At 41.0% G+C, this 72089-nt stretch overlaps 2 protein-coding genes across 3 annotated transcripts in view; both read right to left on the bottom strand.

The window, feature by feature from the left end:
- Positions 1-10801, bottom strand: part of LOC134573694 (ficolin-1-like) — a 15951-nt gene extending 5150 nt beyond the window's left edge. The window contains exons 1-6 of the mRNA XM_063433476.1: positions 10636-10801; positions 9139-9252; positions 7312-7347; positions 6385-6423; positions 1688-1815; positions 889-1006 (exon numbers count right to left, since the gene is read on the bottom strand). Of these exons, the coding sequence (XP_063289546.1) occupies positions 889-1006; positions 1688-1815; positions 6385-6423; positions 7312-7347; positions 9139-9252; positions 10636-10705 (505 nt within the window). The 5' untranslated portion in view covers positions 10706-10801. The remainder of the gene's footprint in view (positions 1-888; positions 1007-1687; positions 1816-6384; positions 6424-7311; positions 7348-9138; positions 9253-10635) is intronic.
- Positions 10802-16326: 5525 nt separating this feature from the next.
- Positions 16327-52059, bottom strand: LOC134573165 (ficolin-2-like). Of its 2 annotated transcripts, none has more exons than XM_063432702.1 (8): positions 51940-52059; positions 50632-50745; positions 46985-47029; positions 44163-44198; positions 36267-36394; positions 34068-34197; positions 28876-29013; positions 16327-18759 (listed from the first exon to the last, which is right to left on the bottom strand). In XM_063432702.1, the coding sequence occupies exons 1-8, from the start codon at positions 52049-52051 to the stop codon at positions 18518-18520; spliced, it is 945 nt and encodes a 314-aa protein (XP_063288772.1). In that variant the 5' UTR covers positions 52052-52059; the 3' UTR covers positions 16327-18517. The 2 variants fall into 2 exon arrangements, with proteins under 2 accessions (XP_063288772.1, XP_063288774.1); XM_063432704.1 differs by having other exon boundaries at positions 28876-29010.
- Positions 52060-72089: the final 20030 nt, after the last annotated feature.

The following is a 72089-nucleotide window of genomic DNA, read 5'->3' as shown; positions in this document are numbered from 1 at the left end:
TGGAACTGTGGGAAGAGTGATAGATTCTTTAAGGAAATAGTTGAAAATAAAAGATCAAGATAAATACATGGAGCAAAGGGAAACATAAGGAAAGTTTGAGAAAGATGAGCTAATCAGTCAATGGGAAAGGAAGGGCGAGCATGAATGAACATGGGGAAACGGGAAACAGGAACAGCATGGAACAAAGAACAAGAGAAACATGCACATGCAGGGAACTTGCGAGAGAGCAAAAGAGGGAAAATATAATGGAAAAGATGATAATAGTATGGAAAGAATGAGAGGGGTAAGGAGAGCAATAGATAATTAGGGGAGAAAGAATGGAAAATATATAGAAAACAATGGAAAGAAGAAGAGAGACGAGAAAAAAATGTGAAAAAGAGTGTGGGGGGAAGTGGGGCGGGGGGCAATTGTCACTAAAGAACAACTTAGATTCACATAATATCATATCATGTCAGGCTTCCCAACTGTCCCTATTTTGGCAATAGTCCATATTTTAGGGCTCCTGTCCCTCTGTCCTGATGGTTCCTTGGTGTTCCAAAAAGTAGAACATGAAGAAAGCATATTGTGAGTGCACAATTAGAGACACTCGCTCTTTGCTCAAGACACTAGGACCTTGCAAAGAGCGTCGAAATAGTGCTTTCTGCCTTCAGTGGGCAAGCCTGGTTAATCAGTAGGCAGCCTGGTGTGCATTCAATACCAGGCTTACATACCAATTCTTCAGGATGGAGTCGTCCCCTTTCCAGGTAGTTCTGCCCCCTTTTGGCAGCACTATTGACATCATTTTTATCACTACCCCACCGCGTTTTGCACACTCCCCAACATTCCGCTTCATTAGTTCATAAACTACTGTTATTGTGACCATTTCCTCTGCCATTACCTGCTGAGGTTAAATGTGAATATTATCGTTCCCCAACCAGAACTCATTCAGGCGGCTTCCAAACCCATTCTTGTAGGATTTCCAGTCACGGAAAAAATCCACTGATCCATCCCATCTTCTCTGGAAAACCTGCATTAACCAGAAGAGTGATTAGAACAATACATCTGTTTTTTTTATGCTGCACATGATATTAACATGTCATTGGCATGACAGACTCTAACAGAGTTATTTACTAAAGTGAGTATTCTCAGTTTAGTAAATAACCCGTTACTTTACAAAAATATTTAACTATAAAAATGTCATGAGCAGGAAATAAAAAATACAAAAAAAGGAATAAAGGTTAGGCTCCCCAAATAAATGAATGGGACATGCTATGGCTTAAGATGTGAAAATCGTCAGGGATTTTTTTCAGATAATCCCGAAAACCAGAGACGGCCCAGCGATTGACAAATCCCTAAAAGAATAGTCAAATATGGGGTCTTCATTGACCCCATTAATAAGGGGGCTGGATGAATAGTCCTCTCTTCTCCTCTCCCCATGTGCCAATTATCCCTACCCCTTCCTCCACACTCTCTGGCCTCTGTGATAGAAGGTAATACATAAAAAGTGGTTATAGAACCAGAAAGGCCAAGTCTCCTGGTCCCAATAATGAGGATCAGAGTGGTCTGGCCTTAATTAGTCTAACTCCACCCCCAATCTAATTGGAGACCAGAGGATGCATCAAAGGTTTGGGGTTTTGATTCATTCGATGTAGATATATTATTGGAGACTAAGAATATTTCTGCAGACCAGGTATTGCTTATAACTTACTATCCAACCACCTCCGTCAGTGTGCATGTCACACAACACTTTGAAGGGAGTTTCGCCATCTGGGTAGATCGTGTACCAGTCACTGAGAAAGAACCCCTGATCCAACAGCTCCTTGCAGTTCCTGGCAGCTGAGAGAGAGAGAATAACATGAAATAGAAATTTAAAACAAAATTGTGGGAGAACATATCTTAAAGAAATGTCTATTTACTTGTTGACTTTCTTCCTGCCTTGGTTACGTGCACATAATAAGGTAATGTTCAATCACATTGGGAGATTCTATTTGATTGTCCATGTTGTCTCAACAGCCAAGAAGTATTGCAATGAACCAATGTGTCATGTTCGAATGTTTGAAGTGTTAAAGTGAAAGATTTAGATCAGCTTCATTTTAATTCACTGATATATTATTGTCACTGCAAAAGCACCCATATTCCTAGATAATAAGGGGCACTACTTACAATGCACCCTCATATGTCTGACATTATCTATTGTGCTGTATCCACAAGAGGAATCCTTGCTGACATAGTCAACCACCAAAACAAAAAAAGAAATAAATAAAGGAAAAACTTACCTGGGATCACACCTTGAGGCCAAGTTCTACCTGCAGCCTGATCCTCCTTTGGTGATGTCACTCCCCGTCGCTGCAATTGGAGGGACATCCCAAAGGTTGGGTTGAGATGAGAACTTGGGCAGCACTAAAGAGGGGGGTCATGTCGCCTTTGATCATTTGTTACCAGTACGCTATGTGTGCTGATGACAGATGCTAAATACGCATTGTTATCTCATGGCTCTCATACCCAGGCATAACGCTAAGACACACGTACATGCGCAGTGCTTGTCATAGAGAATCATTGAACATGCGTCATTGGTCCCAATCATCCACTATGTCAGTAATGCTCATTGGGGTCCTAATCTGTCAGTTATTTCAGGACTTAATTTTTATTTTATTTATCTAGTAAACTAGCATTGTATCAGCAACTTTCAGTAGCACAATATCTTTAAAAAAGGAAAAATGTTTTGCAAATAAGTTTATTGAAATTTTACAAGTAAAGTACAGTAGAGAGTACAAGACCATATGAAAGCAAAAAAAAAAAAAAGGAAAGATACCAATCTTTGGTCTTTGGTATGAGAGAATGACTAATTAACAGGCCGGCAGGGGAGATGCTGGCTGGGGAGGGTGGGAGAGGAGGACTCGGTGCAGCTCTTCCCTGCAGCTCCACCGGGTTCCTCTCGCGAGGTCGGAGCGTTGCCGTGGTTACCACGGCAACGCTCAGATCTCGCAAGAGTGAACTCTACCCCAGGAACTGAAGGGTAGAGTTCACTACCAGGACCACCAAGGACTGCAGCACTGCCCCCCTCCATGGCAGCACGGCTTTCCCCTCTCCCCCTTCCCAGGCTTAAGGTAAGAAGGGAGGGGGGGGCGGTTTTATTAAAAATAAGAAAAAAACATTTAATATATTTACATATTTCCCGCCCCCCCTACACACACACACACACAATCCCTCCAGATACACAGCACACTCACAGCACCCTCACACACACACTAACAGCACACTAACACTAACAGCACACATGCATCACACTCACACACACCCTCAGACACACTCACAGCACCCTCAGACACACACAGCAGCCTCACACACACACACAGCACACCTACACACACAGCACACTAAAACACACAGCACTCTCACACACACAGCGCACCCTCACACACACAGCACCCTCACACACACAGCACTTTCACACACACAGCACCATCACACACAGCACCATCACACACAGCACCCTCACACACACAGCGCACCCTCAGACACACAGCGCACCCTCACACACACAGCACTCTCACACACACAGCACCCTCAAACACAGCACCCTCAAACACACACAGCAACCTCACACTAACATCACACTTACCCAGACAGCACTCTCGAACACACCGCACCCTCCCACACACACACACAGCACCCTCAGACAGACAGACACAGCACACACACACACACACGTATAATATATAAAATAACCTTCAGTAAGTTAACAGACAAAGAAAATTAGAAACATAGAATGTGATGGCAGATGAGAACACCCTCACACACACAGCACCCCTCTTACACACACACATGCTGCACCCTTCACACAATACACACAGCAGTCCCAACACACTGCGCCCCTCACACATACAATACGTCCAAACATATATATACATATATACTACAGCACCCCTCACACTGCAGCACTACACACATTACGCTCCAGATACACGCTAGATCCCTTAACCAACTCTGAAATATCTAATCTAAACACATACACACACTAGATCCCTATATACACTCTGAATCCTCTACACACACACACACACACACACAATCTCCTATACACACTCTGAGTCCTTTACACACTAGATCCCCTACACACACACACACACACACTGCACCACTTACACACACTACATTCCTGACATACAAACTCTGGGTCCCCTATGCACACAACTACATTCCTTGTAAGCAAACACATATTACATTCTCTAAACACACACTTTCTACAACCACTACACCCACACTACAGCCCGTATGCACACACTTGCTACATCCCCAATAAATACTATGCCCCCTATACACACACACACTCTCTACAGCCCCTAGCCACACATATTACACCACACACACAAATGAAACCGACCTATTTACACAATACCACACCACAATCAGCTCACTCTACACACACACAATCCCAGAAGCAGGCTCCAAAGACATGCACCATACTCTTTCCTGGCCCTTTTGTCCTCTGGTATCCCACTTATGGAGACAAGTTAAAAGTAAACACAGCACACGCATGATATTAAATTTGCTTGCGCTGCGCAGAACAAATTCAGGGCCTTTTTCTCATGCTAGAGCTCTTCAGCGGGGCACTGCGCATTGAACCAACATGCTCACTTTGAGAGGGGGTGTGCTTGTCATTATTGATGGCAAAACACACCTTATCTGGGTCCGCCCCCTTCTCAGGGGGCCGCTGTGATTGAAAAATGCCTTGGCCAAATTGTTTTCACAGTCCGGCCCTGCTAATAAACCATAACACATTGTGAGGGTACGAGCTAAGGCTGGGTGAAAGAAGTCAAAAAAGTCTAAAAGAAAAACAGACAGAAAAAAGCCAAGAGGAAAGAGAAAAATGAAAAGCAGTGAGAGGAAAAGAAAAACAGAAACAAAACAAAATGAAACATAGAAAGCAGAAGAGCATGCCCTCCTCATGTGTCCTTTCATTGTGAGCCTCTCATAACCTTTGGGTAATACCAGTTAAAGGAGTATTATTGAAGGATCAGAGGAAACCCTCTTGGGATGAAAGAAACTACTCTGGCAGGATCCCAAGTGCGAGTATTTTGTGAAGTGTTCTGCCACATGCTCAGCGCAGGTACCCCCAGCCCCTTAAGGAATCTTGGGACATCCGCAACAGATGTGAGCTTGTGGATAGTTCCTTGGTGGATCTCAAACAAGGTTCTCGGTGTCCCCTACTTATAGGCCAGTCCAGAATCAGGCAGGTTGCTGGTCACCGACCGCAAGGATCTTCTCCATTGGAGCGTTGACCTGGTAAAGTCATGGAAAAATGTGAGGTGAGAGTCTCAAACTTGAGTGGCGTCTTATTGTGAACAGCGGTTATAATATATCCCTTGTCCTGGAGGAAGTAGCAGCAGATTATAACTTCCTGTGTGACGTTTGGCGGAGCTGTCCGAGGCTTTGGCAGCCGGTATGTCCCATCTAGAGTCAGCTTTCTGGCCTGGTGTGGGGGTAATATGGTGGCCATGAGGCACCTCAGGAACTGTGGCAATTCCTAAAGAGGGATCTCTTCTGGGACACCACTGACCTTTATATTATGTTGCCTGTATCGGTCCTCAATTGCAGATAGATGCGCCTGCATGTCTTGGTGGGAGGATTTGACTCTCTTAATGGAGTACTGCATCCTGGTTAGGCTTCCTTGTATGTCTATGATGTCTTCTTCTGCTACCCTGTCAGTAACTGCTTTGACCTCCTCCTTGACCACCGCCATGTCAGCCTCTAGCGTGCTCTTATATCTAGAATCTCTGGATATCCTGCTTGGTAGCAAGTTCCAGACCCTCTTGGAGTGTTAGGGTGGTTGGTAACTCAGTTGAGGGAGGGTGCTACAGAAATGGTGCAGTATGCTCCAAGGGGCCTGGGATGGTAGAGCGCCCTGTGCCTTTATCGGCCACCATCTTGGCCTGTGGAGGACGTTGGAGAAGGGTTGTAATATCCCTTGTCTCTGTGCTTGTCAGCTATTTTTGGTATTGGTGTCCCAATGTCATACTTACTTCCGAATGTGCAGGGCATGCAGTCTCAACTTTTTGGAAGTCTGTCTCCAATAGTTTGTTGGTTTGGCAAGAAACCAACCCAGCGAGGACGGGTGAGAAGTAGACCGCAGACCTGCATTTCTATTTTTTCACCTTCGGGGCGTGAAAGAATGGCATCTGGCCGTGTAGGTAGATATTACGACATGAGACCAGGGTCCTGTACCCCAGATGGGTAATCGAACCGAGGATATATAGCTTGATAGCCACTCATAGTGTACCTTTAAAATTGAGTTGATGTGCTTCGGAATCTTCACATCAAAATATGTAACATGGTACGAGATGGTGCTATCTTCAGTCATTCTAACGGTAATAATAAAAAATTACACCAGGCTTTGTAACTCACCATACATTGTCTGCATTGTCCCAAAATCTCCCTTCTCTCCTATTGGTTACAAAAACAAAAACAAGACATGGAAATATTATTAAGTGTTATACAACTGGCATTATCAGATTTATGATGTACTAATAATACAATCCCAAAACACTAAGCACTTGCTATTTTTTTTAAGCTTTCCACCCGTGCAATATGTGTAATAATGGTGTCCTTATGTGAAGTCAGAATGCATCATTGAATTGAATTATCACTTTCCTTTGCTTCTGTTTTGACTCACAGTTGTTTTCCCTTTATTTTAAAATAGTGCAATTTCTCTACATGCCAATGTATCAACGCGTACATTACTGAACGCTGGTTAATGCTGTCATGGCATCGCAAGCATGTCTGTAATTAGTTGCCCTGCAAAAATAAAGAATGTAAAAAAAATGTTTATTTATATAAAAGCAAAAAGGGATTTTTTTCCCTCAAATTTGCTACTTTTTTCGCTGTTCGAATAATGCCAAATATGATAGTGGAGAAGAGTATGTCAATAAAGTGATTTAAAAAATGTAATGTAGTTAATTGTATCTATTTTTATATAAAAATCTGTCACAAGGTAAAAAAAAAAAACTAGACAACTTTTAGATTTTTGGCACATTGAGATGTATTACTGGTTGGGATACAGTACACGCTAACACGCCTCTAGGGAGTCATACTTAATTTTTTTTTCTCAATAGTGTTAAATGTCTTTAGTTTCATCAGGGTTATTACTGAAACAAGAATTGTCAAAGTAATTTTTTATTTTTTTTTTACAATTTTTTTAATGTTTCAAATTTAAGACCAGAGTAGCTGTATGTTTCCAGTTCAGCTACTTTGTGCTTTAAATTTGACATTTACTTGTACATGCTGACAGTTATCAGTTTAGTATAAACCTGATGATATCTTTACAGAACTCACCTTTCATCCCTTGTGTGCCTTTAATCCCCGGTTCACCTGTCAAAAGAGAAAATTGTTGAAGATGTACATTGTTGAAGTGACCCAAGAGAAACCCCATCAGATAAAAATACCAATATAATGATATAACAGATCGGCGGTCCCCAACTCAATCCTCGTGTCCCACCCGGATCCAATCCTCATGTCCCCCCAACAACCCAGTATTTATTTCCCTGTTTTATTTTAATGGAGATACTGACAAAACCTGGACTGTTGGTGGGCCATGAGGACTGGATTGGAGAACACTGTAATAGATCACGTATATGTTGCAGGTTTTAGGAATGTAAGAAGAATCATATCTTATTGTGTTCTATTCTTTTGGCTCAATCTATCTGTATTCCCCAATATTCATCTTTTGTCTCATTACACATTTGTTTTTGTTCTTTAGACAGTACAATAACTAAAGTAATTAATTCTGGAAATCTGTAAATACAGAGAATTTACAAGACAATCACAAGTCTTACCATAAATGATTGGAAAACCTAATCTCTAACGTCAGTGTATCTGTTCACAATTTCCTTGTGCATTTTCTACACTTCCCAGTTTAATGAATAAACCTTTTTGTAAAATATGGCTCAAGTGGCTCTGTTACTGATTTGCCGGGTTAGGGCTGCCTGGGCTGTCAGGCAGTCCTTCCGAAGAGGATCATGGCGAAGATAAGTACCGCAGACCTCCTGGGGGCTTAAGCCGTTACAGCGGTCTATGCCGCTGTATGCCGGCAGTCGTTGTACATCCTGGCTCTGTCTGGGCTGGTTGGGCAGTGTGGTATGGTAATCCAGGAGAGGTATGCAGCACCCTGTATGGGAGACCGGCTCCCCGTCTCTTCTGGAGGGAGGGTTTTCACCTGCTGAGTGTCATTCGCCATTGCTGTGGTGCGGGCCCTGTGTCTCCCTTTCGTCTGCCTGCTTCTGGCTTGGTAGGGCGCTGTAATGGGTGTTTATTGCTGGTTGCTGTCGGGTCAGCTTGTACCTGGAAGCTTTACCATTTGCAGTGAGCGCGAGGGGAGAACATCCTTTCCCGCTGCCTTCAGCGCACATGGCGTCCACCATTTTAGATGATGTGCCCGGGCTGCAGATCAGGGTGGTATTTTCACTGGGCCTTATTTGCGTTGCTGCGGTCTGGGCCTCAGGGTGAGGACCGGGATGACCCCCACAAGTCCGGGGGTGGAGGCGGGACAGGGCTAGTTTCACGCTGTTTTGGGCCTCTGGCTGGGCACTGTTGGGCAGGATAGTGGAGCAGCGGCCGTCCGCCCCACTCACCGCCAGAGAAGGCCCCGACTGGGACATCGAAGATTTCTCCTCCAGGGGACTGCAACTGGAGGAGTCAGCCTCTCCCTGGATCCAGTGCTCCCTTTGCACAAAGGACCAGTGCTGCCGGGTTGCTTTTAAGTTGAAAATTGTAGGTTAAATGCTTAAAGTTTAGTAATTTTCAGGAGCTGAGCTTTCTTGCAACCGTCCAGCTCGGCGGTCCGGCCCCGCCCCCCTTCCAGTTAGTTTTTATTATATCAGTGAATACATATTCACTTTAAGGCTCTTTTACAATCTCATCAGCAAATGGCTGTATCACTGATTGCATTTTTGTGTCATTAAACAGACAGAGCTTGCTAACAGTAGTGACAGGCACAAAAACTTGTAACCGCTGGTCGCTAAATAGTAGCATCAGGGTTGTAAATAAGCCATTAGTTCATTGAAAGTTACATGCTATTGTTTGCATTGCATTTATCTGTTCTATGTTGATCATTCTTTTAATGATTCTATGTGGTTTCTCTGGTACAAAGTGAACATCACTAACCTGTCTCTCCTGGTGGTCCAACATCTCCTTTCAGACCATGAGATCCTGGGATACCTGGACAACCTCTGAGTATAGTCAGCTTGTCTGAGTCTCCGATTCCAACAACTTTAATTTCTGAGAAAGAGAGAAAGAAAGAGAGAAATAATGAATTGAAATACAGTCTCGTAAAATCTGTATGTTCTCAAGAGATTATTTGAACTTATCTCAAGGTGCATCGATTTAGATACAACATTTAAGGGACACTCTAGTCCCCTAAAGCACTTCAGTTCGCTGAAGCACTTTATGTATAAGCAGTGTGTGCTCATTTTTTATTTAAAAAAAAAAAAAAGTGCAGATTTCAATAGAAGGTTTTTAAAAATAACCTTGTTACACCCTCCTGGCTGTCAATCAGACAACTGGTCCTGCCACTTCCTGATTGTTTAGTTTAGTGGTAAACGTAAGAGGCAGGAATTGCCCAAAGCACGTGCCTTGCAAATACTTCTCATGAAGCTGTCCACAGAAAGTATGGGCTGGGGGAGAAGGGGAGGGCTTGCATAGAATTAAGACAAAAGATCTGCAGCTTTTGCAAGTTGTGTTTAGACATACCCAAAATTAAAAAACGCATAATTAAATGCATGCATGTTTTCATTAAGGATATATTTTTATTTTTTTTTGGGGGGGGGGGGGGGGGGGCAGTGGACAGTTTCCATTAAATTAGGAAACTGTATGTCCAAGTTAAATTAATGCTGGAATAAAACAGACAAACAAACATACATAGGTTACATACAGGAAAGTGACCCATGTTTCTGAAATAGGTTTGTAAATACATTTCTGAGAGAACTTTAACTTTGGTTCCAACATTCCTTTAATAGCTAGGCATTCTACAGCTAGATCATAGAACATATCTGAAACATGTTCCCATATCTTGGTTAACACATTGATAGTACAATATATATTCAGTCAAAGTGAAGACATTTTATTGACTTCAGATATAGAGAAACTGGATCTTAGTTGACTCAAAATAATATCAACAGTCAATGATGAATATTTTTTTTTTGTTAGACTAGCACAGTGTTTCCACTTTGGGACTGGGATCCAAATTCAAATTAATCAATTCAAAAGTGCGATCTAGAACACTGTAGTTGGCTGGACATCTATAATTCCTGTTGAAATACTCTTTATAATTATCTTCTAAACATTGACAAATAAAGAAAATGATCAACAAAAATAATTCCATTTGAAAAGCCCAACCAATAAAAATATAAATAAAATGAAAAGTAGAAGTTGGGTCATTGAAACAGAAAATATAATGGGTTTATTCACTGAATCCCAAATTGTAGTGAATTTTAAACATTATTCAAACATTTAGACTAAATTCCATATCAGCCATTTCGACCTATATTTTGGGATTTGTTTTTCAATTCACTACAGTTTGACACTTAGTGAGTAAATCCCTAATTATCTAATTAAGTAGTTACCAAATCCTCATTGATCTGTGATTGACTGTTAGAAACCTACCTGGACATGAATCTTCAGCATAGCTTAGCTTGATCAGGAGCCAAAACACGATGAATGTAGATGGCGACATAGAGGCTGTGAGATACCGTCTCCGTTTATACCTTTTATTCCCTCAACTCTCTCTTTCTTGAGTTTGTTTTGTACAGAGAATAAAGGAGCTTTATTGGAAATGTTAGTAACTCCCACCTTATCCAAACACCTCCCATTTCTTTTACTCCAATTGATTGTCAGCTTCGTGACACAAAAGGATCTTTGAATATACTACGTGGGGGGGTTAATAAATCCAGCCCTACTCTCTAGAGAAAATACATATGTTTAGCTCATCCCTGTACAATCCATTGTGATTGTATAAAAGATGCTCATATTTGATACAGCTGTATAACCTAGAAAAGAAAGAAGATGCTCTGCAATATTTTTGTACATGGTCTATTTATAGTACTACAGAAGTCCAGAGTATTTTGGACTTTTGATTTTGAAATAGATTTTGTCAATTTATTCTACTACAGAAGTTCATAGTATTTTTTATATTTTTTAGACTTGTTATAGCAAGAAAACAATGTATAATGTTATGTCTCATTGTGTATATTTGTATAACGTTACGTCTCATTGTGTATATTTGTATAATGTTATGTCTCATTGTGTATATTTGTATAACGTTACGTCTCATTGTGTATATTTGTATAATGTTATGTCTCATTGTGTATATTTGTATAACGTTACGTCTCATTGTGTATTTTTATAGAATGTTACATCTCATTAAGCAAAAAGATGGATGCTTAGCACATATGACTTTTTTTTTTACTAGACTGAGCATTCTGTCCCTGGTTTAGTATAATATTTCATAAGTCACAATATGTCTTGTGCACTCTCTAAGCCCCTGACATAAACACAAAGGGAACTATCAATACACATGTTTTTACATATTATTTGTTATTTAGCCCTACTGTAAAAAAAAAAAAAAAAAAAAATATGTATTTGTGAGGTGTAAAAATAAAGTTAAATGTGGAAATCTGCACTTTTTTTATCTTTGAAATTGATGCCTCCATTTTGGCTCCCTGTCAATCATTATACGGTCTGCCCTTTGCACCTGGCAGTCAGCATAGAGAGAGCAACCAGAGAAGGGGAGAAATGGAACAAAAGCAAGGTTTCTATATCTCTTTTTATATAGCAGTGTTTGCCTTGGCTTTATCTTCTCTTAACTAGATATTGGCATTATTTGTTAAAGCTCTGAAATAAATTTAAAAGAAAACAAATTTATTGTTCAAAAGAGAGTGTGCAAACGTTTGTTCCGCCCACTGCCAACAAGAGTACAAAAGAACGGAATGCCCACTATAAATCCTAAGTACAATGATCATATAAAAATGAAGGAGACATTTTGGCCCCACAAGGCCTTTATCAAACCTAATGTATCTGTGAGTAATGTCAGAATAAATAGACTCTTAATTGAACTACTGGGGAGTATTGTTTTGCATGCGAAAAAAAGAAAAGGGTATTTGTTTTGGATGAGATAATTTAATTCTTTTGAAACATGTGGCATTAATAAAGATTTTACTTTCTGTAGCATATTTTTGTTCAGTTTTACCTAGTTATATTATGCAACCGCTTTGATTTTGCACAGTTATCGATGTCAGTTTATGGTCTCTAAAATATACCACACGCATAGCCAAAATCTGAATTATCTTAATACTATGGGATTATTTACATGTTGGTATTTTTCTTACACAATTCACATAAATTGACATATATACACTTACTTGATACACGTGTAAACATACGCACGTTGATGCACGCACATACACACACAAACAAACACACTGACGTACAGAGGCTAACAATGGCACATACACACAAATACATATATTGACAGATACAGTCGTGCAGTCACAGCATGTTTTCAGCTTTGTGTATTGGTACATACACACTTTCCTCTGAAAAGGCAATGTTTACATGAAAATGCCTGCAGGTAATGATTATACTCACCAGAACAACTACGTTAAGCTACATTAATTGTTTCCCATATTGGGACTATTAGTAATCAATCCCATGAAATACAAAATAGAGTATCTTCACTAAGGCCACATCTCCAACAACTATCTAATTAGCATGTGGAAGAGCAGTCGAGGGAAATTTTTTTTTAAAATGTGTCTCTGTGTTTTAAAACCCTGAGATTTGTTGATTCAACCAGATGAAGAATGTAGGGGTTTCAATGGTTAAAGCAATGAGATTTTGGTAATTTTTGTTCAAATTTAGTCAACATGTCAACATTTTAGGAGCTTGGCTCGATACTAAAGAGAAAAAATAATAATTTGAAGATTTAGAAGAACAGACAAAAATTTATATTTTAAAAATATGATGGCAACATAATAGGGATAAAAAATCTGCAATAGCAGGCAAGAATCCAGATTATTAACACAATATAATGTTGCCATCATGCAGTGGCTGGCAAGGGGGCAGGAGGGCAATTGTCCCCCAGGACACTAACATGGGAGGACTAGCAAGTGAGGACTGGCATGGGAGGATTAGCATGGGAGGACTAGCATGGGAGGACTAGCATGGGAGGACTAGCATGGGAGGACTGGCATGGGAGGACTGGCATGGGAGAACTAGCATGGGAGGACTAGCATGGGAGGACTAGCATGGGAGGACCAGCATGGGAGGACTAGCATGGGAGGACTGGCATGGGAGGACTGGCATGGGAGAACTAGCATGGGAGGACTAGCATGGGAGGACTAGCATGGGAGGACCAGCATGGGAGGACTAGCATGGCAGGACCAGCATGGGAGGACTAGCATGGGAGGACTAGCATGGGAGGACCAGCATGGGAGGACCAGCATGGGAGGACTAGCATGGGAGGACTGGCATGGGAGAACTAGCATAGGAGGACTAGCATAGGAGGACTAGCATGGGAGGACTAGCATGGGAGGACCAGCATGGGAGGACCAGCATGGGAGGACTAGCATGGCAGGACCAGCATGGGAGGACTAGCATGGGAGGACTAGCATGGGAGGACCAGCATGGGAGGACTAGCATGGGAGGACTAGCATGGGAGGACCAGCATGGGAGGACTAGCATGGGAGGACTGGCATGGGAGGACTGGCATGGGAGAACTAGCATGGGAGGACTAGCATGGGAGGACTAGCATGGGAGGACCAGCATGGGAGGACTAGCATGGCAGGACCAGCATGGGAGGACTAGCATGGGAGGACTAGCATGGGAGGACCAGCATGGGAGGACCAGCATGGGAGGACCAGCATGGGAGGACTAGCATGGGAGGACTGGCATGGGAGAACTAGCATAGGAGGACTAGCATGGGAGGACTAGCATGGGAGGACCAGCATGGGAGGACCAGCATGGCAGGACCAGCATGGGAGGACTAGCATGGCAGGACCAGCATGGGAGGACTAGCATGGGAGGACTAGCATGGGAGGACCAGCATGGGAGGACCAGCATGGGAGGACTAGCATGGGAAGACCAGCATGAGAGGACTAGCAAGGTAGTTAACTCTGAATTCCCTCTTTAGTAAACAATACTGAAAATCTTTAATTCAGGGGCCGTCTCTAAGAAGACCTTTGGACGGAATATTATTGCTTGTGTTGGCAGAAAGTAAAAGGATTGCAAAAGATCTTTGTGCTCAGCATTTAGTCTACAGAAGATTAAACATTCCCTAGCCATTGTAGTCACATACTACTTGTCTTGTCCACGTTTATTTTAAGGATGGACACATACAATTTTAAACTTCACTTGCTCCTTCTACTCTTTGGGACTCTTGCCCTGCTGAGTGTCTTATTGCTTTACATTCTGTGCCTATTCTTCTGTCTGTTCTCTGGAAGAAAAGTGACAACCGTTCTGAGCAAAAAAAAAAAAAAAAACGACTTGTAAATCCACAGTAAATCGATGTGTCTGCTGTGCCTCTTGCTCAGTACCCAAACTGCCCCGTATAAAAATTCCAAGTTTGTTCTCCATTTTCCTCGCAAAATAAAATAATGGCTATGAAACCCAGAATTCATGGCCAAAGCAGGGACCCTACTTTTTCTTTCTTGAAGAATAAACAAAAATACGTACTACTTTCAGGCATATCCCTATTGCTTATATCAGTTCAGAATCTATAGAAATATTTCAAATATCACAGTTGTCCTTGTCTTATCATAGGCCTACTCTGCTTCTTTTTGCTGCAAATATTGTATTTCTCAGCGTATCTCTTCCAGATTGGAAATTATTTTTCTATCTGCATGGTAGACACGTCTTATTCATTTCTTATTAATGTTTATTATTATAATTTATTTATGAAGTTATTTATAAAGTGCCAAGACGTGCCACAGCACTGTATATGGGTACAGTTGGTACAAGTAAAATAACAAAACACAAATGTGACAAATAAATTCAGGAGAAGCTGAGAGTCCTATTCCTATGGGAACTTACAATCTAGATGGATAACGGGGTTTGAGTTGCGTTAATTCATTCTGACAGCAAAAATGGCTGAACAGAAACATCATCCAGTTGAACTTTCAGTCAGCCGTGTTCAATAAAAAAACAATAACACTAATAGACACTGATACATTTAATACAACACACAAATCCTTAAGGTATATAGTATTTCCTACCAATCATGCACGTGTAGGTGTCTGTGGATTTATATATCCACCAGATTTATTCTATTATTTTTCTCATCTGGTTTAAATGTCACTTGCGTAATATGAACAGTTTTCCAGAACAAAAAATAGCATATTTCAGTAACAAACATGTAAAAAAGCCAATATTTTATTATGAATAAAAAAAAAGCTGTGCTCCGTTGATTATGCAACCTTTTCTTCAAGCAGTAAGAAATCATCATAATACTATTGGAATCGAGTCAGCTTTTTCCGATTCTCATTTATCTATACAGTAAAGCCTTCACTTAATGCAAGAAATATAGCTGATAAACTCCCTATAAATGAGACCATATCTAATTAAATCGAGACCTAATAAGTACAACCACAAACCTCTGGCCCACGATAGACTATCCTCTAAAATATCAAGATTTTGTTAAAGGGACACTATAGTCACCTGAACAACTTTAGCTTAATGAAGCAGTTTTGGTATAGAACATGCCCCTGCAGCCTCACTGCTCAATCCTCTGCCATTTAGGAGTTAAATCCCTTTGTTTATGAACCCTAGTCACACCTCCCTGCATGTGACTTGCACAGCCTTCCATAAACACTTCCTGTAAGTAGAGCCCTTTTTAGGCTTTCTTTATTGCAAGTTCGGTTTAATTAAGATTTCCTTATCCCCTGCTATGTTAATAGCTTGCTAGACCCTGCAAGAACCTCCTGTATGTGATTAAAGTTCAATTTAGAGATTGAGATACAATTATTTAAGGTAAATTACATCTGTTTAAAAGTGAAACCAGTTTTTTTTTCATGCAGGCTCTGTCAATCATAGCCAGGGGAGGTGTGGCTAGGGCTGCATAAACAGAAACAAAGTGATTTAACTCCTAAATGACAGTGAATTGAGCAGTGAAATTGCAGGTGAATGATCTATACACTAAAACTGCTTTATTTAGCTAAAGTAATTTAGGTGGCTATAGTGTTCCTTTAATGTCAGACAGAAACAGGAATTTTAGCACATGTTTAGTGGGCTTGTTCAAAGATTGAAAGAACTAGAAAAACACATTGAATAACATTATAAATGTTACAAAAATTACACTTCAACTTAAATAACAAAAAACAAGAAGGACATATTTGATAAGAGTTGTCCACTCATTTTAACAAATATTGCAAATGGCAATTATAAATGTGGGACTGAGATACAGATTAAAATGTGGTTTTAAATTCATACAAGTAAATACATACATGTATTAAATACAAGTACCTAAAGTATAGACACTTACCAAGCATTTTTAAACAAGCTATACTTACAACAGTCCTTCTGACACCATGTAATAGATATGAAAAATGATCAGGTGTTCCCAAACTTCAACAATGAAGATGGCTGTTTTCTGCTAAAATTAAGTGGACGGCCACTTCTTACTCCTTTTGGTGGTTATACATATTTATTCAGTAAAAACAAACAATAAAAAATGACAAAACAAATATAATAAGACTCCCTTATATTGCCCAACCCTACGCGTTTCGTTTGGTATCCATCCGAACTTCCTTAGGGGTAAAAGTAAAAAGTTCTATTGATGAAGTTCGGATAGATACCGAACGAAACGCGTTGGGATAGTCGTCCACTTAATTTTAGCAGAGAACAGTCATCTTCATTAATTTGGGATGACATCTGTATGATTTGATTAATCTATTACTTCTTAAGATCCTGTAAGTGGCACGTAAATTAAAGCGCAATAATAATAATAAGAATTTTGTACTATTTTGTATTTCTTTTTTCTCCCACATGCCTGTCTATTCTGTTGGAGACATCTAATTTTTTACTATGATACGCCTACAATCAAATGAATGTTTGCAGCACTAATGTGCATGAATGACCATTTTTATATTTATGGTGTATGAATATTAATACTCTATGAGTTCTATTTTTATCTTTCTGTAGACATTTTGTATTTTTGTAAATGTTTTGAGGACCTGGAGGAGTCCTATCTAAAGCGTTTGAAATAATAAGGGGAAAATTAAATTTTGACCCTTTCACTGTTTGCTTTCCACAATTATACAGTTGAACTTTCAGTCATAGGGTGTTTTTTTTTCATCAGTGACATGTGTATGATTATCTTTTAAGTACAATGAGCAAGGGTTCCATGTCTGGATTAGCTTTTCAACATACTTTTACAAAATTATATTACAATAAAATCCAGTTGCATTAGATAAAGAGTCATGTATTGTGGTAATTGGTAAAGAAAAGTTAAATGTAAGAATAAAAAGTGGTGTGTGTTTTGGCACTTTGAATGAATATTAAGAAAGTGGTGGTGGAGAACTGTCTGTGCATATGCAATGGGGTGGTTTCCAAGGTGAATTTAGGTTTGCAATCCTGGTAAATGCAGGAACATTAACAAACACGAATACACTACAGACGTAAGACAAAGCTGAAGTTGGAGAACTCCCATGGAAAGAGACAGAACATTGAAGTATAGGTTGGAAAAATAACGCAATCTTTGCTTTCTGTAGACTTTCCTTAAAAAACCTCCACCATTAGTTTATAATACCTTCAGACTATTTAGAAGTGTTAAAGGGACACTATAGTCACCAGAACAACTACAGCTTATTGTATTTGTTCTGGTGAGTAGAATCATTCCCTTCAGGCTTTTTGCTGTAAACACTGTCTTTTCAGAGTAAATGCAGTGTTTACATTACAGCCTAGTGATAACTTCACTGGCCACTCCTCAGATGGCTGTTAGAGATCCTTCCTGGGTCATGACTGCCTAAAATGCATCCAAACATTCACTCCTCCCTCTGCATGCAGACACAGAACTTTACTCATAGAGATTCATTGGTTCAATTCATCTCTGTGAGGAGATGCTGATTGGCCAGGGCTGTTTGAATCACGCTGGCTCTGCCCCTGATCTGCCTCTTTATCAGTCTCATCCAATCCTATGGGGAAGCATTGTGATTGGATCAGGCTACCACTTCTGCTGATGTCAGCAGGCAGTGGGCAGGTCTAAAGGAAACAGAGCCAGAGCTAGCAACTCCAGACTTGAATACAAGTGAGATTTTGCAATTTTTAGGGAGGCATGAAGGGATCAGGGGGGCTAGATGGTGGTTTTAACCCTATAGGGTCAGGAATACATGTTTGTGTTCCTGACCCTATAGTGTTCCATTAATTTCAAATAATATATGTTTTATCATCATGTATTTATTCTCTCTTCCACTTTGGTGCAAAGACAAGAGATCGTAAAGAGAGTTTCGGTAGTATTAACCCGGCCTGGTGCATTCATCAGAACTAATTTCCAATTTTATTATCTCAATTTCATTTCAACAAATTTGAAGGAGTAATTCAAGCCTTTGGCAGATCTCCAGCTAATCCCATGTTTTGTGGCCTCGTGCTGCCCTGACAGGTACAGGCCATTTAGATTTGAATTGTAACAATCACGATACCACCAGCCTGCATTCAAAATTTCAGCACAGTTTCCTGGAAGTACATCATTATCTTGGTCTTTGGTTGAGAACTTCATATTATTATGATATGTCAGAGAATCTCCTGTGAAAACACAAAAGAAAAAAGAATATTTGTTGCAGTTATCAAAACCTATTCCTGCGATATAATGTAGACTTCATGTTTTATACGATGTCCCTTCAGTCAACACATCCCCAAAACTTGTTAATGATTCTTTGTCATATTGATGTAATCAAGAGATAGTCCTGGGAATTGTGTCCACCTCACTATATGATACATTACATACCTGGCAAATTATATTTACTGAGTGTTGGTATTTTATATAAAAGCAGAAAATCTAAATATTTTTTAAAATGTTCTTTTTGTCAAGGGGAAACGTAAAACATGCAGATGGTGTGGTAGGCGCTACTCTAAACTATTGTTGTATAGAAGGGGTAGACTTATCGTATTTACCTTTTTGGAAAAAAAAAGTATACGGCAAATTCACACAGGCCAATTAAAACTGGTGAGTTCAAACAGGTGAATACACACAGGTGAATTTATTCCGGCAAATTCTCACAGGCAAATTTTGTGATGAAATGAAAAAGGGCTCAAGAAAGAATAGACTTAACATGTGACACTAAAATTTAAATACCAGCAATGTTACTATGGTATATGGCAGGGGTAGGCAACCTTCGGCTCTACAGATGTTGTGGACTACATCTCCCTTGATGCTTTGCCAGCAATATGGCTGTAAAAGCATTATGGGAGATGTAGTCCAAAACATCTGTAGAGCCGAAGGTTGCCTACCCCTGGATATGGCAATAAACATTTTCATTGTAACACAATCTTGTATAAATGCACATTAAATTCGCCAGCAAAAACATTTCCCAGCTTCCAGGTTTAAAAAAATCGAGGTGCACATTAGATTCGATGATGCATAAGATTCAGGTAAATACGGGTCCAAATCCATCAGATTGGCAATATCCAATTATAGCCAGTCATCTGTGCGTGCGTGCGTGCGTGCGTGCGTGCATGCGTGAATGTATATTTGTGTCTGTGTAAAAAATTTAATGTGAAAACAATTCTATACGTACATGAAATATATATAAAAAAACTAGGTTAGAACACTGAAACAAAGACTGTATGGACAAAAAAAGGTAAGATGTAAAAAGTTAAATGTGGCATGTGAAAAAATAAATATGATATAAAATTAAAATATAAGAGCAGTGAAAAAATAGACAAGAAACCTGAAATAGATAAATATTAGCAGTGTTGACTGTAATAAACCCAGTTCTTTAGTATGTGAGCACTTGCTTGTACTAAAGAGAATGTGGTGGCAATTCCCCCTCCCCACCCCCCACCCCCTCCCCCCCCCCCCCTCTCACCAACTCCCACCAAGTGTGTCTAGCATGTGGGAGGAAGGGATAGTAAGGAATTGCTGGTAGTCTGGGATCTCACTTATTAGTTTACTGAGAGTATTGCTACCAAGGATTCCTCTTTAAAGGGACACTATAGTCACTAGAACTACTGCAGCTTAATGTAGTAGTTATGGTGTCTACAGCCTGCCCCTGCAGGTTTTTTAATGTAAACACTGTTAACATTGCTGGTTAATTACACCTCTCGTAGCAGTCACTCTGCCTGCCACTAAAGGCGCTTCCTGTGTCAGTGCTGCACAGTGTGCATCATCTTCCTTCAGTGTCTCCCCACTCTGTATGGAGATGCTGAAAATCCCCCAAAGAGTTGCGTGCAATAGCCTCCAAATGCTTTTCAATGGGAAAGCATTGGGTTTGCTTATATCTTTAAGATCTCAAAAACAGCCACAGTGAGTTTAAACACCTTTTTAAAGCGATCCAAGGGTTGCCGAGGAACCTAAACAGTAGGTTTAACACTATAGTGTCAGGAATGTTTGTCTTCCTAACACTGTCATGTTACATGATATTGTTTTATTATAATGTACTGTTTCTTTAATGTGCATCTTAAGTTTGTCTCTTGGGCCACTCCATAGTTTGCATGATGCTTCAGATTCTCCCCTCCCCCTTTCCTGTTCCAGTGTATTCTATGCTGTACATCCAGTGGCGTACACACAACCCATGGGGCCCCGGTGCGAAACCTGATCCGTGGGCCCCCCCGCGCGCTTACTCTGTGCGGGCTGGGGCCGCAACACATGGCGGCGGGCACCGGGTCGCAGGGCTGCGACCTGTGTGACCGCGGTATGTACGCAAGTGCATGCATAAACACCTACACTTAAAGGACCACTACAGACACCCAGATCACATCAGCTCAATGAAGTGGTCTGGGTGCCAGGTCTTTAGTTTTAACCCTGCAGCTGAAAACATAGCCGTTTCAGAGAAACGGCTATGTTTCACTGAGGGTTAATCCAGCCTCTAGCGGCTGTCTCATTGACAGCTGCTAGAGGATTTTCTGCGAAATTCACAGTGAGAAGACGCTGAACGTCCATAGGAAAGCATTGAATAATGCTTTCCTATGGGCGGTTTGAATGCGCGCGTGGCTCTTGCCACGCATGCGCATTCGGAGCTGAGAGGCGGATCGGGGCGGAGAGATTCCCAGCGCCAAGGGAGTCCGGCGCTGGAAAAAGTGCTTAAGACACACACACTCTCATGAACAGACGCACACATTTACTGACAGACACACACTCAGTGACAGACATACATACACACTCACTAACAGATGCACACAAACATACTCAGTAACAGACACACACACTAACACACTCTAACACACACACACTCTAAGACTAACACACTAACACACACACTAACACACACAATCTAACACTAACACACACTCACACTCACAAACACACACTAACATACACTCACACACTAACATACACTCACACACTAACACACTCACACTAACACACACACTAACACACACAATCTAACACTAACACACACTCACACTCACAAACACACACTAACATACACTCACACACTAACATACACTCACACACTAACACACTCACACTATAACACACTCTAACACACTCACACACACTAACACTCACAAACACACACTAACATACAAACACACACTAACATACAAACACACACTAACATACAAACACACTCACAAACATACACTCACACTCATAAACACACACTCACACTCACAAACACACACTAACATACACTCACACACACTAACACACACTCACACACACTAACATACACTCACACACACTAACATACACTCACACTCACAAACACACACTCACACTCACAAACACACACTAACATACACTCACACACACTAACACACTCACTAACACACACTAACATACACTCACACACACTAACATACACTCACACACACTAACATACACTCACACTCACAAACACACACTAACATACACACACACTCACTAACACTAACATACACTAACACTCACAAACAATTTTTTTTTTAAATCCCCCCAGCCTCCTTACCTGTGGGAGAGCTGAGGGGATTCCCTGGGGTCCAGTGGTGCTGCTGGGCTCCTGGGGGGCCGGTCACCCGGCGCGCAGTCAGGCTGGCCGGTCCTGCGGGCGCGCGAGGGAGCTCTGTCTCCTGTGTGCTTCCTCTTCAGCTCCCTCGCGCGCCGCACTGATACCGGAGCCGGATACCGGAGCTCCGGGGCCCTGAGGTGGCCGGCTCTTGGGCCCCCCAGGAGAAGAGGCTGGCCCAGTGACATACATACCGGGGTCGCAGGGCGGCCGGGCCCCCTGGTGGGCCGGGCCCGGTCGCAGCCGCGACCCCGGTATGTACGCCACTGTGTACATCTATATGTGACTTGTGATAGCTCTCCTACCTGTATGGAAGAATCGTTCTTTTACTATAAGAACGTATCCAGCAGCTAGTCCAGAGATTGCTGTGTCACAGGACAGATCATAGTGAAGTGTAACTTTGTGTATTGTATGAGAAGTCTGCATACAGCCCCAGCACAGCTTGTTACAGCCCCACACAGTATACAGACACACTTCACTGCTACAGCCAAGCCTGTGTACTTCAGGCCATCATGAGTGGAAAAGGCTCAGTATGTGATAAAACACCACAGCATGCAACACATGGAGAAAGCCAGGATGAGGACCCAGAGCCCAGTGCATTGGCTAAACGCTCTGTGAAACCCACTTGGAAGGTTAAAGAGAACTATGAATCCATGAGAACTGAACTAGCAACCAGTTTGAAGCAGATTTGGGATAAAATCCTCACCCACATTGATGTGATTTCATGTCCCAGCCATAAGGTACTGCAACTAGAGGGCGCCCTAAAGCATCTCTCTGCTTCATATGAACTGTACCAGACTACAAGCAATAAATATAAAACTATTCTGCAAAACATTAACACTGAGGAATCATTAGAGCAACTTAACAATGTCCAGCTTCTTAACATGGAAAGAGAAAGCTTTATCCTGCTAACTAAAGCAAAGGCTGAAGCAAAATTAACGCAGCCACAGGACACTGTATCTCACAGATCCGTATCCACCAGACATTCTAAAAGTTCCTCTAGATCCCGAAGATCAAGGCACTCAACGCTTAGTGAACAGCTTATAAACGCCCGAGCCGAAGCAGAGGCTAGCAAAGTACAGGCCGCATATGCAAAAAAGAGAGCAGACATGGAGGCTGAGGCTGCAGCAATGCAAGCCGAGGCTGCAGCAATGCAAGCCGAAGCGGCAGCAATGGAAGCTGAGGCAGCGTCTAAAGCAGCACGTCAAAAGGCAGCAATGGAAGCTCAGACAGCACGTCAAAGGGCAGCAATTGAAGCTTTAAAGGTACAGAGCAACTACGAGGCAGCTGCAGCAAAACTAAAGATTTTGGAACAAGCTATCGGTGCAGAGGAAAATGCTAGTGAAAGGGTCAGCATCAAGGCAGATATGGAAGATCCTTTTGAACGCACTAAGAACTATGTTCTAAACCACAGCAGCGAGCACTCAATTGCCTCCATTCTTCACGACAATGCAAGGACTTCACCACACCACCAGGCAAAAGCTGTTCCAGCAACTTCCTACATGCAAAACCACCCCAGTACAGCGCCTGACTGTCATGCTGATTCTGCATATGTCACAGAATTGCACACCAATCTGCAAGCAAGTCACCAACCTCCTGCTAATAGTACCGTTCCAGACTTTAACCCAACAACTCAGCTGAACGCCCTTGCTGCACCATATCTTCCAACGTCTCTTTACAACACTACCATAAACAACGCAATGCACAACATCCAACCAGCGACCTCCTACGTAAAGTCAGAGGCAACCGATACAGAAGAGTTTGTAAAGTATATACTTCGAAGAGAGCTCACCAAGTCAGGCCTAGTAAGCTTCGATGACCATCCTGAAAATTACAGAAGCTGGAAAGCTGCCTTCAAAACTACCATAAGTGATCTTGGTATTTCTGCTGCCGAGGAGCTGGATCTGCTGATCAGGTGGCTTGGCCCACAATCTACAGAACGTGTCAAGAGCCTCAGGTCAGTCTACATCGACAATCCAACAGCAGGTCTCACCGCTGCATGGGAACGTCTAGAACAGAGTTATGGTAGTCCTAAAGCCATAGAGAATGCATTGCTTAAACGATTGGAAAATTTCCCAACGATATCCGTTAAGGACAATAAAGAGTTCCAGAGACTCAGTGACCTTCTTCTCGAGGTCCAGCTTGCCAAAACCGACCCTAAACTACCGGGCCTCAGTTACCTGGACACTGCTCGAGGAGTTAACCCTATCATTTACAAACTTCCGTATAGCCTACGTGAAAAGTGGATCCAAATTGGGTCAAAATACAAACGGGAAAACAAGGTTTCATTTCCCCCTTTCTCCTACTTCTGCGAATTTGTCAGGAACATTGCTGACACCAAGAACGATCCTAGTTTTGCATTTGGTGAGTTCAGTACTCCCTCACTGAAAGGTGACAACCTACAAATCAGCTACAGGAACCGTAGAGGTCCCGTGTCTGTTAAGAAGACAGACATTATTCCCGCTCCCACCTCAGCTCCCGCCTCAAACAAGAGCGGCAAGATTGAAAACCCAAACCAATTATGTCCTATCCACAAGAAGCCACATCCCCTCAAAAAAATTATCGGTTTTAGGAAGAAGCCCCTACAAGAACGAAAGGAACTCCTAAAGACCTTTGGGGTATGTTATAGATGCTGTGCTTCCACCGATCACTTTGCCAAGGAATGTAAAATCCCTATCAAGTGCATAGAGTGCGGTTCCGAGGACCATGTTCAAGCTCTCCATCCACTCGAGCCCAACCCTTCACAATCTGCAAACCTTTCTCCCAGGCCAAATCACGATGGGAAGAGTACAGATCAGGTGCCTAATTCCACTATGATATTTTCCTCATGCACTGAAGTCTGTGGGGAAGACCACTGTGACAAGTCTTGTGCTAAAATATGCCTAGTGAACGTTCACCACAAGGATCAGCCAGAAAAGACTTTAAAGGTGTATGCTATCTTAGATGATCAAAGCAATCGATCACTTGCCCGACCTGAACTGTTTGATCTATTTTGCATAAGAGGAGAGGTTCACCCTTACACCCTAAGCACTTGTAGCGGCACTACAGAGGCCTTTGGAAGAAGGGCCCATGGACTTATTGTGTCTTCCCTAGGATATAACTTACAATTGCCCTTACCTACACTTGTAGAGTGCAACCTGATACCAGCCAACAAAGAAGAAATACCTACACCAGAAGTTGCCTTCTACCACCCTCACCTAAAGTCAATAGCAAGTGAAATCCCACCACTTAACAAAGATGCGAAAATCCTTCTTCTGCTGGGAAGAGATATTCTAAGGGTCCACAAGGTGCACAGGCAGGTCAGCGGACCCCCAGATGCTCCGTTTGCCCAGTACCTGGACTTAGGCTGGGTCATCATAGGTAATGTCTGTATAGGCAAAATGAAAAGGCCTACTAACATTTCTTCATTTAAGACAAATATATTGCCAAATGGTCGTAATACTCACTTTGAGCCATGCCCACATCACTACTGGGTAAAGGAGAAGGTAACTAGCTGCAAGTTGCAACATGGCAACACAAACCTTTCCCGCACAAATGATGACAGGTTTGGCTCTACAGTTTTCAATGCAAGTAGTGAAGACAACATGTTAGCTCCTTCAGTAGAAGACAAAGAATTCCTTAAAGTAATGGACAACGAGTTCTTTCAGGAAGATTCCAATAGTTGGGTTGCACCCCTACCCTTTCGCCTCCCGAAAGAGAAGCTGACGAACAATCTACATCAAGCCATTAAAAGGTTCTCTCTGCCAAAGCAATGGCATTATATTCCCACTGACCCTAATCTTGCTGATTATGGGACAAGAGCTATATCCCCAGCAGCTCTGACGCCTCCAAGATTTCTTCACGAAAACTCCTACTCAATTTCCACAGACGTTGCCTACGAACTAGTACATCCTGATGATGATAAAGAAATCAGGTCTATGAACACCACATTGCATACTTCTACAAGTCCAGAACCAAAACTCAAGTCACACCGTTTTGAACGTTTCTCAACCTGGTCATCAGCTGTTAGGGCTGTTGCTTATTTGATTCACGTTGCCCATTGTTTTAAAAGGAGCTCAATATCAGAGTGTCATGGTTGGCATATCTGTACCAACCATCTTACCGCAACGAAAATTGAGCGTGCCGAAAAGGTTATCATTCGCTGTGTACAACAAGAAGTGTACATGGAAGAATCCCACAGATTCAAAGGTGGAATACCTTTATCAAAGGATAGTTCACTATTTAATCTAAACCCTGTGGTCGATGACAATCAGTTGCTGCGAGTTGGAGGTCGAATAGAGAAATCTGACCTGTGCAGCAAGGAACAAAACCCTATCATCATACCAGGTCAGCACCACATCGCCACTCTTCTAATCCGGCCCCATCATGAACTAACACAACACCAAGGTAGACAATTTACAGAAGGCGCTATCAGATCAGCCGGCTTGTGGATTGTTGGAATGAAAAGATGTGTTTCTTCCCTGCCTTTCAAATGCGTCAAGTGTCGCAAGTTAAGAGGTAGACACCAACTACAACAAATGGCAAACCTGCCAGCTGATCGTTTAAGCACAGATCCACCCTTCACCTACGTTGGAGTTGACGTCTTCGGTCCGTGGACCGTGGTAACTCGAAAGACTCGTGGTGGAGCAGCCAACAGCAAAAGGTGGGCCGTGTTGTTTACTTGTCTCACCATACGAGCTGTACACATCGAAGTGATTGAGTCAATGGATTCTTCTTGTTTCATCAACGCTTTACGAAGATTCTTCTCCATCCGAGGACCTGTCAAGCAGCTAAGATCCGACTGTTTCCAACTTTGTTGGAGCCTGTAAAGAACTTCAACTAGACAATTTCTTAGCAAACAATGGATGTATTTGGCTGTTTAATCCAACACATTCTTCACATATGGGAGGATCCTGGGAGCGAATGATTGGAATCGCTCGAAGAATTCTCGATTCCACGTTACAGGACCGCAAGTCTTCACTATTGACTCATGAGACTTTGAGTTCCTTTCTCTCGAAAGTATCCGTCATCATTAATGCAAGGCCTCTAGTACCAGTATCTTCTGATCCCGATTCTCCAGTGATTCTTACCCCAGCCACACTCCTTACTCAGAAGGTTGGGACTACTGTGATATTTCCTGCTGAGATCGACCAGAAGGATACCTACAGGCATCAATGGAAACAGGTGCAACACCTAGCCAACGTGTTTTGGCACCGCTGGAGAAAGAAGTACCTGCATATCCTTCAAAGCCGTTACAAATGCCAAACACCCAAGCCCAACCTCAAAGTAGGCGACCTTGTTCTTCTGAAAGATAGAGAAGTCTGTCGCAATGAGTGGCCTATGGGTCTCGTAACAAGCGTAATGCCCAGCGATGATGGAAAGGTTCGAAAAGGTTAGATTAAGGAGGATTAAGGAGGTTCCACACGGACTTTCTCATGACCAATCACAGAATTGGTACTTCTCCCATGCGAGTGACTTATGCAAGAGTACCAGACCGTACGGTACTATGGCGGGGAGAACGCCACTATAACTGTTAACTATGCCACTGTTGAAGCTCCACGGCTATAAACCGTACACTACAGGACTTTAGCCATCTGTTATTGGACTTCATGTTTTATTGTTTATTTACTGCATACCTTCTCTGTTTTGCAGGTATCTTGTATTTATGGTTTACACACCAGTATTATTTTCCAATGTTTTCTTCACTTACAGGTTCAAGTTGGACTTTTAGACATTTGGACTTATCTTTATATATATATATAATAGGCTTTGAAATCTAAAGATTTCAGGCGGGGAGTGTCATGTTACATGATATTGTTTTATTATAATGTACTGTTTCTTTAATGTGCATCTTAAGTTTGTCTCTTGGGCCACTCCATAGTTTGCATGATGCTTCAGATTCTCCCCTCCCCCTTTCCTGTTCCAGTGTATTCTATGCTGTACATCTATATGTGACTTGTGATATCTCTCCTACCTGTATGGAAGAATCGTTCTTTTACCTGTTGTAACTGCACATTCTACAGATCATACGACGAATAAACAGCGCCAGATCTTCTTACATGTGAGTTGTGACTGAGTAAACTATCTGGGAAGGTGATTTGGTATGGATAATCTCATCAGGGCAATGAGCGCCATGTGCTCCTGAAAACCACATTCATAGCCTTTGCAGCCGGTCCAGAATAAACACTATAGTGTTCCCCTTAGGAACACTTTTTTCCAACTTTGAGTACCTCCTTTCTAAGAGCTCAGAATTATTGCCATATAGAAGAACATGCCAGAGATTTACAGCAATAAATTCACGACAGTATGCATTTAAAATATAATAAAGGTGCTTGAATTAGTTGGTTTGTATAAAACAATTTGTTCTTCAAAATTATTTTTACGTAACAAAGTGGAAAGCTGTAGGAGAGAGGACACTCATATCTTCTAGAATATAGTTCCCTCCTAATTGCACCTACAACCTTTGTTTTCTCCACCATAAATATCCCTTTTAACATTTTTGGGAAATGAGTTTGTGCCAAGGTATGAAATGGCAACTCAGGGTCCTACGTCATGGCTTATGACCACAACCTCTATAATCATGGACTTCACAGCTCCCTTCTGCTAGGCCGCCAGAAAGAGATGCTCAAGGAATGCAGAACAACCATTTAATTTGGGTATCTGGACCCAATCATAATTGTTGTTTTATTATATAGCTACCAAGTTGTGACAGAGACTCTGTGCCATTTCTCACCTGCATTACCGTTAACGAAACCTCCAAGCAATAACGTGTAATTCTCAGACTCTTCCAGAATTTTAAAAGATGAGTATTTGGCATAATATTTGGTGCTCTCAAAGTCCAGCAGATCAATACGCAGCTCCCTTGCCACTGTTGAGTACAGAATGACATTTAGGTAAAGGAAACATACATTTAAACATAAGGAAAATAAGGGGGGAAAAATTCTAGCTGTGGAAGAAAGGAAATGTCAGTTAATGATAATACAAAAAAAATATTTCTCAAACAGTAAAGTGACCTACGCCATTAGAAAAACTAAAGTTTTCTTAATGTTTATTTATGAATTCTGTGAAATATTATAAATAGAAACTCATGCTATTACTGCAGCACTTCATTTCAAAATTATATATTCCGCATAAATCTGGAACTGTGGGAAGAGTGAGTGACTACAGTGATCAATTGGCAGGGATTACATTTTAATATGATCTGATTTTATTTTTTTTAACCCCTGAGGGTTAATTCTTTTTTTTTTAACCCTCAGGGGTTAAATTTATTTTATTAATTAATTTAAATATTTTAAAGTTATACATTTAGCTAGCTGGGGAGGGTGGAAGTTAGTGGGGAATTGGGGGATTTAGTGTTAGGCTAACTAGGGGTTAACGTTAAAAAAGTTTTAATATAAGCTTTAAAAAGTTAAAAAATTAAGTTAAAAAAGTTTTAATAGCGTTAAAGTAAAAAATAAAAAAAAATAAACCCTTTACCCAGTCCAAATAAAAATTAACCCTTTCCCTGCCAGTCGATCACTGCCTACAGTGATCAAAATACAGATCACAGTATTATACTGTGATCTAATTTTTTTAACCCCTGACGATTAACTTTTATTTATTTTTTAACCCTCAGGGGTTAAATTTATTTAATTAACTAATTTAAATATTGTATAATTAAATATTTTGCTAGCTGGGGTGGGTGGGAGTTATGGGAAAATGGGGAATTTACTGTTAGTGCTGCTTACTGCTAGTTAGGGGTTAACGGTAAAAAAAAGCTTAGAAAAATGTTAAATCTGTAAAAAAAGTTTTACGCAAGTTTAAGAAACTTTAAAAAAATTAATAAGCATAACAAAAGTTTAAAAAAGTTTTAAAAAGTTAAAAAATACATTTAATAACGCTCATTACCACTACACCTGGTACAAGCTAGCGGAAAAATGATCCCACGCTAAGGTTCAAAATATGCCTTTTACCCTGGGATGTCTTCTTTAAGAAATGGTATGGCTTTATGGGGTATTTGGATTATATAGCCTGGTAAAATACTCTAAAATGGGACATGGGCACAGCGTAAAAATGTAAGGTTTGAAAAAAATGGAATGGCTGTGTCCCAAATGTGCCCCTCCGATGTCCACATTTACCTGGCAAAGGTACATACGGGGGTATTTTTGTACTCAGCAGACATAGCTGAGCAACATATGAAGTATTATACAGTCGTAGCACACATAAGGTTTGCAAAATATACTGTGCAAACTCACTTTGTGTGTCAAAAAGGCAGAAAAAACGCTTATTACCACTACACGTGGTACAAGCTAGCGGAAAAATTATCCCACGCTAAGGCTCAAAATATGCCTTTTGAAATACCCTGGGGTGTCTACTTTAAGAAATGGTAGGCCTTTGTGGGGTAGTTTGAATTTAAAACCTGCGAAGATGCTTGGAAATTGCACATAGGCCCAGCGTCAAAATCCAAAGTTCTGTAAAAACTGATATGGCTTGGTCTCCAATATGGCACTGTAGCTTCACAAAATAGTGCCAAAGACATTCATTGGGGATGTCTTTTTACTCAGAAGACTTAGCTGAGCATAATTTGGAGGTTTTGAACTTAGTGGCACATATGAGATATACAAAATGCCCAGCAAAAATGCAATCCGTATGTAAAAAATGCACAAAATTATTTTTTACCACATACTTTGGCATGTAATGGTAAAAAAATGGGGGCATGTTAAGGCACAATATGCACCTTATGAGATACCCTGGAGTGTCTACTTTTACAAATGGTAGGCCTTTGTGGGTTTTTTTGAACAGTCAAACTGTTATAATACCCCAAATGGAAGCATAGGCTCATTAAATCCGTCTCTCAAAATTCTACTGTGAATACTGAAAAGGACAGGTCTCCTGTATGGCACTGTAGCTTCACGAAATAGTGCCATAGACATACAATGGGGGTGTCCTTTTACTCAGAAGACTTAGCTGAGCATAATTTGGGGGGTTTGAACTTAGTGGCACATATGAAATATACAAAATGCCCAGCAAAAATGCAATCCGTATGTAAAAAAATGCACAAAATTATTTTTTACCACATACTTTGGCATGTAATGGTAAAAAAATGGGGGCATGTTAAGGCACAATATGCACCTTATGAGATACCCTGGAGTGTCTACTTTTACAAATGGTAGGCCTTTGTGGGGTTTTTTTGAACAGTCAAACTGTTATAATACCCCAAATGGAAGCATAGGCTCATTAAATCCGTCTCTCAAAATTCTACTGTGAATACTGAAAAGGACATGTGGCACTGTAGCTTCACAAAATAGTGCCAAAGACATACAATGGGGGTACCGTTGTACTCAGCAGAAGTAACTGAACACATAATAAAACTTTGTACAGGAATAGCACACACCAACTTTACAAAATACACATGAGAAGTTCTTTGTTATAAGTTTGTGTGCGAAAACCCCCAAAAAACACAATTTTACTCCAATTTTTAGCAGAGGTTGGCGGTAAAATGGCTACGTAGAAAGTGTCAAAACAACCTTAGGTAAATAGCCTGTTGTGTCTACTTTATATAAATATATACTTTTGTGTGGCAATTTTGTTTTCTTTTATGGCTATTAAGCTTACAAGACAAACATACCAAATTCTAAAATCGCTCCACATTAAAAGTTTATTTTACTCCTTGTGCTTTGTGACCTGTAACTACCAAAAAAAACTGAAAATCCCAGACACATTATATATTCTGTAAATCAGAACAACTAAATTAATTTATTTTTAATTACTTTCCTTAACCTGCACTAATTGTGCACACATTATTATTGCAAAAACTGTTAAAAAATCAAGATTTTTCATTTTTTTTGCATTTTTCTGTATTTTTTAATAATAAATAAGCATTTATGTAAATATATGTTAAATAAAATTAAAGCCCTTTCTGTCCTTTAAAAAACGGTATATAATATGCGTCGGTGCAATAAATTAGTAAAATGCAAATTGCAGTTGAACGCAAACAGCAAAAAATGCAAAAAATGCTTGTGTCATTAAGTGAAAGACAAGCTTCTGAAGCTCTGTCCTTAAGGGGTTAAGGGAAGTAGTTGAAAATAAAAGATCAAAATAAATAAATGGACAGTGAGCAAAACATAATGAAAGCTTGAGAAAGATTAGCTAACCAGACGATGGAAAAGGTAGGGCGAGCATGAATGAACATGGGGAAATGGAAAACAGGAACAGCATGGAACAAAGAACAAGAGAAACGTGCACATGCAGAGAACTTGCCAGAAAGCAAAAGAGGGGAAATATAATGGAAAAGATGATATAAGTATGGAAAGAATGACAGGGGTAATGAGAACAATAGATAATTAGGAGACAGAGAATGGAAAATATATAGAAAACAATGAAAAGAAGAAGAGAGAGTAGAGAAAAAAATTGGAAAAAGAGGGGTTGGTGGCAATCGGCATTTAAGAACAAGTTAGATTAACATAATATTTTATGTGATATCAAGCCTCCCAACTGTCCCGAGTTTGGCAATTGTCCATATTTCAGGGCTCCTGTCCCACCGGCCTTACTTTATTACCCGGTGTTCCTAACAGCAGAACACCAAGAAAGCATATTGTGATCTCATCGTTAGAGACACTCGCTCTTTGCTCAAGGCACCAGGTCCCTGCAGAGAGCACCAAACAGGGCTTTTTACCTTCATTTGGCTGGTCTGGATAATAGGTAGCCTGGTGTGCATTTAACTCAGGTTTACCTACCAATTCTTTGGATGGAATTTCCGTGTAGGTCTGCCAGCCTTTTGGCAACATTAGTGACTTTCTTTGCATCACTGCCCCACTGTGTTTTGCCCATCCCATGGCGTTCAGCTTCAATAGTTTATAAACTACAGTTATTCAAACCATTTCCTCCACCAGGTTTTAGGAGATATCTGTTGTTACGAACCCTGATGTGGTAGCTATCGGTTCGTTTGTTTCCACCCGAACTGCTATGAGCATGAGTGATTATAGCTCGCAGTTCGGGTGTCCGTTCATCTTTCTCCCGATCAGATACAGCTTTCCCAGCAGATTCTCCCAATGCAGTGAACAGGTACCCAAACATCAGCCAAAACGTGATGAAGGTTGTAACAAGACTGAAGGTTTATTGGTGCCACACTGGCTTTTATACAATTCCCCATGCAAGGGGTACTCCCACAGTGGACCTTGTGGAGAACACCAACACAAAATCTAACAACCAATGATCTTACAGTACAGTTAAAGACACTCCCTTATAAATTAGGCAGTCCCTCCTCTCTGCCCTGGAGATAATTGTGTTAGATACTGTAATAACTCAATTATCCCCAGGCAGAAAAAACATTATATTTTAAGATACCCTAAAACATGCAGAAAAACATATCTCAGATACATAAAAATATATATTCCCTGATAGCCCTGATCTGGGTGACCAACATATCCGAAAATCACCCAGATCAGTTTAAGGGTACGAAAGTTTCCTGGAGGGTCTAGTTCGCCAAAACATAAAAAACGAAATAAAACATGAACGGACCCCCTGGTTCTAAGGCAGACTTTGTTCCCTCCATTCGTGGGAACAAATCTACTAAACTGCGCCTTCCTGGCTGCTCAACAAAAGGAAGCAGGCGTTTGACAGGTTGACCGGTGGTTGGTGCGTTTAGTGTTCGATTTTAGTTTCCAGACACTCGACAACCAACTACCGCTGCCTCCATTTGTGCGAACAAGATGGCCACCGTCACGTGTTCGACTATGTGAACGGCGACCACCCAGCAGTTCATCAATTAAGCTGCTGTTAACCACAGCTTCTGGGAGGTTAACAGGCTGCACACTCCACTTGCGTGTGGTCCGTTTGTTCAGTAGTTTTGAAACTACCGAACAAACGAAATTGGGTTAAAACATACGAAATATTGAACAAAAAGTCTCGGAAATGCTCGATATTCTTACATCTGTAACCAATTACCTGATGAGGTTAACATGTGAAGATTTTCGTTTCCCAACCAAAACTCATTCAGGCGACTGCCAAATCCAGTCTTATACGTTTTCCAGTCATGGAAAAAATCCATTGATCCATCCAAACGTCTCTGGAAAACCTAAATTAACAAAGGGATAAGCATCACCCTTTCATTTTCCTTTATATTGGTTTATAAACATTGGTACAGTGGATTTATTTTCTTGTTAAGTTATAGGTGTAAGAAATTTGCTTTGCATCTATAAGGAATGTCACAAATACTTGCTCATTGGTTAATTTTACAAAATTGATGGCAGGTTAAGATGCTAAATCCGTTTCTTTCCCTAACCATCCAGAGGTGGACAGCACTACCCATCATACTGGTAAAACACACAAACCCAGATAAGCTAAGCTAAGTAATAGAGAACAGTAGCGTATAACCATTCCTTATGGGTGGTCATCCTTAAAGTTAATAATAGAATAGTGAAATACCTGCAGGAGGCAACAATAGTGAGAAACAGGTCAAGGTCAAAACTTGTTGCATGCTTTGTAATATTATTATTTATTTTCAAGTTCTCGTTTTATACAATATTATTTGTGATCACTTTATCCAGACGTTCAGTGCAAGCTGTATTTTCAAATTTAACTTTATTGAATGTAGGATTCCAGACACACCACTATTTGTACAATCGCCATACACTCCTGGGGATACCACATCTGGAAGGGTAAACTTCAGGGAGAGCTAGCTAGACCACCGATGTACTAGTGTCTATCACCTAGTGGTTCCACATCTTATAGTAAAACTTGAGATTATTGAAACTTATATCTATGGCTTTTTCCATTCATCTTTGGTAGTCAACCTGAACTTGAATCTCAGTCCAGCAATGATTTTTTGTTGTCTTCCAAAATCTGGCAATGCAAATTTTTGTAACCATCAGAATGTGTATAATTAACAAGTGAAAAGGTTTACCGAATTTAGGTAGATCCAAGTGAAAAAGAAACCTCGGTAAAGTTAAATGTATGGGTGATCCCGTCATTTTACTGATTTCAATATCCAGTTTGTTTCTCAGAGACAAGAGTTTTGGGCAGTCCCGTCATATATGTTTATGCGTGCCTCTATTCATATTACACCTCCAGCAAGTATTTTGTACATTAGATTGAAATTTAGAAACTATCGCTTTGTAATATTATTAAGAGCACTCTGATTGGTTGGCTAGTCAATTAGAGAGCTCTGTGTAATGTAATAGCTGGCAAGGCATTGGGAAGCCTTTATAAAAGCTACCCCAGTTATGAGTGCTCATTCTGCAATTAACTTTTGTGGGACAAAGATGGATTAATTTCAGGTTTTTAATTTTAGTTTTTAAGTAGTTTTTTTTGTTTATTAGGCTTTTTTTTATTTTATATAGTTGCGTTGGTTATTATGAACCCACCACCAAGAGGTGAAAGTTTAGGGAAGGACTGTAGGTCCCTTTTATTGTATAATAGTTCCCACCTGCTAGCCATAGGTAAGGACAGGGAGATATAAGTATGTCCCCCCATTTAATTTATTGAATAGTAAGCTGCATACCCCAATTACTTATTTTAAAACCCCCCACCCCTTACTCCACAGGTGTAAGGGGGAAAACTATGTTCTGCCCATTTTGTCAACAATGGCTGTCCAGTCGCTATTTTTAGTAGTATAACACCTCCCTTATATTAATATGGAGGTCTTATTAACCCCCATAGGGATTATTTATTTATTATTTTATTTAACTAGTCAATGTGGCAGCTGGCTAACAAGCTCTGGAAAAAAGGAGGAGCAGTAATAAATAGAATCTATATTTCTGCTTTTTATATCTAATAAATGTATAGTAAAAAATAGATTTTTGCTGTTCCATCTTTTTCCATCTAATAGTTAGTCTTCTCACTTGATCTGTGAACACATGGTGGGAGAATGTGGCTGGTATGTCATGTACTCATGTAGGCTCTCTGTCAGGTCAGTTTTCTCACCACCACCTGGTGCCATTTTGGTTTATAAAAACTGTTTTCAGAATCATTTCAATGGACAACATTTGGATGCTCCCAGCTGGGGGCATGGACGACATTTGTTCAAATTAAAACAAAATTCAGATTAATTGATTCAACTGAACCAAATATTTCTACTGTGCACATGTCAAGTTGGTAGACTTGTTTAAAAAGTATTGATTTGTGAAGAATATGCTGATAACTTACTATCCAGCCTCCTCCATCAGTGTGCATATCACAAAGCACCTTCAGAGGAGTTTTACCATCTGGGTATATAGTGTACCAGTCACTGAGCACCACACCATGATCCAATAAGTCCCCACAGTCCATGGCAGCTAAGAGAAAAGAATACAATGAATGTTGCATGAAATTGTTTATTTTATTTACCCCCATATATCAATTTAAATCATTGAAATCAAGTATATTTAGGTGATTTCTTTTGCACAAGGGTTGTATGTGAAATAAGGAACATTATATAAAACTCAGATATTTTATATATATATATATATATACACACACACACACACACCTTCTGTGTCAACTAGTTAAATTGGAGAATTATAGGCATAGGCATAAGCATACCAAAATCTGGAATATTTGAACAAAGAGAAATAGGAGACTAGACTAAATAGTTCTAACCTTGGACACAATTTAATATTTTTAGATAAACTTATGAAATATTTTTTAAAGAATATTAAAATATCAACCAATATATGATATATAAAACATATATAAATATTAAAATAAAAGAATACACTATTACAACACTAAAATATTTTTTCAAATGTTAAATCACTTTAAAAATGTATTCAATTAAAAGCTTATCCAAAAATATTAAATCAATTATTTCTTAATTTATATATATATATATATATATACAAAAAATGGAATGGTCCATGCACTCTTGCTCAAAAGATAAATAGTATAAATGTTACTTGCCGGGTGCCACTTCCCATGGGGTTGTAGATAGAATCAAACCAGGAATAATTGGGTTGCACTCACGGTCTTGGATAAAAAGTTATAAATTTATTCCATAAATTGATGCAAAATCGACGTTTCGGTCCTCTCAGGGACCTTCCTCAGGATCAAATGACATACATACATACAACAAATATCGCCATTATATAGCTATAAAATTAATACTTAATTGACTTACCCCAGGTGCAAAGAGTCCAACCGCGGCGTTCTCCATTCGTAATTGCGCATGCGCGAAATAGACGCGACCTTCCATAACCCGGAACTTCTCCGTAATGACGTCACTAAACGTCGTTTCCCTGGTTACGCGGTATGCGTTGCCTAGGGAACTATTCTACACAGGAAAATCGCTTGCAGGTTATACTCCGTGCACCTTGGGATCAGATCGAATAAACAGACAATTTAAATATTTGATAAAAGGACTGTATGTTCTGCTATTAAAGGATACTACATTAATCTAACATTATACAATATGCATTTTAATACAACTAATGAATTAACATTGTACAGTATGTATTTAAATACACCTAATGTCCTACATTTACTAAATTATAAAGAAAACATTACTTGTGATTCCTCCATATTAATGTATGATATACACATGGATAGTGCTTTGATTCGTATGCACGCTAAAAAAAGGCCTACTTAGCTGTCAACTATACAAAATAATAATTAAAAAATTAAAAAATTAAGAAATCACTAACTTTGCAATAAGTGTGTAACCCATCTACAAATGTATTCAAAAAATAATCAAAAATATTCCTATATAGTGATGGAATGTGTAGTGACTTATAATAAATAATATACAATGTATAGGGATCCCTGTTTTAATCAGGGATTCCGTGCAAATTTTTATAAAAGCTAACTCTCATTAACTTTGTGTGTTAAGTGCCAGTGTTGGAAGGACCATGTGAATGTTATTCAGTGTTCCTTGTATGTTAGCAGTGCATACAGTTATATGACCGTCTCGCTAAATATACTGTGTGGAGTATTTTCTTCATTTACGTTAATAGTACATTTATTGACAATTTATTAATTGTAACTATAATGTATCTATCTGAATTACTATGACACATTGTATAGTCTTAATTGATCTTTCTATGGATATTGTATCTACATCTAAGTTTCACTTTCTTGTAGTACCTACTTATCCAATACAATAAAGCAAAATGTGCCATTAATATTCCTAATCACAGTTATCTATAAGCCTACAACGGTTAATTTTTAAAATCAAAGAACACAAGCAAAATGGAGCTTATTAGAGAAAGGAATGATACGAGATCATTTCGTTGAGTCCTTTTGGAGCAACTGTGTCGAGTAAATATATCCAATATGTCTCTCTGTTAAGAAGCATCTTGCCTCGGTTTCCCCCACGTCTTGGTTCCGGTATATGATCTATCGCCGTAAATTTAAGGGATGCTAAAGGATGTTGATTCTGCAAAAAATGTTTTACGACCGGTTTGTCGCTGGTGCCGTCCCTATACGCTGTACGGATATTCGATCTATGGCCGCGTATACGTTCACATAGTGGAGTCTGTGTTTTACCTATATAGGACAAACCACATGGACAGGTTAATTTGTATATAACAAACGAAGTTTTGCAGGTAATAGTATGATTTATCAGGAACTTCTTACTGGTATGGGGGTGGTTGAATGTGCGGGACGGGACCATGTGGCTACAGGTCACACATCCCAAGCATCTGACACTTCCTCGATGCTGTATCTTCCCCTGCCGTACATAACTTTGTATAGGGTCAGTTTTAACCAATAAATCACGCAAATTTTTATTTCGTTTGTAACAAATTAAAGGTTTCTGTTGAAAAGTTGATGGTAATGTGGAGTCGCAGGCCATCATATTCCAGTTATCTCGGATAATATTCGATAATTGAACTGAGGAATCATTATATGTGGTTGGGCAAATTAGACGATTCTGTGTCTTCACAGAGGTTTGTGGGATAAATTCTCTCGCTTGTTTCAATGCTGTTTCCAATTGTGTGTGGTTATAACCTCGATTAAGAAACTTTGTTTTCATCTGTGTTAGTTGTTCTTCCCTAATTCGAGCATTAGAGTTGTTCCTTATGGTTCTGAGGAACTGTGCTTTAGGTAATGAGGCTTTGAGACGTTCCGGGTGTGCACTTTGAGCATGAAGGATAGTGTTGCGGTCGGTGGGTTTGGTATATAGTGAATACTGTAAATTATTCTCCTCCACCCAAATGAGTAAATCCAGAAAGTGTACTCTGTCTTTACTTATTTCTGATGTGAATCGGATTGGACTGTCGATTTTATTCAAATCATCTACCATCTGTTGGGCTTCCTGTATTGTCCCGGTCCATAATACAAGCAAGTCGTCGATAAATCTAAAAAATCAAAGTATTTTATCTCCATATACTGGTAAGATGTTAGTAGTTTCATATATATACATGTAACCGTTTGCATAAGCTGGGGCCATGGCCGCACCCATTGATGTACCGGCCCTTTGCATAAACCAGTCTTCTTCGAATCTGAAATAATTGTTAGATAGAGCTAGTTCCAATAATTGTAATGTGTATTCAATAGGTGGACCGCTGTACGCCTCTGATTGTGTCAAAACTTGTCTCATAGCATCAATGCCTTGTGTATGGGGAATGACAGTGTATAGGCTTTTGACGTCCATAGTTATAAGGACAATTCCTTTGTCATTAAGTTGTATAGTTGACAATATCTTGATTAGTGAAGGGGTATCCTTAATACACGTGTCCAATTCCAGTATGGGTTGTTTAAACAGTGCATCCAACCATTTGGCAATAGGTTCCAACACACCCCCGACCGCTGAAACGATTGGCCGTCCCGGGGGGTGTGTTGGATCCTTGTGCATTTTAGGGATAGTGTATATGACTGGTGTAGTAGGAGTTGTATTGTACAGATATTCTGCCAATTTTGGTTCCAAATATCCAGCCATCAAACCCTCATTCAAAGAGACATCTATTTTACGTTGTACCTGGGTCGTAGGATCTTGAGGTAATTTCTCATATGTTTGCTGACATTGGAGTTGTTGTCATATTTCTTGTGCGTAATTTTCGTATTGCATCACCACAATACCTCCTCCCTTGACTGCCGGACGTATGATTATACTTGGATCTTGTGCAAGATTCTTGATAAGGTTCCTCTGTTTGAGTGTAAGATTATGTCGTTTTATTTTATCCATCTTGATGTGTTCCTTGGTCTCATGCATAATTGTAGACATATATGTTTTTAAAGTTGGATTATTGGATATAGGGTCAAATGTCGATTTAGATTTGAAAGAAAAAAGTTGTTTAGGTTCTTGTGTTACCGCCTGGGAAGGTCTTTTTGCATAATATTCCTTCAGGCGTAAGTTTCTTCCAAACTTGAACATTTCTGTGTTCCATTTGAATAATTGTGGTTTTGATGTAGGTACGAATGATAATCCTTTGCTTAAAATGTCGTTTTCCTCTTGTGTGAGTTCTCTTGATGATAGGTTGAATACTGGTATTATTTCTTGAGAGGGGGTTTTGTGCGGTTGCTGATAGATCTTACCACCCTGTCCTCTCCGGATGTTGGTTCGTCTTGACTTTTTGTTTGGCTTCTTGTTATACTGGCTCCTCCCACCGCTCCTAAAAAAGTCTTTTGTTTATTCGTTTCAGTATCTGAGGCGGACTCTCCTGATGTTATATCTATCGTGGAGACATTGGGTTTTTGTATACGACCTTCCCAGGCGGTAACACAAGAACCTAAACAACTTTTTTCTTTCAAATCTAAATCGACATTTGACCCTATATCCAATAATCCAACTTTAAAAACATATATGTCTACAATTATGCATGAGACCAAGGAACACATCAAGATGGATAAAATAAAACGACATAATCTTACACTCAAACAGAGGAACCTTATCAAGAATCTTGCACAAGATCCAAGTATAATCATACGTCCGGCAGACAAGGGAGGAGGTATTGTGGTGATGCAATACGAAAATTACGCACAAGAAATACGACAACAACTTCAATGTCAGCAAACATATGAGAAATTACCTCAAGATCCTACGACCCAGGTACAACGTAAAATAGATGTCTCTTTGAATGAGGGTTTGATGGCTGGATATTTGGAACCAAAATTGGCAGAATATCTGTACAATACAACTCCTACTACACCAGTCATATACACTATCCCTAAAATGCACAAGGATCCAACACACCCCCCGGGACGGCCAATCGTTTCAGCGGTCGGGGGTGTGTTGGAACCTATTGCCAAATGGTTGGATGCACTGTTTAAACAACCCATACTGGAATTGGACACGTGTATTAAGGATACCCCTTCACTAATCAAGATATTGTCAACTATACAACTTAATGACAAAGGAATTGTCCTTATAACTATGGACGTCAAAAGCCTATACACTGTCATTCCCCATACACAAGGCATTGATGCTATGAGACAAGTTTTGACACAATCAGAGGCGTACAGCGGTCCACCTATTGAATACACATTACAATTATTGGAACTAGCTCTATCTAACAATTATTTCAGATTCGAAGAAGACTGGTTTATGCAAAGGGCCGGTACATCAATGGGTGCGGCCATGGCCCCAGCTTATGCAAACGGTTACATGTATATATATGAAACTACTAACATCTTACCAGTATATGGAGATAAAATACTTTGATTTTTTAGATTTATCGACGACTTGCTTGTATTATGGACCGGGACAATACAGGAAGCCCAACAGATGGTAGATGATTTGAATAAAATCGACAGTCCAATCCGATTCACATCAGAAATAAGTAAAGACAGAGTACACTTTCTGGATTTACTCATTTGGGTGGAGGAGAATAATTTACAGTATTCACTATATACCAAACCCACCGACCGCAACACTATCCTTCATGCTCAAAGTGCACACCCGGAACGTCTCAAAGCCTCATTACCTAAAGCACAGTTCCTCAGAACCATAAGGAACAACTCTAATGCTCGAATTAGGGAAGAACAACTAACACAGATGAAAACAAAGTTTCTTAATCGAGGTTATAACCACACACAATTGGAAACAGCATTGAAACAAGCGAGAGAATTTATCCCACAAACCTCTGTGAAGACACAGAATCGTCTAATTTGCCCAACCACATATAATGATTCCTCAGTTCAATTATCGAATATTATCCGAGATAACTGGAATATGATGGCCTGCGACTCCACATTACCATCAACTTTTCAACAGAAACCTTTAATTTGTTACAAACGAAATAAAAATTTGCGTGATTTATTGGTTAAAACTGACCCTATACAAAGTTATGTACGGCAGGGGAAGATACAGCATCGAGGAAGTGTCAGATGCTTGGGATGTGTGACCTGTAGCCACATGGTCCCGTCCCGCACATTCAACCACCCCCATACCAGTAAGAAGTTCCTGATAAATCATACTATTACCTGCAAAACTTCGTTTGTTATATACAAATTAACCTGTCCATGTGGTTTGTCCTATATAGGTAAAACACAGACTCCACTATGTGAACGTATACGCGGCCATAGATCGAATATCCGTACAGCGTATAGGGACGGCACCAGCGACAAACCGGTCGCAAAACATTTTTTGCAGAATCAACATCCTTTAGCATCCCTTAAATTTACGGCGATAGATCATATACCGGAACCAAGACGTGGGGGAAACCGAGGCAAGATGCTTCTTAACAGAGAGACATATTGGATATATTTACTCGACACAGTTGCTCCAAAAGGACTCAACGAAATGATCTCGTATCATTCCTTTCTCTAATAAGCTCCATTTTTGCTTGTGTTCTTTGATTTTAAAAATTAACCGTTGTAGGCTTATAGATAACTGTGATTAGGAATATTAATGGCACATTTTGCTTTATTGTATTGGATAAGTAGGTACTACAAGAAAGTGAAACTTAGATGTAGATACAATATCCATAGAAAGATCAATTAAGACTATACAATGTGTCATAGTAATTCAGATAGATACATTATAGTTACAATTAATAAATTGTCAATAAATGTACTATTAACGTAAATGAAGAAAATACTCCACACAGTATATTTAGCGAGACGGTCATATAACTGTATGCACTGCTAACATACAAGGAACACTGAATAACATTCACATGGTCCTTCCAACACTGGCACTTAACACACAAAGTTAATGAGAGTTAGCTTTTATAAAAATTTGCACGGAATCCCTGATTAAAACAGGGATCCCTATACATTGTATATTATTTATTATAAGTCACTACACATTCCATCACTATATAGGAATATTTTTGATTATTTTTTGAATACATTTGTAGATGGGTTACACACTTATTGCAAAGTTAGTGATTTCTTAATTTTTTAATTTTTTAATTATTATTTTGTATAGTTGACAGCTAAGTAGGCCTTTTTTTAGCGTGCATACGAATCAAAGCACTATCCATGTGTATATCATACATTAATATGGAGGAATCACAAGTAATGTTTTCTTTATAATTTAGTAAATGTAGGACATTAGGTGTATTTAAATACATACTGTACAATGTTAATTCATTAGTTGTATTAAAATGCATATTGTATAATGTTAGATTAATGTAGTATCCTTTAATAGCAGAACATACAGTCCTTTTATCAAATATTTAAATTGTCTGTTTATTCGATCTGATCCCAAGGTGCACGGAGTATAACCTGCAAGCGATTTTCCTGTGTAGAATAGTTCCCTAGGCAACGCATACCGCGTAACCAGGGAAACGACGTTTAGTGACGTCATTACGGAGAAGTTCCGGGTTATGGAAGGTCGCGTCTATTTCGCGCATGCGCAATTACGAATGGAGAACGCCGCGGTTGGACTCTTTGCACCTGGGGTAAGTCAATTAAGTATTAATTTTATAGCTATATAATGGCGATATTTGTTGTATGTATGTATGTCATTTGATCCTGAGGAAGGTCCCTGAGAGGACCGAAACGTCGATTTTGCATCAATTTATGGAATAAATTTATAACTTTTTATCCAAGACCGTGAGTGCAACCCAATTATTCCTGGTTTGATTATATATATATATATATATATATATATTAAATCATTATGGAAAACATAATTACTATTATTATTGCCATTTATATAGCGCCAACAGATTGAAAACTCACCAGTTCCCCCCCATATTTCTCTATCTCCAGGTTCTCCTGTTGAAAAAAGTAGAGATTAAACTGGCTTTACTGTATAGGCCTAATGGTCTGCCAATGATTACATGGACATTCCTTGACTGATTGTCACCTCTGTAATGAATGGTGCTTTGCTGGCATTGACAAGGCATCCAATATGCATTACACTTGTGCATAACGAAACAATTTGGTTTATCCAAAACGATTCTCCCTAGAAACAAAATAGTTTCCGGCAAATTGTGTTTCGTCTCATTTGTTTGTGCAATAGTTTTGGGAAAAAATTATATGTAGAACCAAAATAACATGAAGATGCATACTGATAAATATATTCATAATATACATTTTATGTATATATTTTGTAGCGCACATTTTCCCACCATTTGGTTCACAGATCAAGTAAGCAGTAACCAATAGTGGGGAAAAACGCAGAAGCAGAAAAAAAACATCTATATTTATACATAATATATTTAATAAATATATCATGTATAAATATAGATTTTTTTTTTACTTCTATTTTTTTCCCCTTGATCTCTGAATAAAATTATAATCAACCATCAATCAATGTAATTTCCATCAATCCGATTTTGTATTTATTTTGCCAACAAAGACAAAACTCAGAACCTTGAAACAAAAAAAAAAATTGACTCATTCATTCCTTATTTTGTTTACTTTGTGATTCGGCCATATGTTGATTTGGAGTTACGGAATTTGGACGTCTGACAGATCGCTCAAATTTCAGATGAATAGGGATTTGTTTTAAACTGAATTCACAAGTTTGTTGTGCCTTAAATCTGATGATAGGGATCTAAAACACATCTTTATCATAGGGCACAGGTAGACAACCTTTGGTACTCAGGATGTCGTGAACTAAATTTCCCATAATGCTGTTTCAACCATAATGTCGGCAAGCCTTAAGGGAGGTGTAGTCTACAACAACTGGAGTGCCTACCTCATCATAGGTGATTGATTGAAACTGTCAACATGTTAAATCATATGATAATTTATAGTGACTTACATTGTATACATTGACTCTAGTCTACGAACACATAGAGAAGAGATTTTAGTGTCTATTCCTTAGGTATATAGAGTTTTATATGGACATTTGTAGCATGTTCAGAGTGCATCTGGGCTAATGGACAGACCCAAAATCCTATAGGGCAATATTCTGAACCGTAGTTATTCTACAGATTATCCACTATATGGAATACTAATCCAATAATTAATGGTCTGAATTAAAAGACTATCCTAATAGTACAGTTGTTTTGAGTAAGATCCACACAGGTAGGTCATGATTCCATCTAGTGGTCAAATTGCAGAATGACATGTAATAACTTCCCTCAGACTAAAATGTGATAAAGTGATACAGGTTAGCTAGAAGGTATAGTCAGTATAAAAATTACTGACTTTATTTTAAGCATCTCTTTATCTTGAGGAGACACCTACACTTACCTCCTAAACTAAGCCATTCCTTCTTTGGTACCTTGGATCAAAGGAAGCACCAAAGTGAAAGCACCTCCCTAGTTCTCCTCACATCACATTAACACATTAGGAATCTAGAGGGGAATGCTGGTTGCTCTAGTAAGAGGAGAGACTGTGAAATGCAGGAGGTGGGAGAAGATGGATAGTGGTCATTAACTCAGACAACATCTCCATCCCATGCCAATGGACACCCTACAGGAGAAAGCAGCAGCTATGCCTGTCTTTTAGGTAGCCCACGAACTGGAACTGAAGTTTATAGCAGCTAACTGCTAACAGATGACCAACTACCTGGGTGATCCAGAACTTCCGTATTGGATTCCTCACCTGCTGTGCCGCATGTAAACTGTGGAGTGGAGCACTGGCCCTTCCCTTCACTCCTAATGCTCTACCCCAGGAACCCATATTAAATCACAGAATTGCTGTGACTCAAATACAAACAAACCATTCTTCCTGGGGATATTAGATCATACATTGCATCACTTTTAGAAATATATAGGCACCATTAATAAAAAAATACCCTGCAATTTGTATAGCTTACAAATAATGGTAACATCCCCAGATAACTATAGAATGTGTATGAATTCTTCCTGTTGATGGACTGAGCATGAAACGCTCTCCTCGCTGTATTTTACATTCTTGAGTTGCAGATGTTTAATCAATTAATTACAGATCTTATGAAACTGTGAGGAGGTCTGACAACCCTACTTTGAGAAGGAATAGGATCGAAATTGTAAAGTTGATATTTTACAGGAAGAGAATAGATGGAACAATTGGACATAAACAGCCTGTTTTGGTGGCGAGGAATTTAGAGAAATTATAAAAAAAAATTAGCATTCCACCAGAAATGGTAGAGATGGTTTCAAGAAAACCTGGCGTTGAACTGCTGCTGTCCTCAGTAGATAAAAAAAGGCACAAACAGATCTGTTTTTCTACACCAGGAAAATGAATTGGGATTTTTCAAGTTTATTTGCTGGCAAAATAGGCATAATTATAATTTAACCTAATGTAAACTGCCATACCTTCTTATATGTTATACAATAAATGTTAGACTTTATTTCTCCTTATTCCACTGTTTGTTGTTCACAATGGATTTGGTTTGAACATAGGGAGGTTTCTCCAAATGACACTAATAAAAAATCAATTCATGGATGAACTGTGTGAGTCATGTAGACACATTCTATTGTCATGGCTCGTTCAATGGACATGCTCAACCTACATTCCTGATTTGGAATCTAAAATATCGTACACATGATTAGCATGCTTTAAAAGTATAAAGTATCATGTTTTCAAATTGTTTTTGGTGCAAAGATCGTAAATGCATTGCTCACCTTTTTGCCCTTGAGGTCCAGCCTTTCCAGGAGATCCTCCTTGCCCTGGAAATATAACATAATATGTATATAATATAATTGTTTCGTAGTTTGCCTGCCGAACTTTATTTTCCTGATTATTAACCATGGCGACATTAATTAATTAATCTGTATTTCTTCTACCTCACAGAAGGAAAGACAGGAAAAAGGATATGCAAATTAAATATGAATGCCCACTTTCAATGAGAGAGTCTCCATAATTAGTTCCACAATCCTCAAAAATGAATTGGAACTTAAAGTGACACTATAGGCATCAAAACAACTTTATCCTAATAGAGCAGTTTAAGTGTTTAGATTAGGGGTGCCCAAAAGGTAGATCTCCAGATGTTGTAGAACTACAACTCCCATGATGCTTTGCATGCCTTTAGAGTGACAAATCATCGTGGAAGCTGTGGTTTTAAAACATCTGGGGTTGGTTTACGGACGAAATTCGTAATGGACTGATTCAATTTTTATTTAGTACGAAATCATTTGTACAAAATGGAAATTTCACTGGTGCATATGTTTTAAAGAAAACTAGAGCAGTCAAGAAGAAATTAAGAACAGATCCTGACAGAGGAAGAGAAGAGGAAGCGATTAGGGAAAGGTAAGTTCGACATGACAGTGCCGCTTTACGAAAAACATTAGACTGTTCAACACTGCAAACACTTCCCCTGATTTAATGACATGCATTTGTAACAATAATAATTTCTCATTAATCAATGAAAGGACAAATAACAGTATACAATGCAACATAACAAAATTGGGGGTCTCCATACAATTCAATACAGACTCTCGCCCAGAGTCTCTGTGTCTGGGAGATAATTGAGTGTATGCTGCTTAAACTAATTATCTCCCAGGCACAGAGATACAATCCACAAAATATTAAACACCCCAAAACCCACACAATATTACAAGGGACCCCCACAAGTCCTATATCCCCGGATATCCTGGATCAGAGTGCACAAACTGTCCAAATAGCGCTCAGATCCCACGAACAGAGCCAAATCACCACCTGGGTAAAGTTAGAAAAGAAGCTGGCGCTTGTTAGTGGTTCAGTGGTGTTCACGAGTTAGTCTGTCTCCGATTTTAGTTCCATACACTCGATGCCCGAACACCACTGTCTGCATTCGGGCGCCAAGATGGCCGCCAACTAATTTCCCATGTGTTCGTTCATGCGTACCCAGCCACACACTTGGGATAACAAAGTGTGAACCTGTGATGGAGGTGTCAGGAGAGGTTAATAGGGGTAAAAATCCCAGAGGTGGTCCGCAATTTGTGGGTTTGTTCAGTAACCAAACTGAAGAAGGTAAAGCGTATGAACAGAGTATTTTAAGGGTTGGATACATGGCTCATGGTCCTTGGGCAGGAGGCTAGCTAGAAGGCTCCTCCAGGAGCTCATGGCATGGGCATATTTGCCACACAAACAAAGACCTATACAGACAGACTCAGACAGGACCACAAAAACACATGCACATAAGGACACACACACACGCACAGAATAGCTACATAGACATGGGCATACACAGACACACAAACAGACTGTATACACTCACATATGCACACACACAGACATAAACAGACAGACAAAAACACACACACACATACATGCTAAACTGACACAGATACAGGAATAGACAAACAGGCACACACACACACATGCAGTCATACATAGGTAGGCATAGAAAGAGGAAGACCACACACACACTATAAAAATATATTTTTCCAACCATCCTTACCTATGCATTGAGCACGATTATGGAGAGCTGCGTCCTGTGAACATTTGCAGGGCCAGTGGCTGGCTATAGCATGTACATAGTGAGGGAGCGTAGCAAAAAATCCACCGCCCATGTGCTTATAGTCCTCAAAACTCTCAGGAGTTTCTTCCTTCCGCTTTCCTCTTTGAGTTTTGAATTTTCAGAGGACCTTGCACACACATTATTTCGGTGAGAACTCCAACTAGGCTGCCCCAGCCCAGAAAAATCCAATGGAACTAAAAAGTAGGTTTGGGCACACCCAATAGTTTTCTCAGCAGGTAAACTTTATTGTGAAGTACAATAATTTAGACAACGTTTCAGCTCCCCAACAAAGTCTATCTGCTGAAGAAACTCCTGGGTGTGTCCAATCCTACCTTTTTGTTCCTTGTTAAGCCCTGGCCAGGAACGGACACAGCACAGTGACAGAGATGGGGGAACATGGCTAGTGTAGAGTGTCATATTACGTACCTCTGTCTCTTTTATAACTGTGCAACTTCTGCTCTCAGACACGTCTCAACAAGAAGACCGAGAGGGAGAACAACATGGGAGAAATAGATTTGGCGGATCCATTTCCTCCCCCCAGCTTAAAGACCCTGAGCTACAGAGTCCAACATTGGTGGCTATAGCTCCCTTAGCACTCCTCTAGTACTGTCCCTGATCAATACACTTGAGATGTAATCACAAAACCTGCAAAAGTGCTAGTTTTTTGGTTACTAACTTTAGGACCTTTTGACCGTGAAAAGAAATAGCTCTGCCTTTAGTCAAACATTGGAAAATGGCTGAGACAAAGTGCTCCCTACTTGGTCTTACTATATGTTTGACTGAGTTGGAATTTCAGTTAAATTTCTATATTTATGGATTTGGAGGCATTAGCAGCAGTAACATAGTTTGTGAAATTTGGATTTGAATTACTATTGAAAAAGTCTTACAATTCTAGCCACAAGTCAAATGTTATTAATCTGTTACTGCCTCTGGATTGTAATTTAACGATTAATGTCTAAGATCTAGACCCCAAGAACAACCATAATATTCAGATCATACGGCTTTTCAAGGTAACCAGCAATCAAGGACAATGGTAAAAAGAACTAACAAACACAAAGAAATAAAAACATAACAAAAAAAGAAATCAGAAAACTAAAAATGGAATCCTCAACATAATAATCCATAGCACGGAAGCCGCTAAGCAGTTTTACAGAATATCTAGGCAAAAAAATGGCAAAGTGAATATTCAAAATACCTCTTTAAATCTGAACCTGGGTCCAGTCAAATTCAAATTAAAGGACAGAAAGTAAAATATCACTAGAATCCACGAAGAGAGACAGAGAGAGAGAATGAACAAAAAAACAAAACAGCATTATTACAAGAGGTAGATAACCTAGATGTAACTACATTTCCGTCCATATTCGACTTGTTGCTGCTGATAGGGAGTGGACAGTCCAATTTGTACTAATTCTACACCAAAAACACAGCGATTTTTATTTCAAAATTTGAAAACTTTTGAACAAATTTACAAAACAATTTTTCACATCTCTTATTTTTAATGTGATAGCAATCACTTCTAAATTAAAAAAACTTTTGGTGAAACGTATTGTGTGCATTACAGGTTAACACTGTAAAAAAACTTTTCAGGAATGCTAACAAGTGTTCTTACACTTTTACAGGTTTATTCACTAATGTGAGAATTTTAATGTGAATTCAAAGTGAATTTAAAATTTAAGGTCAATAGCCGAACTGGCAAACATTTTAAGCCAGCTATGGTTCCAGTTCGGCAACTCTGGCGTTACATTTAAAATTCTCTTTGAATTCACTTTGAATTCTGAGTTTAATAAATAACCCAGTTAATTTTGCTTAATGTCTGTGAGATGCACTCACCTTTCTCTCCTGGTGGTCCAACATCCCCTTTTGGACCATGTGATCCTGGGACACCCGGACATCCTCTGAGTATAGTCAACCTGTCCGAGTCACCGACTCCAATAACTTTCACTTCTGTGAACAGAGACAAAAAGTAAAATATTTGGAATATAATTTTGAAAGGGCACTCTAAGCAAAAACCACTACAGCTTACTAACAAGTGTGCAGCACTGCCATCCAATAATGCCCACGTTGGATAAAATTGACATTGATAAAGGGCCGTTGAGATTGCACAGGGTAATCGTAGGTAGCATAAACACTAAAGCAAGCATAAATGGTTGAAATATATAGGCGATATCCTCTGTTTGAGGCTTGAGAAGGAGATGAAAGATACACGTTCAGGCTGCAGATATTGAAGAATGGCCAATAGGTCTCCGGTATTGATAAAAGCGAGAATATGAGACAGCCAAGTGGTAAAGAATCAGAAAGTTGTGGCAGGTAGCAGATAGAAACCATTTATTTATTTATTATTATTTAAAACGGTGCAGAGAGATGACTAGCAAGCACTTCAGAGGAAGACATAAAAGAAAGAACAGGTTATATGCACTAAAATGCACAACGGGATGGGAGAAGCATTCTAAGCTCACCAATATACCTAAGCCAAACTACTAACCTACCTAGGACCTTGTGTGATCTTTCTCTGGTTGCAAAGGGCACAGAATAAGGTGGGTTGATAATTATGGGGGATAAAAAATTCTAAACTCCAGCTTTCAGTTTGCAAAGATTGTTTCATGAGTGTAACTTTGCTGGAAAATAATTGTGTATGTCCTCTATGTCCAAATTAATCGATACGAACAAAAAAGGGACCTGCATTCGAATAATACTGCATAAAGCAAAATGTATAGTACTGTGTCTTATAATATGTAGAGTTTGAGGACACAATCTGACTACGCAAATGGTCAGTCAAAAACAAAAACACTCCTTGGAGAACATATTAAAGTAAAGCTAAATTTTTATATTCTTTAAGGAAAAAATAAATAAATAAAACACAAGCTGGTGTACACTTTGAGTGTAGATTAAGTGTAATGTCCCAACAAAATAAAAAAGAAGAAAAGATTAACTTGGCAATTAAAAAGTAAATCCGTTAGAAAATATAAAGCTAGTCTAGCAACAGTTAAAAACTGGAATGTATCCTTGCATGTTTTTTTTTAATATAACAAATATAAACTATATATACTTATTTAGCACAATCCCTCTTTTTGTTTGCACAATACAGCAGAAGTAATAAGACTGCTAGTCAAATGCCTGTGTTGACTGTCAGTGACTTACCGGGACATGAGTCATCACCATTGCACCGGCTGTTCAGCAGCCAGAGTACCATAAGTGTGGACAGCCACATGGTGACTGTGAGATACTGGCTCCTCTCGAACTGTCCGTTCATAAACTGTTCATAGCAGAGAATAGAGGCACCTTAAATGAAAAGAGGATAAACCCATCCTATCTAAACACCTCCCATTTCCTTTATCTCTAATAGGATACACTTCTCACAGTAATAAAAAAAAATATATATATATATAATTTTTTTTATTTACATTTAGAAATAGTTTAATAAATGGAAATAATCAAGAAATGCCATTGAAACCTCACAGTCTAAGTATATTTTCTATTTTGAAAAGTTTGCAAAGAACAGGGTAGTACGTTGAACTTTAGAACGTTTTAAGGTTACTTTTCATTGTATTTTTGCTCCCACCTCATTGTGTTCTTAAAAAGTTACAAGCTTCTTTGTAAATACAATTACACACGATCCTTAGCATTTTTTACACCTGAATATGACTATAGAATAAATACACCTCAGGTGCTTTGCATTTTAAGCAGCTACTGGTTTGTCCAAGCTTTTTGATATTCTGTCACTGGCTTAAGATATAGAACAAGGCCTTGTATGCCAATCATAGTTATTACATAGTAGGTAAGGTTGCCTGATATTTGTAGAGGGATAAAAAATAGGAATTAAGGCTATGAATAAAAATTGACTTTGGATGTATATCGTTAACAAAGCAGAATTCACTCAATGTTGATTGATTAACAGGAGGCAAGAGCTTTTATTGTTACAAATTAATAATTTTATTTCAAATTTGTTGGTGAAAATTTTAACTTGAGATGAGGGACACTTAGTATTAAATGATCGAGCATGAAGAGGTGGGGGATATATGTTGAATAAAATGTCAATGTACAGAAAGAAGAAGAGTACTTAGTATTATTGGGTGTCCCTGCATCTCAGTGGCCTCAGCTGTTGAGAAGGCTCTGGTGGCAAGGTATTATTATTATTTTATTATTTATATAGCGCCAACAAATTCTGTAGCGCTGTACAATGGGTGGACTAAAAGACACATAATTGAGATCAGACCACTGGACGTACAGGAACAGAGGGGGTTGAGGGCCCTGCTCGATGAGCTTACATGCTAGAGGGAGTGGGGTATAGTGACACAAAGGGTAAAAGTAGGGGAATTAAATAGTTTGTTAGAGAAGGGTTTATTGAGTGCTTGGTAGGTCATTTTTGACAGTTTCAGGAAAGGAGTCATGGGGTGGGGGATGAGAAACATGCTGACAGTGTAATTGATACGCTTTAATGAAGAAGTGAGTTTTCAAAGATTTTTTGAAGGAGTGGAGGCTGGGTGAAAGTCGGATTGAGGAGGGAAGGGAGTTCCACAAAAGAGGTGCAGCCCTGGAGAAGTCCTGAAGGCGAGCATCAGAGGTGGGGATCCGGGCAGAGGATAGGCGTAGGTCTTGGGATGAGCGCAGGGGTCTCGACGGGACATACTTGTGTATGAGGGAGGATAGGTATGTTGGAGCAGCATTATGTAGGGATTAGAGATGTCCCGAATAGTTCGCTGGCGAATAGTTCCTGGCGAACATAGCTTGTTCGCGTTCGCCACGGATGGCAAACATATGCGATGTTCGGTCCGCCCCCTATTCGTCATCATTGAGTAAACTTTGACCCTGTACCTCACAGTCAGCAGACACATTCCAGCCAATCAGCAGCAGACCCTCCCTCCCAGACCCTCCCACCTTCTGGACAGCATCCATTTTAGATTCATTCGGAAGCTGCATTCTTTTTTTTTTTTTTAGACAGAAGTGTGTTATATTTGAGCATGCTAGGCTGAACGTGCGTATATCATGGCTAGTTGCACTGAGGGTATGAGTATATAGCAGTACATTGTTGTGAAAGATGGCTGTCATGTTTAGGGTGAAGCTTGCACGTTATCAACTGTGTATTTATATCAGTAGCTCCACCACTAATTATAAATCAAGTGTGAGTCGCCCCATGAGATGAGACTAGTGAATAACATAATACATGAACGGTTAAGGTAAAGGCATGTAAGGAACTACGACAATAAACTCTTTAGGAGGTGAAATAATGACATGTTTAAACGCTTGCTACTTTACGATTAGTTAATGTGCAGAGAGCAGTTCATGTGATCAAAGGCATGGTGTGGAGGATCGGCTATAGTGGGACATGCTTGGCAGGCTGCTGTTTACTGCTTGTGCTCATCCGATCCCTTCTGGGCGCTAGGTGCAGACCCTGGGAGTCCGTGATACCTGGAACAACAAAGGCAAATCTCTGGCTGAGTGCCGGGTTCGCGGCTTGAGGTGGTGGAAGCTTGTTTTGTCGGGTGGTCGGATCTGTCCCGGTGGTGCTTCAAGTCCGGTGCGGGATTGTGGTGGCTTAAGGTGGAGGCGAGTGCTTGACATGGGGCAGGCTCTGCATTTCTGTTTGTGCCTCCGGTCCCGTCTTCAACGCCTTTTGCGTTGGTGGATTTTAATGGGGACTGCTTCGCTTAGCTGTGGTGGAGCTTGTTGGGGCTGTGGTGGAGCTAGTTGGGGATTCCTGCTTGTTATTTGCTTCCAAAATTGATTAAAGAGTCTGTCCAGCTTAGACTCAATATCCTGCCATGTGTCAAGCCCCAGCTACCGGTAATTCCTTGTCTCTTCTGGGTTGACGGAGTTTAGCCACACCCCCTCTCTGACGCGGTCTCGCCACGCTACATAATGCGACCGCGCCAGATACAAGACGCTGGATTAATGAACAGCGTTACCGCGATATCAAACCAGCTGAAAGTTTCTCTGCAACCCTACCTGTGTACCGAACCGGACTGGAACTCGAACTAACCTCCTTCTCCTCTCCTCGACCACGGCTAGTATCTGGACTTCTCTCATCCTGTCTCAGAAAGAACCTCCCCGGAGGAGAACTCTGGAACCTGAATTTCACCCTCTGGAAGCTAAGTCAATTGTTTCATCTGTGATAAGAACTTCCTTCTCTCAAGCCTGCTGAGCATTCCTTCCATAGTCTGCTCTCAAGTTTTTCCAAGCATTTCTGCTACAGCCTGCTCTCAAGCCCGTTAAGCAATCAGGCACCAGCTGCTCCCTGACCTGCTATCTCTAAACCCAAAACGAATCTCTGCTGTTACAACTTCATTTATAGCTTTCTTCATTACCCTAAAACTTGCAAACACCAAATGTGCTAGATTGCATGTATATAGGAAGCTGCTTACTCCAATTAAACCAACAGCAAAGTATTTAAAGATACAGTACCTGTATTTTCCTATATTGAATAGACAATTCCTATTTTATTCTCTAATTTTCTAATCATCAATTTAAATCCTAAGAAATCTGCAGTTGCGCTCCATATCAATCTATGTAAACGTGACACCATGCTTTGCTGGTACCAGGAGGACACGCGGCTGCCGCCATATTGGGAGAGTCACAGATGAGTATGTCAGCCTGGGCGGCTGTGCTCTGTGCGTCCATTAGCTCCAGACAGACTCTCAGGGGTGGACCGGGATAACCCCCACCGGTCTGAGGGGGGATAACGGAGCTCCTGCCGGGAAGTAGCTGCTCCTGGGCATCCCAGGATCGCGAGATTGGCTGCCTCTCCCGCCCGGTGAGCACCAGGCCACACTTGCCACGCGGAGGTAAGTAAGACTCTGTCGAGTTGCTGACCACTATTAAGCATGTCGGGTCGGTCAGGTAGGAGCAACATTGCTGGGTCATCCCCTTCTGGGGTGAAATTCGCTTGTTGATAGCTGCTTAAAGTGAGATATTGAGGGAGCTCATACGAAGTGCGTCTTTCCTCCATGACAGCTAGGCCCTGCCCCCCGGAGAGGAGGGACAGTGTAGCTGCTGCTGATTTAATAGGGAAACCGATAGCTAGGCTAGTGTATTCAGTGTCCACTACAGTCCTGAAGGACTCATCTGATCTCTGCTGTAAGGACAGCACCCCGAAAAAGCCCTTTTTAGGGCTAGAACATTAGTCTGCTTTTTTTTTGTTTTTTCCTGTGTAATCTAATTGCAGTTGCCTGCCTGCCAGTGTGTGTGTCAGGATCACAGCGTATACTGTGCCCACTTGCCCAGTGCCACCACTCATATCTGGTGTCACAATAGCTTGCATTTAAAAAAACTAAACTTTTTTGACTGTAATATAATAGCAGTCAGTTTCAGGGCCTGCCAGGGCACAGTGTCACACCAGTGCAACTCATATCTGGTGTAACAGTAGTGTACATTAAAAAAAAAAAATAGAAATTTGACTGTGAAATAATAGCAGTCAGTTTCCTTCACACGTGTGCGTTTCAGGGCCTGCCAGGGCACAGTGTCACACCAGTGCAACTCATATCTGGTGTAACAGTAGTGTACATTTAAAAAAAAATACAATTTTGACTGTGATAGATTGAATAGCAGTTAGTTGTCTGCAAGCGTGTGTGTCAGGCCTACAGCGTCTACTCTGCCAACTTCTGCCAGTGCACAGTGCCACTCATATCTGTTGTCACAGTAGCTTGCACCCATGGTACCACTAATCGAAAAAAAAAAGAAAGGCAGAGGCAGGCCACCCCGCAGGGGCCGTCGTGGTCGTGGTGCTGTGATTCCCTTTGGCCTTAGAATAATGCCCAGTGTTCAGAGGCCACGTACCCTGAACTCGAAAAGTTCTGAGGACATAGTTGACTGGCTAACACAGGACACCCAATCTTCTACAGCTTCCGCTCGGAACCTTGGCGCACCATCCTCCTCCAGCTTAGCTTCGGGCACCTCTCAAGTTACCACTCGCCCGCCTGCCACCACCACCAACACTAGCACCACAGCCGCTTCACTTGATCTGTCAGAGGAGTTATTTACACATCAGTTGGAAGAAATGAGTGATGCGCAACCATTATTGCCAGAGGATGTAGATAACAGGGATATGTCTCAGTCAGGCAGCATTACACACATGGACGTACGGTGTGATGATGATGATGTTGTACCCGCTGCTGCTTCCTTTGCTGAGTTGTCAGATACAAGTGAAGCGGTTGATGATGACGATGCGTCCGTGGATGTCACGTGGGTGCCCGCTAGAAGAGAAGAAGAACAGGGGGAAAGTTCAGATGGGGAGACAGAGAGGAGGAGGAGACGAGTTGGAAGCAGGGGAGGTCGTTGCAAGGAGCTAGTAGCACAGTTAGACAGCATGCATCGGCACCCGGGGTCAGCCAGACAGCACGCCAATCAACGCATGCTGTTGCCACCACCAGAATGCCGTCATTGCAGAGCTCAGCAGTGTGGCATTTTTTTGTGTGTCTGCCTCTAACAACAGCGATGCCATTTGCAACCTGTGCCAAAAGAAACTGAGTCGTGGGAAGTCCAACACCCACATAGGTAAAACTGCTTTGCGAAGGCACATGATCGCACATCACAAACACCTATGGGATCAACACAGGAGTACAAGCAGCACACAAACTCAAAGCCGCCATCCTCCTCCTGGTCCAGCATCTGCAGCCACGTCAACCACTGCTGTCCTCCTTGCCCCCTCTCAACCATCTGCCACTCCGTCTCTCGCCTTGAGCAGTTCCTGCTCATCTGCCCACAGTCAGGTGTCTGTCAAGAACATGTTTGAGCGTAAGAAGCCAATGTCACAAAGTCACCCCTTGCCCAGCATCTGACAGCTGGCTTCTCTGAACTCTTAGCCCGCCAGCTTTTGCCATACAAGGTGGTGGAGTCTGAGGCGTTCCAACAATTTTAGCTATCGGGACACCGCAGTGGAAGGTACCCGGACAATATTTCTTTGCACAAAAGGCAATCCCCAACCTGTACTCGATTGTGCAAAAGGAAGCAATGGCATGTCTGGCACACAGTGTTGGGGCAAGGGTCCATCTGACCACTGATACCTGGTCTGCAAAGCATGGTCAGGGCAGGTATATCACCTACACTGCGCATTGGGCAAACCTGCTGACGGCTGCCAAGCATGGAATGCGTGGCTCTGCAGAGGAGTTGGTAACACTGCCACGACTTGCAGGCAGGCCTGCTGCCACCTGCTCTACTCCTCCTACTCCATCCTCTTCCATAACCTCCTCGGCTGAGTCCTCTTCTGCTGCTGCGTCTTGCTCCACATCAACGGCACCCCCCCAGCTCCCCAGGTACTATTCCACATCCCGGATACGGCAGTGTCATGCCGTCTTGGGGTTGAGTTGCCTGAAAGCAGAGAGTCACACCGGACCAGCACTCCTGTCCGCCTCGAACGCACAGTTGGATCAGTGGCTGACTCCGCACCAACTGGAGATCGGCAAAGTGGTTTGTGACAACGGAAGAAATTTGTTGGCGGCATTGAATTTGGGCAAGTTGACACATGCCAGTGAGGCACTTGATTTGCGACAGCCCGACACGTTGGAATTCAACACTCCTAATGTTCGACCGCCTGCTCCAACAAGAAAAAGCCGTTAATGACTATTTGTATGACCGGGGTGCTTGGACAGCCTCTGCAGAGCTGGGAATTGTTTTGCCACGTTACTGGACGCTCATGCGCAATTCCTGTAGGCTCATGCGTCCTTTTGAGGAGGTGACAAACCTAGTCAGTCGCACCGAAGGCACCATCAGCGACATCATACCATTTGTTTTCTTCCTGGAGCGTGCCCTGCGAAGAGTGCTGGATCAGGCCGTAGATGAGCGTGAAGAGGAAGAGGAAGAGTTGTGGTCACCATCACCACCAGAAACAGTCTTTTCAGCATCGCTTGCTGGACCTGCGGCAACGCTGGAAGAGGATTGTGAGGAAGAGGAGTCAGAGGAGGAATGTGGCTTTGAGGAGGAGGAGGAAGACCAACCACAACAGGCATCCCAGGGTGCTCATTTCCACCTATCTGGTACCCGTGGTGTTGTACGTGGCTGGGGGGAAGAACATACCTTCATTGAGATCACTGAGGAGGAGGAACGGGAAATGAGTAGCTCGGCATCCAACCTTGTGCAAATGGGGTCTTTCATGCTGTCGTGCCTGTTGAGGGACCCTCATATAAAAAGGCTGAAGGAGAACGACCTGTACTGGGTGTCCACGCTACTAGACCCCCGGTATAAGCAGAAAGTGGCTGAAATGTTACCAATTAAAAAAAAGTCGGAAAGGATGCAGCATATGCAAAATAAATTAAAAAGTATGCTTTACACAGCGTATAAGGGTGATGTCACAGCACAACTGGAATCTAACAGGGGAAGAGGTGAAAGTAATCCTCCTCCTCCCACGACCACGCCGGCAAGGACAGGACGCTTTAAAGACGTGTTGTTGATGGAGAACATGCAGAGCTTTTTAAGTCCTACGCATCGCCACAGCCCTTCGGGATCCACCCTCAGAGAACGACTCGACCGACAGGTAGCAGACTACCTCGCCTTAACTGCAGATATCGACACTCTGAGGAGCGATGAACCCCTTGACTACTGGGTGTGCAGGCTTGACCTGTGGCCTGAGCTATCCCAATTTGCGATAAAACTTCTGGCCTGCCCCGCTTCAAGTGTCCTGTCAGAAAGGACCTTTAGTGCAGCAGGAGGTATTGGCACTGAGAAGAGAAGTCACCTAGGTCAAAAAAGTCTAGATTACCTCACCTTTATTAAGATGAATGAGGGATGGATCCTGAAGGGACTGACAGTGGGCGATACATTCGACTAAAAAAGGCCTGATGAGGGGGACGTAACAGGGATTAAATTGATAAGAATAGTACTACTTAACACACGACTCCTATCTGGTGGCACATTAGATTGCACATGCAGTGCCCCAAATTTGAAGTAGGAGGACCGACCAAGCAATCGATGCCATATACACGTCCCCTGATAGGGGACGTAACAGGGAATAAACTGATAGGAATAGTACTACTTAACACACCTTATAACAATGCAGAGAGAGGAGTCTGAAGAAGAGGAGTCAGAGGAGGAAGGTGGCTTTGAGGAGGTGGAAGACCAAACACAGCAGGCGTCCCAGGGGGCTTGTTGTCACCTTTCGGGGACCCTTGGTGTTGTACGTGGCTGGGTGGAGGAAGAGACCTTCAATGACATCAGTGAGGACAAGGAACGGGACATGGCTAGCTTGGTATCCAACCTTGTGCAAATGGGGAGTTTGCGGTTGTGCAAATGGACTGTTTCCGGTTGTTTCCGGTGCGTTAAACGGGGAGTTTGGTCTGTCACTGTGAAGCGGGCGTAACCCTTACACTACCTGATCGATACAACATCATACCTGATGTTTTAAAGCACGTTATTCCAAACAATTTAGGAATGTTAGGTGATTTATGCCCTTTATGGATTAAAACCAGACTCTGCATCAACTATGTAATTTTCCATGGGAGTTTTGCCATGGATCCCCCTCCGGCATGCCACAGTCCAGGTGTTAGTCCCCTTGAAACAACTTTTCCATCACTATTGTGGCCAGAAAGAGTCCCTGTGGGTTTTAAAATTCGCCTGCCTATTGAAGTCTATGGCGGTTCGCCCGGTTCGCCCGTTCGCGAATATTTGCGGATATTTGCGTTCGCCATTCACGAACGGAATATTTTTTGTTTGCGACATCTCTACACATCACCGTGTTACAGTGTCACTCTGTTGGATGATTTGGAAGACTATATTGTGTCACAAGACATGATTAACTCACCTGATGTGATTGTGTATATATATATATTTGTGTACGGCACATTCCGAGGACGTAAGGAAAGCAGGGTTAAAATAAGTAGTTCCTTAATAGCAAGTCAGTTGAGGTGTGCCGAAACTGACGTAAGGTTAGGCCTGTAAAAGAGGGCCACCTAGGTAAAATGATAAAATTGAGGGTGCGGTGGGAGGGGCACTTCCGAGAACGTCGAAGACAGGTAAGCAGGGGCTCACTCGGTTTAAATAGGGAACTTAAGTGCCTCCCACAATTACAGGCCAAGCCTTCTATTTGTGTACGGCACATTCCGGGGACGTAAGGAAAGCAGGGTTAAAATAAGTAGTTCCTTAATAGCAAGTCAGTTGAGGTGTGCCGAAACTGACGTAAGGTTAGGCCTGTAAAAGAGGGCAAAAATAAGAAACGATTAAGTCAAATGCGTTTATTAAGCCATACATCATTTAGTCATTTCACAGAAAGCCATCCTTATCTCTTTCTCTGGATTGGGGATGTATCTGTTGTATGCAGACGATTTCCACCTCCCCATATTTTTAATTATGTGTGTTGGTACATGACTACCTGAGGCAGCTGTGGCTGCTCCAATGCGAAAAGAATGGCCCGAAAATGAATGTGGATTTTGTCCCAACCGGAGTAATAACGTGCGTATGTAAAGCATGAAGTTTTTAGTGGTTAGGGGTTTCCCTAGAATAGCTAGAAGTGGGCAATCAGGATTGGAATTAGCTTGGGACTCTACTAGCTTATCCAATACACGGACGGGACACCATTTGGTCGATGTGGGATAAAAGTTAATTTCCACTGGTGGACCTGTTTGACTTGTTTTGGTATGAGTAACGGACAATATGTAGTGGTCTAGTTTTTTAACTAAGTGTTTCTTTTGGAGGCATGAGTTGGAGTCGGAAGCTCTCTCTACAGTAAATTCTCTGGGTCTCAAGAAACCATAAAAGGCTAAATAAGCCGCGGATTTGATAACTAGGTTTGTGATATGTTCGAAAGGGGACGTGTCGAGTACATCGGAGATATTCTTAAATAGCTTACTATCTATGGGAAGGCGTTTAGTGGGAATGTGTACTGACAATTTCTGAATGCCTTTGAGGACACTTTTAAGAGGATAGGAAGCTAGGAAAGGAGATTTGTTGGGAAAGCAGGTTAACATGTAGTGTTGGATTCCCGTTAAATAGAGTTTGATTGTGTTGTAAGCTAGATTAAGAGAAAAGTGGCAAAAAGTTGTGAATGCAACCATGGTTTCAACAGAAAAAACATTTATTATACAGTATCACGAACAAAACTCTTAAACAGTTCATATGCTCTGTAATAAGCTTTCCTTGTGTTAAGGGATAAACCCGCCTGAGCGAGCGTCCCGCTAAGTTGTAAGAGAGAGCTTAACGCATTATTAGGTCTTCGAATTTTGGAGGTACCCTGGGTTGCTGGGTAGCTGTTGGATGCAGTCTGAAGAATTCCTGAAAATTGAAGCGTGACAGAGCATCAGCGGCAGTATTTTGTATACCTGGGACGTGAACACAGGTTATGCAGAACTGGAGATTAGCTGCTAGCCAAGTGAGTCTCCTGACCAGGTTCATGACCGTGAGGGACTGAGAGCGGCCCTTGTTAATGATATTACAGGTAGCTAAGTTATCACAAAAACACCCGACTGACTGCCCCCTCCACTCTACCCCCCACGTGTGTGCTGCTGCTACGATAGGGTAAATCTCGAAAAGTGCGGAGGTGGTACTGAAATTCTCGAGTGATGCGGTTTCGATCGGCCAAGAGTCGTATAGCCATTCGTCGCCAAATATGGCCGCATAACCTATGGCACCTGAAGCGTCAGTCCAGAGTACTGGGGAATCGTCGGAAATGGGGGGAACAAACAGCGACCTGCCATTCCAAGAGGAAAGGAACAGCTGCCACATTTTTAGATCAGCTGTAGCTGACTCGTCTATGGGTGTAGTGGAGTCATCGTCAGGGAGACCGTGCAAAAGTGAAAGGATTCTGGAAATAAAAGACCTGCCCTGTGGAATTATTCTCATAGCGAAATTAAGTGAACCTAGTAGTGACTGTAGCTGTTTCCTGGTGCAAGTGCCTTGTGACGTGCAGGTGTTAATGTAAGAAAGAATTCGGTCTACTTTCTCCTGGGGCAGGCTGGCGTGCATGGAGACAGAATTGAGTGTAATCCCCAGAAAAGTAATCTCCGTGTTGGGACCTTCAGTTTTGTCCTGGGCTACGGGGACACCTAAATCTTTGAAGAGAGTGAGCATGTGATTAAGGCTGTGTGGAGTGCAGTGGTGTGGTTCGATGGTGAGGAAGTCATCTAAATAATGAATGACAACTGGACATCTGCAGAAGTTCAGGAGAAGCCATGTTAACGTTTCGGCGAAAAGGTCAAATAACTTGGGGCTACTTTTGGAGCCGAAAGTAAGCCTGGTAGCAAAATAGTAGCTGTCTTGCCACTTAACTCCATGCAGATGCCAGAGTGATTGATGAATGGGAAGTAACTTGAAGGCGTTAGTAATATCTGATTTACTTAACCAGGCCTCCTTTCCGGAGTTAATGATAGCTTGGATGGCATCATCAATTCTGGCGTACTGAAGAGAAAAATATTCTGATGGGATTAGTGCATTCAGGCTAGGTGTGGGAGACGCGTGTGGTGCAGAAAAGTCAATAATTAGTCTCTTTTTATTGTTAAACTTCCCTGTGGCGATACCTAGAGGGTTAGTTCTCCAGGAGGAGAAAGGTGGTGTAGTGAAAGGGCCTATCATGAACCCGTTAGTGACTTCTTTCTGTAAGAGTTCTTGTAAGGTGTCGGGGTCTGTGAGAGCTGACTGAAGGTTGGGGCATTCCAAGATACCTGTGGGGAGAGAGACAAAGCCTGTGTGAAACCCGTGAGTGAACCCTGACGTGAGAAATTCCACCAGATGTAAAGAAGGATGACTAGACAGGTAACGTTGCAAATTAGGTACGTTTATTGGTTTATTGGTACGCCTCTTTAGGGTACAATCTGTTAGGGCACATCGTCTTGGCATGTGCCCTGAAACAAAGCGAGCACACATGTAGCAGCCTACAAGCACTATAACTACAACCCCCAGCATTGAAATTATTGCAGACCTGAGCTTTACCCAAGAACACAATTGGCCTGCCTAATTTGTCTCTTACTTCCCTCTGGGTAGAGGTGGACTGAAAATCGGAGTTGGCGCTACTGGTAGAAGGGATAGCTACATTTTCGGGACAGAAATTAATCGAGTGAGCTGCAGACGAGCATATGGCACAGGAAGGGGTTTTGAGACCTGCGAAATGCATGAGAAATAATTCAGTGTCTAGCTGTCCCCAGTCTGTGACTGTATTATATTGAGACAGTGATGCGGCTGACCTGGAGGAGAATGACTTGTGATAGTCGTAAAAGGCAAAGCCCCCATACTTATAAGCTAGCTCTATCACTTTGTGTAGATATAAGTCTAGCTCCTCTCTGCGGAGGGGAAAAGCTGTACAGATTACGTCTCTGTACAGACCAAATGCGAAGACAAACTCGGGAATGTTAAGTTTCCTATTCAGCCTAGGATCTCTAGCCTTCATCACTACTGATAGATCCTCAAACGTGTACGCCCTGTTCTCTACCACGTCTTGAGCCGCTATCAGTAGTGAGGCCAAGTTAACGTCCTTGCCTTCTATGATGTCACGTCTCAGAGTCTGCAGTATGAGGTGAATAGGATTGATAACGTTAGTAACTTTTTTAGCCGGTAGAGGGTTATCGTTACCTCTAGGGTCGGGCGCGGGCTGAGCAACCGGCCCGGGAACCTCGGGGACCGTAGGAACATTATTAGCTTCCAGGTTATCCAATCTATTATTTATAGTAGCTACTGAGGACACTAGGGAGGCCATCATGGCGTGTAATTCAGCCAGGCTATTAAGTACGTTAACCTCTGAACTAGGGCCAGGCCTTTCGTTATCCTCAGTAGAATTCAACAAACGAAAAAGTTCATTTTTTCTGGCTGTAGCCGGATAAGGGATATTCCTCTTTTTGAGTTCTGCGGTGATTTTAGGGATAGTCCAGGAGCGATAGCTGGAAGCTGGACTTGGAGGGATGGGTTGCCTTCTCTGCGTGCCTGACCTGAGAGGGGTGCTGGTAACCGACAGATTGTCTTCTAGTACAGAAGCGTTGGACATTCTAAGGGGGGGCAGAGAGGATGAGTTAGTACCGAAATGTAAATAACCGGAGGGACCCCGCTTACTAGATTAGTGCCCATAGGCGAAATTGTATTAACTAGCTTAAGTTGGTGGCAGATGAGGCCCTAACTACTTGCCAAGTGGCTATGAGAGGCACTACCTATGATTTGGCTCGTGGGGCCTTGGTGCCACTGAGGTGGGTGGCGGGGTGTTGGCCTCTCGGTGACACGTAAAAGAATGTACAAAACGTTTGGCCGTGACGGGTGAGGCCCTAACTATAAATTGAAGCAAGGCTATAGCTAAGCGTTGGGACGATTGGCCTGAACCTCCGAACGTAAGGGCTGACTTTATGCCTTGCGGGACCACTAAACTTATAGGCAAAGAGGCCTATGGGAACATACCTAAACATTTAAAATAACTTTAAGAAAGAAATTTAGAAATACTAGACAAAAGAGAAACCATCTTAACAAAGCTAACAAATGTATCTATTTAATCTACTGCTAAAATGTGATCACCACCCACGAAAATGTAACAGTATGAACGTACTGCAACAATTTGAATGAAACGTACGGCAACCCAGTCCGGCTGAAACATGCGAAACGAGACTACGAGGTGAAAGTGTAACTGAACGTGTTACACAGACCGAGAGTTTGCACGGAGCGGAGAAAACCCGAGCCCGCGAGAGTCAGGGCTAAACTTACGTTTTGTTGCCGTCCGTGTAAAGCAAAGCCGTAATACTCGCGAATACAGCCGCAGAGCGTTTGAACCGGGCTGCCGGCGGGCGAGAAACTGACGTCACGGATCCGTGAACCGGAAGTACACTGAAGCACTTCCGAGAACGTCGAAGACCGGTAAGCAGGGGCTCACTCGGTTTAAATAGGGAACTTAAGTGCCTCCCACAATTACAGGCCAAGCCTTCTATATATATATATATATATAAATATTTGTAAACGATAATCAGCACTCCCAGGTATTTGTAAAAAAACTTCTATTTATTCCAAATGTCAACGTTTCAGTTCCTCTAGGGAACTTTCATCAGGACAGCAAGCAACAAACAAATGATGCACAAACTGTGTTTAAATAAGAACAACAATCAAAATAAACTTACAGATCAGCTGTGTATGGGGGCCGGCCATTCCAATCACCACATTCACGGGCTGACACCATCTGCAGTCAATGTCTCATTACGCGCTGCTTACTTCCGTGTATACACTGGTTGCCAAGGTGAGTCTGATGCTAAGCGCCTGGCTTTCACTCATTGGCTTACTCTCCCAGCGCCAGCGTTACATGTAACACCGGGGGTTCAAGCGCATGCGTGTGAAACAAAAGACTTCGATGTAGTGTCAAATTCCCGATGTGGATTTGAAATATATCCAGTTCCCACATCAAATACTAGATAATATGATATCTCAATGCAGCAGGGATACACAACTACCTTGCATGCCCATAACTGGCCATTCCGATCACCGAGCTTACGGGTAAACACCATCTGAGGTCAGAGTCTCGTTGAGTGCTGTATACTTCCGTATGCGGGCTGGTTGCCAAGGTGATATTGACGCTACGCGCCTAACTTTCCCCCATTGGCTCATTCTCCAAGCGCCTGCATTATCTGTAACCACGGAGATTCAAGCGCATGCGTATGAGACAGACCTCCGATTTAGTGTTAATTCCCGGAACGGGTTTGAAATAGGGCCAGTTACCACATCAAGTACTTGATAGCATCATATAAAAACACGGATACGTAACCATTCTCCCTTCCCATAACCATTTCCTCTATATTCAGACCAAACTCCAATCCCTAACTATGTGTAAAAAAATATGTGTGATCACATTAATTAGTTAATCTATTCCTACGGACTGTAAATAGAAGAACTTAGACAACAATATATCTAATGTGTGGCTTATAACCTGGCCTCTCTGTGGTCAGGATCAATACTATCAGTGATCCATAATATACAAAAAACTATGTGCAGTCAAGTGTGACCTAGCCCACCAATAATCTGAGTTCTATTGGAAGTGTAATATAAGACCACTAATATCCAGTGTATCTTGCAATCTTATTGAATATACAAAAAAAAGTGGGTAAATGTGCAAATAAACAAATATCTATTCTAAAGTGCTAGTGCTATAATATGCAGAACCATTGAAGTGTTATATATGGCCAATAGCCAGTGCAGTACACATATCTATCACACCCTGTGGTGATTGAATTTACTGGAGAATGCCGATTATGTCCATAATCGCCATTCCTATCAAACAAAAAATACAAATATGATACTAAATAGGAAGGAGGATACGGGGGAAGAATCCAGACAATGGTCTACCCTATTTGATTGATGCATAAATCAGCATCTGTATATTAGTCTATAATGAAAAAAGATGTATGAATGTGTTCTAAACTCGAAATTGTTAAAACCACTTCTTGGATAAGGGTCATCCCTTAACATCACTGAAATGTGTAGCGATTGACCATCTTCCCCCTTCAAGAAGAGGAGGCAACAGACAGGAAAAACTGCTACAGAAAGAAACATGGTGGATCAAAAAATTGGGAACTCTTGCCCCCGATGGACTCAATGAAAAATTATCGTATATCTCTTTTCTTTAAATATATGGGTCCTAATAGGAGGACTTTGTATGAATCTCTTTACTAATATTACTCTTTAGTCCGAGTGCCGGACTTTTTAAATTTTCATAATTATTGTATATTTGATTATGGTTTTAACAATTTCGAGTTTAGAACACATTCATACATCTTTTTTCATTATAGACTAATATACAGATGCTGATTTATGCATCAATCAAATAGGGTAGACCATTGTCTGGATTCTTCCCCCGTATCCTCCTTCCTATTTAGTATCATATTTGTATTTTTTGTTTGATAGGAATGGCGATTATGGACATAATCGGCATTCTCCAGTAAATTCAATCACCACAGGGTGTGATAGATATGTGTACTGCACTGGCTATTGGCCATATATAACACTTCAATGGTTCTGCATATTATAGCACTAGCACTTTAGAATAGATATTTGTTTATTTGCACATTTACCCACTTTTTTTTGTATATTCAATAAGATTGCAAGATACACTGGATATTAGTGGTCTTATATTACACTTCCAATAGAACTCAGATTATTGGTGGGCTAGGTCACACTTGACTGCACATAGTTTTTTGTATATTATGGATCACTGATAGTATTGATCCTGACCACAGAGAGGCCAGGTTATAAGCCACACATTAGATATATTGTTGTCTAAGTTCTTCTATTTACAGTCCGTAGGAATAGATTAACTAATTAATGTGATCACACATATTTTTTTACACATAGTTAGGGATTGGAGTTTGGTCTGAATATAGAGGAAATGGTTATGGGAAGGGAGAATGGTTACGTATCCGTGTTTTTATATGATGCTATCAAGTACTTGATGTGGTAACTGGCCCTATTTCAAACCCGTTCCGGGAATTAACACTAAATCGGAGGTCTGTCTCATACGCATGCGCTTGAATCTCCGTGGTTACAGATAATGCAGGCGCTTGGAGAATGAGCCAATGGGGGAAAGTTAGGCGCGTAGCGTCAATATCACCTTGGCAACCAGCCCGCGTACGGAAGTATACAGCGCTCAACGAGACTCTGACCTCAGATGGTGTTTACCCGTAAGCTCGGTGATCGGAATGGCCAGTTATGGGCATGCAAGGTAGTTGTGTATCCCTGCTGCATTGAGATATCATATTATCTAGTATTTGATGTGGGAACTGGATATATTTCAAATCCACATCGGGAATTTGACACTACATCGAAGTCTTTTGTTTCACACGCATGCGCTTGAACCCCCGGTGTTACATGTAACTCTGGCGCTGGGAGAGTAAGCCAATGAGTGAAAGCCAGGCGCTTAGCGTCAGACTCACCTTGGCAACCAGTGTATACACGGAAGTAAGCAGCGCGTAATGAGACATTGACTGCAGATGGTGTCAGCCCGTGAATGTGGTGATTGGAATGGCCGGCCCCCATACACAGCTGATCTGTAAGTTTATTTTGATTGTTGTTCTTATTTAAACACAGTTTGTGCATCATTTGTTTGTTGCTTGCTGTCCTGATGAAAGTTCCCTAGAGGAACTGAAACGTTGACATTTGGAATAAATAGAAGTTTTTTTACAAATACCTGGGAGTGCTGATTATCGTTTACAAATATTGAATAGTGCAATCGAGCACCGGGTCACTAAATATGTAAGTAGGAGTGCAAGGTTTCTCTTTTTGTTTATATATATAAATATGTATACAAATAGGTAATTCTCCATCTGTCTCCCGTGTGATGCAAAGCATCATGGCAATGGTAGTTCCACAACAAGTGGAAAAGTATGTGTTAACTACCTTTGCTCTACTCTTAAATTAGGACTAAATTCATCATGAGATATAATTATGTAAAAACAAGAGGGATCTCAAAGAAGTGATCATTTCAAAAATTATAGAGAATTCCTTGATTTTCGAATTGTTTACAGATATAAAGCACAATTGGTGGATTCCAAACATGTAAAGAAAGATGTCACGACTTGTTTATTACTAGTGGAGTCCAAATACATATATACAAAGTACAAAATAAAACATCTGTTGTTTGTGGTGACCAAATACGAATAAACAGGTTATGGAACATGTCTATTGTTAGAAGAGACCAAATATGTACATAAAGCGTACAGCGTATTTCTATTGTTAGTAAAGTACCAACATCTATGTACAGGTCACCAGATATGTCTATTCTTGTTTTATCGCTCTCAAGATATGTACTGTATTCTCTCCATGACACCTACTGAAAGTGTTAGCAGGAGATCGTCAGCTTCCATTAAAGAAATAGAGAAAGAAGACAATATTTTCTATGGAAGCGATCCTTCTTGCTGCCTAGATTGTGGAAGCTCCTGGCTTTCTCACCCCCTGGGTCTGATGGGCACTTATCCCCCCACCCTTGTCCTTTAGTCCAGTAACCAAAGAATAAAAGAAGGGGTATGGAATGGAGTAAGGTATGAATCCTGCCCCACTATAAACCACTTACCCTTCTACACCTCATTCTCAGGCTCTAAACCATTGGCCTGGGGGTCTGAGGGTTCTGTGCAGTATCTTAGCTGCTCCTAGAACTGAACTTTTTTGGACAGAGATCTCAGATGTCCCATCTGGAATCTGCTTAAGCCACTCTCTCAACTTGGGGGTTACAGTCCTGAGTATTACTAATGCCTTTAATCTCCACATCCTTTCTAGCTCCCCTTTCAGCCCTTGGTATTTGTTCACTTCTTCAGGTTCCACCTTGTTGATTTTATGGTCACTGAGTATGGCCATATCCACCACCACTACAATCTTCCGTTCCTTGCCTACCACAATGATGTCGGTTTGTTTGGCCAGTACTTACTTGTCCATCTTAATCTGAAAGTCCTATAGGATGAAAATAGTTCCCAAAAAATACCAACCACTTGGAAATTAGTCACTCACGGCAGAGCACAGGCTTGCACTGTGTAAGCAGTCACTTTAACAAACACACATTTTTGGTAAAAAAGGCTCATCCTGAGCATACAGTATATGTCAATACAGTATATTAAACTGTGATTTTGTGCTATGTTAAATATATATATATATGTGTGTGTGTGTGTAACCTTTGAGGTTCATTCTGCTATGTGAATTGTTCACTTACATAACACAAGCACTCTACTTATATAAAGAATTATTTTAGATTTTGTATCCCGTCTGTCCTTTTTTTATTTTATTGATATGGTTTGGTATGTGCTTTATAGTTTCTATGTAATGCCCTATAGATAACATATATTTTCCCTATATAATGTAGTAGTTAGCTGTTGTAAATATCATTGCAAAAGCCAAGAGGCTGAAATTTTAAGGCTAGCAGTAGCTGTCAAATAGTAGCAACAGGGGGGAAAGGCTACTTACCTTATCGAGTAAGACTCAGGTCGGATGAGCTCCTCAGTAAATCTCCGAAATTAATCTACAATATGAGATTTTCAGCTGATTATAGCACTCGACTTAACCTTTATTGCCTGGAGTAGACCGTCACTCTACTCTGGACTGAGCCTTTTCTGTATGTCTGGGTGTTTCCTATGACCTTTTTTTTTGTTTTTGTTTTTTTCAATTCTTTATTTTTTGTTGTGCATGAAATAATAGTATACCTGCTCTGCCCCAATAGCAGTCACAAGTAGTATGATAACAGGCAAGACATTACATAAGAATAAACAGCACTTTTTCTTTGTTTGAGTAGGTTAAGAGAGAGTTATAACATTAGATGATTTGAGATTAGCTACATGCTGACTAGGCAACTTGTCATATCTTCACACCAACACAGTTAACATATCCTATTAGTTGACATCGCTTTTCTAAATGATAATAATATCAGGCCAAATCTGAAAAGGTTATGACGGAAAATAAAATATGCTGTAAACTAAAGGTTCTGATATTTCCAACATTGTCACGCTTAAGGCCAATTATACTCATATTCAGCGGCATCTGTTAACGTTTCTTTAAATCTCTATTATAAAGGAGCTTAAACATCCAACTGAGAGTACAAGAAACAAGTAACACACTTTTCAGTACTGGTATTAGTTGATACACTCATATCACTGGCTTCTGTAAACACCTATTTATATCTATGCTGTCTAATGACTGTATGTACAGGTTAAATGTAAGACTATCATGTAGAGTATTGCATTCCCTGGATCATAAGGCAGTAATCGATTCTATATCTAAACAAGGTGTACCGATAATAAAAGCAATTCACAAATGTTCAGCTATACTCTGTATCTTTAAAGTAAACGTAAATAGGTAAGAGACTTTGGTTGTACTTTTTTTTAAACAAAGGCAGCAGGCAAGGAGAAAGTCTCAGTGAGTCCTAGCATGAGTTAGAGGGAATAGAGTCAACTGTATCAAAGTAAACTTGGTGGTTTTTGGTTTAAACAAATGAGTCATTTTATTGGAGCGTCATGTGCCTATGGACAGTCCACCTGCCGAAGTTTGCTGTTCTCCTCAGCCTATGCCCTTCAAGGTTAGGTTGCAGTCACGGTTTGGTGTAGTGGGCCTTGGGTGTAGTGTCTCGGGTCGGGGCTGGTGTAACAGGCTGCAGGGGAGTGGGAGATGGGCCGATAGTTGCTCACCTCGCTCCTTCAGTCCCGCCGAGCCGGGTCCTCCGGTACGAAGGTTTGGAGAATTCTTCAGGCCCTCTTTGCGTCTTCCACTTTTCTGTCGTGGATGTCTCCGTTGGGTGAGGTAGGCTCGAGTGCCTGGGCCTGGTGCGTTGGTGTCGGGCGGTCTTTGCCCCTGATTGATCTCTGCCGTGCCGCGTAGGGACTCCCTCGGAGTTGACCGCTTGTATTGGCTTGTATGGGCAGTACTTGTGGGTGGCCCGGGGGCAAGTG

This window comes from Pelobates fuscus, chromosome 9 (assembly GCF_036172605.1).
Source record: "Pelobates fuscus isolate aPelFus1 chromosome 9, aPelFus1.pri, whole genome shotgun sequence".
Taxonomy (NCBI): Eukaryota; Metazoa; Chordata; class Amphibia; order Anura; family Pelobatidae; genus Pelobates; species Pelobates fuscus.
The sequence above is the reverse complement of the archived record's forward strand: the minus strand, read 5'-3'. Positions and strand labels throughout refer to the sequence as shown.

Coding starts and splice junctions, on each gene's coding strand:
- LOC134573165 (XM_063432702.1), bottom strand. CDS start 52,051: ATGAACGGACAGTTCGAGAGGAGCCAGTATCTCACAGTCACCATGTGG. Junction 47,030..50,631: donor TGGACCACCAGGAGAGAAAG/GTGAGTGCATCT, acceptor TTATATTTCCAG/GGCAAGGAGGATCTCCTGGA. Junction 34,198..36,266: donor CTGATGGAGGAGGCTGGATA/GTAAGTTATCAG, acceptor TTGTTAATTTAG/GTTTTCCAGAGACGTTTGGA.